Source organism: Poecile atricapillus, chromosome 1 (assembly GCF_030490865.1).
Source record: "Poecile atricapillus isolate bPoeAtr1 chromosome 1, bPoeAtr1.hap1, whole genome shotgun sequence".
Classification (NCBI taxonomy): Eukaryota; Metazoa; Chordata; class Aves; order Passeriformes; family Paridae; genus Poecile; species Poecile atricapillus.
Window position 1 is genome coordinate 82,152,028 of NC_081249.1, and position 66,288 is coordinate 82,218,315.

At 41.7% G+C, this 66,288-nt stretch overlaps 3 protein-coding genes across 6 annotated transcripts in view; 2 read left to right on the forward strand and 1 right to left on the reverse strand.

The window, feature by feature from the left end:
- The window catches only part of PCF11 (PCF11 cleavage and polyadenylation factor subunit), a 21,509-nt gene extending 19,079 nt beyond the window's left edge, over positions 1-2,430 (forward strand). For both annotated transcript variants that reach the window (XM_058829866.1, XM_058829867.1), the window contains exons 14-16: positions 59-151; positions 695-730; positions 1,325-2,430. In XM_058829866.1, coding sequence (XP_058685849.1) covers positions 59-151; positions 695-730; positions 1,325-1,534 — 339 coding nt within the window. In that variant the 3' untranslated portion in view covers positions 1,535-2,430. The remainder of the gene's footprint in view (positions 1-58; positions 152-694; positions 731-1,324) is intronic.
- A 1,279-nt stretch (positions 2,431-3,709) lies between these two features.
- ANKRD42 (ankyrin repeat domain 42) lies at positions 3,710-22,830 on the forward strand. Its single transcript, XM_058844048.1, has 15 exons — positions 3,710-3,838; positions 4,249-4,329; positions 4,442-5,488; positions 5,879-6,042; positions 7,570-7,677; positions 7,998-8,117; positions 8,711-8,846; positions 11,707-11,907; positions 12,241-12,366; positions 14,036-14,141; positions 14,741-14,916; positions 15,317-15,443; positions 18,029-18,173; positions 19,328-19,454; positions 21,751-22,830. The coding sequence occupies exons 3-14, from the start codon at positions 5,470-5,472 to the stop codon at positions 19,415-19,417; spliced, it is 1,518 nt and encodes a 505-aa protein (XP_058700031.1). The 5' UTR covers positions 3,710-3,838; positions 4,249-4,329; positions 4,442-5,469; the 3' UTR covers positions 19,418-19,454; positions 21,751-22,830.
- On the reverse strand, positions 20,306-30,977 carry CCDC90B (coiled-coil domain containing 90B). 3 transcript variants are annotated; one of them, XM_058844061.1, is made up of 9 exons: positions 30,853-30,977; positions 28,900-29,019; positions 26,212-26,315; positions 24,849-24,950; positions 24,164-24,205; positions 24,013-24,084; positions 23,878-23,931; positions 22,837-22,951; positions 20,306-21,683 (listed from the first exon to the last, which is right to left on the reverse strand). In XM_058844061.1, the coding sequence occupies exons 1-9, from the start codon at positions 30,944-30,946 to the stop codon at positions 21,628-21,630; spliced, it is 759 nt and encodes a 252-aa protein (XP_058700044.1). In that variant the 5' UTR covers positions 30,947-30,977; the 3' UTR covers positions 20,306-21,627. The 3 variants fall into 3 exon arrangements, with proteins under 3 accessions (XP_058700044.1, XP_058700061.1, XP_058700053.1); XM_058844078.1 differs by having other exon boundaries at positions 30,625-30,970; XM_058844070.1 differs by lacking the exons at positions 20,306-21,683; positions 22,837-22,951 and adding an exon at positions 22,958-23,589.
- Between the last annotated feature and the right edge of the window lie 35,311 nt (positions 30,978-66,288).

Genomic DNA, 66,288 nt, shown 5'->3' on the forward strand with positions numbered 1-66,288 from the left:
ATGTGTTCAGCAAATTGCAATAACATCATTTATCTCTGTTATTCCAATAACTTTTCAGAGCTGTGAAATTTGCCAGGAACAATTTGAACAGTATTGGGATGAGGAGGAGGAAGAGTGGCACCTGAAGAATGCCATCAGGGTAGATGAAAAGGTAATCTGATTTTATTTACATGTGACATTAATTTATAGTAAGACACCTGAAGAATTGCATAAAAAAATACTCAGGAGGAGGTGGCAAGTGCTCCTTTCCTCCTGAAGTATTCCTGTTGTAGTTTTCCTGGCTGCCAAATACATAAATATCTCTGCCTTTGGAAGTGCCTGAAATCCTGGTGTAATTGCTGTGGGCTCACGAGCCCTCCCTTACCCTGCAGTGCTTAAAGAAAAATGCATGTCCCTGTGTATGGGTGTAGGTATGGATTCAATTAATTCTGGATGCAGCTGTGCACAGATAATTCCCAGCACTCACAAGGGTTCTGTAATTCCCAGCACTTTATCACGTTAGGAAAATAACGTTTCCTAAATGAACATCACAAAATCTTGTCTCGGGTATAATTGACACCATACTTAGCCTGCTCAGACCATAGTTTCTCTAGATGAATTGCGTGATAATGTGCAATAGACACTGTTAGTTTATTATCGTGATCCTGCTATAATGTTTTTACATATTTAAATGTATAACATTTTTTTTTTTCAGATTTACCATCCTTCTTGTTATGAAGATTACCAGAATGTAAGTGGATTGTTCATATTCTTGGAAGCATTTTGCTTTCCGTTTGTTTGCTTGATCTCTTGGACTTTGCAGGGAGCAGAAGTGTTCAGAATGTGCTGCCCACTTCTCTTGCCTAACACTTGGAGGCTTTGGGCATGGCAAGTTTATAATACAGAATTAGCTGAGATGCATTTCTGTTTTTGATGTACCATGACAGCTTGCATGCTATAAAGCAAAGCCATGGTTTGATGGATTTATTGTGGAGTAACATGTAGTCTTAGGAATTTGTAACAATGGAGTAGATCGGTATTGGTGTGTGTGACATTTTTAATGTTTTGGGAGCGACAATTGTCCAGAGGGCAGATAGCAGGGAACAGTTCATGGTAAAGTGTTAAGCATTTCATCACTCGTTGGCGATCCTTTTCAAAGGAATTGGGAAAAACGTAATGCTATTAAAAAAATTAATTTGTTTCCTTAAAAGTTCGACAAAGTAGAAGTTTGGATTTTGAGTACCTGACCATCAGCATATTTGCATTTTGAAAAAACACAGAAAGAACAAGAGGCTAAAAATGGCTATTCTAGTGTGGTAATGCTACATTGACTTTGACTTTGCAGACATCATCATTTGATTGCACACCATCTCCCAGCAAGACTCCTTCAGAAAATCCACTAAATATAATGTTGGACATTGTTAAACAAGAAACAGAAGAGTCCTGTGACTCACCTAAAATCAAAGAAGAACCTGATGACACCCCTCCTGCCTGTGCAGAAGAGAGCACACCTGCATCTACAGAAATCAAAGCAGAACCTGAGGAGTCTGTTTAAATAAACTGCGGTATGATTTTTTTTTTTTTTTTACAGAAGAGCTGCTGTGTTAATTCTGGAAGGCGAATACTTTTTATATGAATAAAAATGTCCAACTGAGGCAGGGCCTCAACTACTGTTTGGTTAATAAATACATTTTTGTATTTGAAATTTCTTATTGCCTGCACAGTTTCAGGTGTCATTGTGTGAAAGTTCTGTAGATGCGTGAAAATTTAATGGTATATGTAAAAATGTAAAATTTTCACTTGTTGAAATGTAAATTATAAATAAAAGATATTTTTGCTATATATGGAGTGTAATGTTTATGCACACCATCAAATAAAGAGTGTTTCTGTACTTTTTTCAGTTTAATTAAAATGAATTTTTGCTTAATAAGATTCAGAAAAGTGAACGCAAGTCTCTTCCTTCAGTTATCCCATAGGTGGGTTATCAAGGGAAGGAGCTTCTCGGACAGGCCTAGATTCCTTGTCTTTTTAAAGTGATTAGAACAAACTTACATATCCAAATGTTTAAAAAAACAATTACAACAACAAAATAATAAAAAAATCCAAAAAAAAAACTCACAAAAAACCAGTTCTGGGTAGAAGGGGAAAATTTAAGAAACCAACTGGAGTGATTGATTGTGGTGAACACAAGTGCCAACAAAAGTTAACAAACCAGGATGCCTGGTAGTTCAGGCATTTTTAATGATTTTTTTTTTTTTTTTTACATTAGTCACACACATTTAATAAAGCTGAAGTTTCTTTACAGGGGGGAATGAATGTAAGAATGCTCATTTGAAACATGGTTAACATTTTCTTTTTTTGTTGCTTATGACTGGACTTAGATGGTAAACCAGATATCCTGAGATGTTAATATTTCTTAAATGTTATAAATAAAACTAAGCATATATTTGAGTGTGAGTCTCTTTATTTCAGTGATGGGTCTGTGAGCCTGGTTTGTGGGACTGGAAATAAAGTTCTGTGTTTCAGTATGCATTTGATGTTTTATTCACTTTTCTAGTTATAATGTGTATTTTTAACACACATTGTTATATATGTGTTATTTACATTTAATGTAATATTTACATATTACATTATTTGCATTAACTTGCTGGGAGCAAGACTGAAGTGCTAAAAATCATGTCACAGTCCTAGCATGTTACTCTTGCAGTGGGAATACTTGGGAGTTAAAATTCCTCCTTAGTAAGTGGAAATAAGCAGTGCAGGAGATGTTGGCTGCAAAAACTTCTTGCCATGTTGACACCCAGGCCTCATGCAGTTTTTGAGGTGTGAGTAATGCTTTGATTCTTCTATTAAGTCGGAGCTGTAGTTGTGAGCTTGCCCTGTTCTAGACATCAGACTTAAAAATGCTGTTTAGTTAGAGACAGTCCATTGGAACAGAAATACAATGGATCAGGGTGGTGTCAGTCCATATAGTAGTGCGTGTGGCTGCTGGCTGTGTTGTGTTAGTTGTTGCAACCTCTTCCTGGAGCAGGGATGTAGCCTGGTCCCCTAGCCTAAATAGGATGCTTTGTGTCCTAGAATACTGTAAACTTCTAAATCATACCAACTGATGTTCAGGGGAGACTGAGCAGAGATGTGATGTCTTTAAATTTGTAGGAGGCTGTTTAGTAAAGGAAATAAATTACTCTTGTCTGCTGGAGATAGAACAAAGACCTGTGAGTTGCAGAAATAGCCTTTATAACAGCTCTCTAATGACAAAGATAATTAAGCTCTAAATTGTCCATTAAGTTCACTTGGTCCATGTAATTATCATTGCACACCTGTAAATCTGAGTGGGAAGGGTTCATCCTGCCTGGAAGCAGGATTCTGGAAATACAGGGTCCTATTTTTCCCCCCCATCGAAGGAATCCGGCTTAGCCCCAAGGTACCGGCTGGTTTTGACTAAGGGAACTGAGGAGCAGGATCACGTCACTGCAGAAAAGAAAAGAGGGTTAAAGATTCCCACAACGTGACTGGAGTCCGATCATCCAGAGCACGAGCTGGATATCTCGTGGTCAGAGCACCACTGGGGGGTTCCGAGATGAGAATTGGTGACATTTCTCCTGGCGAAGGCTGCAGCCCGGGGCTACCCAAAGGCGCAGGAAGCCCCGGGCAGCCGCAGCACAGCCTGTGCGGCCGGGCCGGGCCGCGCCTCCCCCGCCCCGCCCGCCATTTTCCTCCCGCGGGAAGGGCGAGCCCGGGCCCATGGCAACGCCGGGGCGGGGAGCAGCAGCAGCAGCAGCAGGGAGCTGCTCCGGGCGATAGCGGCGAGCTGCTGGCCGCCGGTGCTGCGAGGGGCCGCTGTGCCCCGCTCCGGCCGGTGAGACCGCTTCCCCCGTCCCCTCCCCGGGGACTCCCCGGCCCTGTGGCGCGGGGTGAGACGGGCTCTCCCGAACCCTCCGGTCTGTGGCACGGAGCTCCGCCGGGATCCACACACAGCACCGCGGAGGCTCCATATCCGCCAAAAGCGCGGAGAAAGGCGGTGGCTGGCACCGGCCGGCCGGGCCCACCCCCTGCCCGGGCCTGGCAGCTCCGCCCCTGCCCCGGCGGGACGGGCTGAGGGGGGCCGGGACGGGACGGGGACTCCCGCAGCCCCGGGGCTGCTGCCAAAACCGAGCTGCGAGGGATTCGGTTTGTGTGTTACGGAAACATCGCAACACCTAAATTGTGGTTTCTCTATTCCGAGCCATATCCTTCTTCACTTAATCTCTTTAATTGGCTTATGGGCAGGTACCGGTCTCAAAGTGCTTACTGAATTCTTTCTGCAGTTTCCTCCCAGAACATCGAATGAGTGTCTGATAACAGTTTTCGGTAAGGAGAAAAAAAAAAAAAAAATCGCACTAGAATTATGGAGCCTGCCCTTTGCTTTTTTGAAGTGTATTTTTTTACGGAACTGATGTTAACAGCTGTTTCTGAACTTCAGTCCCAGGCTGCTTGTGCTAAGAAGCCAGTGCAGCCACCCACCCTTGGCGTTCATCTCCATGCAGCAGTAGGTATCCAGACGGAGAGGGGAGACGAACTTATTCCTGCTGGTGGCCCTTGTTGTTTGCTTGTGCTCTGGGTTAAGGAATAAAAATAAAAAAAAAAAGGTTGCCTTGAATTTGCTGTACTGAAACATTGTGTTAAACACGTTAGAACTTTGCCGTAGTGTAATCGGCCGGCCTGCTTGTGATGTTGTGTAACTGGGCCGAAGTCTCTAACCCTCACTTGGTATAATGAGCAATTACTTCCTTGACGAAAAATTATGTCCTGGTGAAACTGTTTTTTAAAATAACCTAATCAACCCAGACCTCAAAATACACTTAGATATTTTGGAAATATTATTTGGAAACATGAGCTAGACGACCTCCTGAGGCCCCCTCCAACCAGAATTATTCTGTGTTTCTGTGCTGCTGCTGTTTGTCCTCACAGTGTTTTGCAGGATGGAGTCCTGGCTTTTAAGTTTACTAGGCTTTGTGCATGGCAGTGATGCAGCCTGCTGAGCTGGGGAGGGGGAGATGGGATGAGACACAGGCACAGGACCCAGCAGTGTGTTACAGCACACACGGGGTGTATCACTGTCAGCCTGCAGTACTGGAATACAGCCCCCTGCTCCTCTCTGTGTAACCCCAAATCTGCCCGAGCTCTACAACCACACTACAGATTACATTAAAATAGGCACTGGTAAACTGCAGAGGCTGCTTTTAATTATATCTAGTGCTTTTTTTACAAATATGACAAATATGTTAGTGCAATAGCTGTTTTGTATTCTTTAATATTTTTTTTACCTCAAATTGTGTAACAGTGTTAACTGCTAGTACCATTTCTTCTCCACAGGCAGAGGAGCTGAGGCACTAATACCTTGAAACCTTCAGTTTTATTCTTTCTTGACTTGCTAAACAGTAGCCCAGTTCTTCAGGACTTCCATCAGTGTGAAATGTAATCAGAGTGTTAGTGCATTTTTGTACCAGAATGATGACTACTGTAGAAGGTGAATACTAACTGCTATAAGTTCCTTTCGTGCTTGGCTATCTGAAGTTAGCCCTCTCAGCCATTAGATCCACTTACCTCTCATATTTCTGTTTACAAGTTTTGTCAAAATATCAAGATGTTGCAAGGGGCTTGGACATGTAATTCTCCTTGTTTCCACTCATGTAGTTAATCAGTGGAAAGGCCTGAAGGGAGGACACAGGTTATTTGATCCCATGGCCTGGTGACAGATTTTTTTTTTTTCTTTTACCTTACTGCTTCTATGTTTAGAGTTTGATTCTGTGCCATGAATATCAACTGTGATATTTCTTTGATTCATCACACATTTTCCATCTCTTAAATGTCGCTGGTTTAAGCAATGGACTAATGCCCTTTTATTACTCCTCACTAGTTGTCAAGAAGAAGCAAAATTATACTAGTGTGCATGAAGCAGTGAAAGCTGGGGATGTAGAACAGCTTGCATTGATGATAAAAAGTGGAGCCAGTATTAATGAGGTGGATGTAGTTCACAAATTCACACCCTTGCAGTGTGCTGCTCACGCGGGAAGTCTGGAGGTAAAATATTACCTTAGTGTATAGGCATAGCTGGGCTTTTATAAGTCTGTATTTCCTTCTTTGGGAGAGGCTGAACACAACATTGCTTTGATCAGACTGAATCAATAATCTCTGCCTGTTTTTCTCATGAGCAGGAGTACAGGATTTTAGATTTTTTTTTTCTTTCTGAAGCCCCAGGCAATTTACCTAATCAACTTTGCCATATTTTACAAAATCGTTGATTTTCTTACTATGAGCAAAATGTGCCTTATGACCTTTCAGACTCATGACCTTCTTCTGTCTCTATTGCATTTTCTTCTTCTCTTGAGACATTTAGAAAATCCTATAGGATGTGTAAAATGTTCTGAAGGTGACTGAAACAGATGAGAAATTACATGAAAATGTGTTCATTCTGCTTACCAATATCCCATGCCTCATTCTCCCTAGAAGTAGTCCTAATACATTTTATTTTAATAAATGAAAATGCTGAATAATGGTAGAGAAATCAGCAGGTGATTGTATCAACATTTTAAACTTCCAGAAGGACTGAACTGCTGTGCTCAGCACAACATTCCCTTTCTTCTTGCAGCCTCCTTGTTTATTGTTCATGACAGTCTAACCTTGAAGGAGCAAGGCCATTCACATCCCAAAAGCAAAAAACGTTAAGTTCTTGTTAAACTCAAGAATTGCTAAGTGCAGTGCTGCTGCTGGAATTTAGAGACACTGTCAAGAAAATGCTAATTGTCACATCAGCCCCAAAACCAGATTGCTTACCCACTCTTTTTGTCTCTATAAGTTCTGCCATTTTTCATTTGACTCTCCTACTTTGCAATCAGTCTGTTAGACTTTATTGAATTATCTGTCATCTGCTTGTCACTAAGCTCCTTGGCAAAAATAGTGGAGGAAGCAGAGCTGTAAGATTGCCTGAAAGAAGATAATAAATCTTAATAATATGTAATAAAAAGTTCTAACTGTTCCTCTAGCTGTCTTTGGATAGTTCATAAAGCTTTCCATTGCAAGCAATGATATCTAAAAAAAAAAGTAAATAAAACAAAACTGAGCCATGGAAGGATGAGAAGAGAGATGGGATTACATATGTCTAAGAAGCCTAATAAATTAAATGAGGCTTTAAATATAGTACATGATATTTTTCCTGCTAGTAATTTTAGCTGGGATTCATGTGAGCATGTTTACATTTTTTTTCCCCAATGCTTTTGCCTTCTGCCATGTGAACACTCTAACAGATTACATTTTAAATCCAGAAGGTAAAATAAAAAAGTCATACTGTAACATCGATGCTAGGATCTGAATCAGCATGTTATTTGCACATTTTGTACCCTTGGGTGAAACCTGGAAAGTATAACTTACCCATAAGTTTCTCATGCACAAATACCTGTTTAAGGCATGCTCTGGGGTCTCATTATTTTCATAAGGAAGTATTCCAACACTAGTTTGAAGTGTACCTTTGATGGATAAATTCTAGTTGAAATGTGCCTCAGAGACACAGTGTGCCTAGTTAAATAAAAAGCCCTTTGGTTTGTTGAGCAGTGCCTTCAGTGGTTGCTGTGGCATGGAGCTGACACCACACGTGTGACTGTGAGAGGCTGGACAGCAGCTCACCTGGCAGCCATCCGAGGGCAGGATGCCTGCATGCAGGTACTGTAAATATTCACTCTCAAGCAAAAGTTAGCAGGGCAGACCTTAATACTGGACAAATTCATTATGAATATCAGCTGAGGTAGCCCCTTAGGGAACTATGAGTAGCTCATCTTGATGTCTTGACATGCCAAATTAAGTTAATAATTTTCAAACTAGAGCACTCATTTGTGCTGTCTGTGCAAACAGAGCTATTTTGTGCAATACCAGGCCCCTGAGGTCAGCCCAGAGTTATCCTGTTGGTCATCAGAAGCCATCCTTCTAGGAAGTGTTTGCGTTTTCAGCTTGTGAAATGAACTTGTGCTTTGCATTTCTTTCAGGCCTTGTTACTGAACGGAGCAGATGCAGCAGCTCGGGACGAGCGTGGGTGCACGGCCTCGCACCTGGCTGCAGCCCACGGGCACTCGTACACCCTGCAGACCCTGCTGCGCACCGGGGTGGTGAGACTCCTGCCTGCAGTCCTGCTGCACAGCCACAGCCCAGCAGCTTTTCCCAAACAAAACTCTACCTCAATTAAACTGAGATTTAGGGCTGTAGATTAATTACTGTGGGGCAATTCATTTAGTGGGTAAATTTCCATTTTCTTACATTGTGACATACATTCAGGGAAAGAATCAAAATTTGTAGAGAATCAATAACATGAGTTAATCACCTTCCACTGAGGATGTCATTAAATGAACATCAGGTACTGGGGTGATGGTAGTTTTTGCAGTTCTAAAAATCTTCTATAGTAAAGGAGACATAAACTTTAAAAAAAGAAAATTAGTCCAGATGCATATTTAAGGAGTAATGACCAATTCAGGTCATTGTGATGATAAAAATATGTCTAAAAATGTCTAAGTGTATTAAGTAAAAGCAGGAACCTGTGAAAAGTACCTGTCTTTAAACTGGAACTGCATCTAATATATGAACTTTGAAAAATGTTACTTGGTTTGATTTAAATAATTTAACACAATGAACAGCTGATTCCCATATAAAATTTGTCTTGTGTCTAAGATTCAGAAGAGCATGAATTAACCTGCTTTCATTTTAGGAGGTAAATGTTTCAGATGGGAATGACTGGAAACCTGTTCATTATGCTGCTTTTCACGGTCGCTTGGGGTGTTTGCAGCTTCTTGTTCGATGGGGAGCATGCGTAAATGATGTGGATAACAATGGAAACCTTCCAGGTATATCAGGATAAATCATATGTTTTTAAACCTTTGGTTTACAGTTGTTGTGAACTGTGATAATTGAATGAATTGTAACTATTGCACAGCAGCAGCGTTTGCTATTTGATTCCATGCAATCCACATAGATTGCCCATTTTTCTAATGATGGGAGAATTTATAAAATCCAAAGTGTTGCTCTGTTGGTGACAGTATCCCATTCACTGCTGCTGTTAGCAAGGATGAGAGCTTAAAAATGCTAGGATGGGGAGCAGGCTGAGCCTGACTGGAGCAGGTGAGCAGCATCTCCTGTGTGTGTGATGGAGCTGGTGTGCCAGTGGAGGTCACAGGAGAAAGACAGGTGGAGGGGGAGGCAGTTTCATCTGCTATGTGCTGCTTTTTGAATTGGTGCCAGTGTAATGAAGTCCAGGTGTGTTTGCATGCAAGTTTTGGTATCTGTTTCTTAACTGGTTTTGTAAAACAGTTGCTTTCATTTTCCTGAGATTTCTTCATCTTGATTTCTGGAATACTGCTTTTTCGGGATTATCTGTAATTTCTTTTCATAATTATCAATGTATTCATTTTAGCATAAAAATTGGCCAGTGATTTTTTCCTTACTTTTTGTATTTTCTCCAGTATTCCTCTCCCTACCATACCACTGCCTCAATATCCTCTGTAAGCTCAATGGTATTGTTCCTGTCTTGGATTCTCCTTGCATCCTTTCCCTTTTAACATTTTACTTCTTATGGTTTGTCACATTATTTTTTCCAAAGAGCATATGTTTTTCTCTATAACTTGTATAGAGCTGTCTTCATAAATCCCTTCTTAAAATTTTTTACCTTCTACTAAGTACTATTTACTTAGGAAACAGATAGCCATGCTCTGTTTTGGAAACCCGGGTCTTGTTATAGGATTTGAGGCTTCTGCATCCCAGCAGGAAATCTGGTGCATTAGCAATCAGGGGTCACTATGTTAGGCACCCTGGGGGTAGCATGGAAGGCAGCTTTATTTCCATTTGGGAACACTTCCCTGATAGCAGACGTCTGTGGAGAGAAAGCAGATGCCAGCACAGTTCTACTTAAATGCTCTGTGTAAAATTAGTAGAAAACTGGTTTTGTTGTATTTTGAAATCTACAGAAGCTTGATCTTCCAACTTTTGTTCTGTTTCATTTGATTATATTATCTTCCAAAGGAAAGAGAATATTTTGGAACATGGCTAGTAACAGATCAGTAGTAGTACTGTGCAAACCAGCTTGTCTGCTTGTGTAGGAGAACTGAACTTAATTTATCATAACACACTTCAGCTTCAAGATTAGCTGAACTGTGCTGTAATTTTTCCTAAGAGAATACTGGAAGAAATTTTTTGAGGTTGCAGTGCCAGGCACCTGAAACTTAAAAACTGGCTGTATCTTTTGCATAGGTGTGTTACAGCAAAGGGTCTCATTATCTTTGCTAATTTGCTTGGTAATATTTTGGAAGAAAAAAATTCTGTGGCTCATTCAGTGTAGAGAATGGGCTGTGCTTATTAACCGAACATTTCAATTTGCTTTCTCTCTGTATCCATTTTTGGGCCACATCCATGCTTCTTTTATTGCTCACTAGCCAAACCTATTCTAAAAATTTTTCACAGATACAATTTTTTGACTTGCAGCTTTGAGAAGAGTGAATATTGTTAGTCTGATTTAATAAAAGACAAGGTGAAACAGAGAGAAGTTGGGATACCAGAAGATTTTAGGTATCTGAAAATGGATTCATAAGGGTTGAGTCAGTTTTTCACTAGCTGACTTACTTTTAGCATGGTACCCTTCTTTTCCCTTCTTCCTGAGAACTAACTCACTAACTAAAATTCAGACTGTGGCAAAAATTGCCCTCATTTCAGTGAAGCTCATATTTTAGATGATCATCTGTACAGAGGTATCCTCATCATGCTATAAAACCAATATCCACAACCTTTTAGAGCAATTATACTCTGGAAAGCTGTGGATGGTTTGGTTTGCTATAGAGAACTTGTGTGTGCCAAAAATGGAGTGAGATGGGTTTTTTGGGTCCTGGGTACATTGTTTGTTGATTATGAAGAGAGTGAGATTCTTTCCTGGAGACAAACTAATCCTTTTGCCTTTAGAACATCAGCCAGCTGTTACAGAGCATTTTCATAGAGCGATAGAACATAATAAGCATTTATTCAGCAGGTTCTTCTCATTAATGGGACTAGAGGATATTACTTATGTCAAACTAGTCAGCATGTGTTTGGTACCTCTTATTTTGTAGTAATAAAACTCCAGCACTGTAATAATATTAAATAAGTAAACCCCTGCATAGCCTGAAGGTCAGGTGAGGAATGTACCTTCAAATATTTTGTCCAGTAAAGCACCTATCCCTGTCCTCATTTTATAGGTGGGGTAACTGAGAGTGTGATGCAACTTGTTTGTGGTGGCACAGTAGAGTCTAAAGCAGAAATGGCCTTGGCTCCTAATCAAGGACACTGCTTGCTGTCCTCCTGTAAGGAGTATCCCTGGAACAGCAGCTGCTGAAGGCAGAGATCTGTGTTTCTGGGGGAGGTGAGGCCCCAAGAGTGCACTCTCCAAGCTAGGCCTCGGTGCTCTGTTGGGAGTCTGTTTTACAGTCTGCTGCAGTCAGCTCTGCCAGGGAATCACCTTTGCAGATCCCATCCTTGGCAGCTTAATTTCCTTTGCCTAGAGCTGAACTCTGTCTCAGGTGGGAGCTGCACATCTGCAGTTCAGCTGAGGCTGCTCTTCCCCTTGTGCAGTGTTGGATGGCTCGTGCTGGTAGAGGAGCCAGCTCTAACCAGTGGTGAGAGCATTGCTTTCTCAGTGAGCAGCAGGGCTCACCTCTAACACCCTTTGTTTTACTTGTGCTGTAGCACATCTGGCAGCAGTGGAAGGACACTTGCATTGCTTTAAGTTCTTGGTCGGGAAAATGTCCAGTGTTATGCAGACTCTGAAAGCCAGGAATGACCATGGAGAGACTCCAAGAGACTTGGCTGAACGGTTTTATAAAGATAATATTCTGCAATATATTGATGGTGTGGAAAAAGAGGAGGAACATCCAGAGATGCAGGAAGGTGAGTATCGATCTAGATACACTTGAAAAAGGCATTATGTGTAATTCTTTAGAAGTACACAAAGGCATACTTATTGTTATTTTGGGTCTGTGAAATTAATCTCTTAACTGTATGAGATACCTGTAGCCATAACCAAGACATATTTAGTCAAATGTCTGGTGAGCACTGCTGGTTACGCTGCTGCATTTTAGCTGATTAAGGAGCATTTATCCTTGCTACCTCTGAAGTGTCCATACAAAAGTTGCTGTGAGAGAGGTGAGCTGTGAGACAAATACCAGCATGTTCAGTAGAACTGCAGGCATCTGCTTGGAAACATGTGTATTTCCTTTTCAGTTTTAGCTTTCCCAGCTCATGATGCTGCTTTCAAAGGGGACTTGTTAGTGGTTAGAAGACTAGTGAGAAGTGGAGTAATCAATATTAATGAGCGGGACGATAAGGGATCCACTCTCCTGCACAAAGGTCAGTAAATATGATCTACGTTTCAGCTTGTTACTCCTTGTTGCTGATTTATTTACTTTGTTTTTCAAGTGGCTGCTAATCAGATAAACTTAATGAAAACCAGCATCTCGTTTCTTGAGGGCTTGGAAAGGCAACCCTAAACTCCTTATTTTTTAATGTATGTGTGCATGGGTCACTCTAAAAACAATATAACCAAACTCAAGTCAGGAAAAAAAGAGCTTATAATAGAGAGAAATCAGCATCTAAACTGAAAACTAAGTATCACTGACATTTATTTACTTACTAATTGTATGTCAATATCAGCTTTGTTGAAATTAATCCTGCTTTTCAGTGATGGAGGAAGAATGGATCAAGCACATGGATTCCAGCTCTGAGTGATAAGGCTCTATTCTAACTATAAAAGCTTTTAATGATCACTTAATTTAATGTAACTAAATAGTTTTGAGTTTTTTGTGTTTTTTTAAATCAGGCAAGATGTGGCTTTTAGAAACATCTGGCTGGCTAAGTATAAGGATCATCAGTATTGCAGCCTGGGCCTTTATTTACATCAGTACTGTGGGGATATGTTGTAAAAACCACAACAAAGTCATTTGGTAGGATGCTGTGAAGAAAGGTAAACTTCTGGTTGACACTTTGACATGTAGTGGACTGCTAGTATTACAGAAAAAAGTCCTTTTGTGTTTAGGGGGTTTCACAGTATTGTCTGAAAGAGGAAACAAAAGATTTAAGAAAGAGGGAAGCATTTCTGTAATATGCTTTTAACACATTTCCTACATTTCTTTTTTACTATATAGTAGAATTTTTAAAAACACAATTGAAATTCTTATTAAAATAACTGATATGCAGTGATTTTAAAATCCCACTTTCTTTTCTTGGAATAATGCTGACCTACAGTTGTTTCATCCCCAGTGTTTACATGCTGATGTTGTAATTTCATTTTCTCATCTCAGTAAGAAAACAAATATAAAAAATATCCAAAAGGGAGTGCTGTCAATAAATGGATTTATTCTTAGTTGAGAAAATCAGTGTACAGTTTCATCTAGACTTGCCAAATACTATCTTCCATAAGAGACATTGTTCCCGACACCACATGGTGGGAGCAGTTGCCTTGGCACCTCATATGAGTAGAGTTGTTAGGATGCTGCTGAGAGGTGCTGCCTTGAGTGTCTGTCCCAAGAAATGCTGTAGCTTTAGCTGCTTTAGCTCCAGCAAAAAGCTTTTCTTTTCTGAGACAGCAGCACACACCACAGACTGGGACAGCCAGCTGTGTCTGACACCTGGGAGCCCAAAGCCAGGGAGAGGTGGCAGCGCTTGGCTGCCAAACTGTGATATACAGGCCTCTCTTACTAGGGCAGCAGTTATTTGTGTGTCTTGTGCTTCGTACCTGAGACTGGGAAAGTTTAGTTTAGCTTGTCCAGAAAGAGCTGCCAATACATTTCTAGAACTGGAAAGAGTCACTAAACCACACTGCATGCTCTTCCCCAAAACTCTGTGTACCCAAGTGATGTCAGCATCTTGACACACAGGCTCCTCTTGAAATAGTATCTCCCTTGTGGTGTCTTCGTGAACCAAAACTTTGACATGTCAAACAATGGCAAGAGGAGGACATTTTAGGTTTGAAACACTTCAGTTGTGTATAACTGACTTGTGTGCACCTTCCTTCCCTTAGCTGCTGAACAGGGACATATCCATTGCTTACAGTGGTTGGTTGAAATGGAAGCTGACTGTGACATTACAAATGATGCTGGAGAGACTCCAAAAGATGTAGCCAAGAGGTAGCAGTACATATCCTGTAGCTCTGACACTTATTTTCTTGCTATTTGTGTATCAAAGTCATTTGTTGGCATTAATCCTGATTTTCAGTGATGGAGAAAGAACAGAGCAGGCCCATGAATTCCAGCTCTGATTGATAAGCAAGGCTGTATTGTAGCTACAATATTGTAGCTATAAAAGGTTTTAATTTTCACTTAATTTAATTTTCTTTTCAGTGAGGTCAGACACAAAAGAGGAAAACTAGCTCATTTTCAAGAGGACAGTTTTGAGCCCGTATGCTCATAGTTTGCTGTACAAAGTAAATGACAAGTAGCAGAGGCCAGCTGATTTTTGATTAGTAAAAATAATGCAGATTCTGATGAGATTAAATTAAGAAATCCTGCAAAGGAGAAAGATGCCTCTAATGTAGGAGTCATTGCCATAAGATTCCATCAAGGCAGAGCTCATGCCATGAGAATACTACAAAAAGTAGATAGATAGTTGTAGTGTGTATATAGTGCTTCCTTTAGTCCTGATACCCCTCTGATAAATGGGAATGTGGACAGTTTCAGAGAGTTTCTACCACACATGTTTTTCCAGATTTTAACTGTTCTCTGTGTAGATTTGGCCATCTGGCAGCTGTGGAACTTTTGGCACCAAGAACTGCAAACAATAACTCTAGCGATGAAGAACTAGATGCAAACAACATAAAGTTTTTTGAAACACATGGTGTGGAAGGGAGTACAGATAGCAAAGAAGATTTAACCCTGGAAAAAGCAGAGAAAAGGAATGCACGCAGTAAGCACTGTATTTCCGTCATTTCTTGTTTGCAGAAGTTATCAAGACTAATATTATAGCCCTAACTATGACAGTTCCTGCCAACTGCTCTGATTTTTTAGTTGTAAGTTGAGATGGTTGTCAGGATATCTGTAATACTAAGCATTGCAACAAATTAGAAAACAGGCAGGAGGCAATCAGATCATAACTGTTACACCATTTTAATCTATATTGGTGCAACAGTGTTGGATTGCTAATTGTTTGTGACATCTGCTTGCTGTGTGGGTGTCAGGTGTAGCTCAGTGTTTGCTGAGCAGTGTGATTTCTGCTCTTGTGTTTGTGAGACAATTTTCCAGACTATTGGATTCCAGCATGACTGTCTTCTCCTTGCATTTGACCTACCTGTGACTCTTTCTTACAGTAAGGGCCTATAACAAGATTAAAGAACTTCAGCAACTTCTAGAAATTGCCTACAGCAACTACAGACAGCTGGGGGGAATAACTGAAGAGGAGAGGAAGATGAAAACAGAAGAAAGGAAAGTTGAGAAGTAAGGTCATTCTGCTCTGCTAATGGTTAACTCTGAGGGGCCCATTTTAAATCCTCCTCTAAAGCTGATTTTCCTCAAATTTGCTTTGGCCATTCTGTCTGTTCCACTTACCAACTTCAACCAGGCCAAAATAAATGAATTGCAGCAATTTGTCTGGCTATTTCTAAACTTTTACCACCATGATCAGACCCACAACACAAGTGCTTGATAGGTCCATGATTCTTGTGCAAGACCATCTGTTTGGTCTTCAGGTTTTTCTGCAGATGTGTGCAGTAGGTCTTATAGGTTCTGGCTGTTTTGTTTCCACTGAGGATGCCAAAGACTTGTATGCCCTTCAGGAAATCTGAAAATAAGCAATAGTCTTGGCATGGTTTGGATGGAAGTGCATATACAGCAGAGATTATTCAGTGACCTGCTAACATTTCTGTTCATTGGCAATATATTGCAATATATTGGCAATATAAAACAAGCATTACCTTGTTTTAGAAAATAGAGAAAAACCTATCAGCAAACCTGCCCTTGCATGTGAAGCATTGCTCATGATATCTAATTCTCAGTGTCCCCCTTAAATCAAATGGTTCTGTTAGATTGGTCAGGTGATTTGATGGACAGATTGTCTACATTTCAAAGAAAAGTCTATCAAAGATTTAGAGAATTAACAATACTTTAGCCTCCAAAGACAAGCCTGTCTCCACCTCTGCCTGTCAAACATTTGGCTACCCTCTGTTCTCAGTCTCTGTAGATAACCACCTCCATAATGTGTTTGGGCCAATTCAAACCACTGTCTTTATTTGGTCACTGAGAGAGACTGTCCTGAGCCATCAAGATGTATGCCATCAAGCAGGCAGTAGACTTAGCAGTCTGTGTGGATTTAGAGCAGGTAACAAGTGTCACAGTTTGCAGTGGTGTTTGTTTTACAGCCATATCTGAGCCAGGAGTTCTTTTGGTTTCAGGTCACCCTTTGACTTGGCTTACGCTTAAAGTCCAGCTTCCTTAACTTGATACATAATCCATAGGTAACATTTCTACCTGCACCTGAGTTAGTTGTTGTGAGCTCATTTTTCAACATCTTGGAGCGGTGTAGGCACTTCCAGGGCATAATTAGACATGTACTTCAGGATGAGATTCGTCACTTCTAGAAGTGTCTCTCTTGGTTTCAAAGGAGGAAGGTGACCAGCTCAGGTGTTGATGCCTACATTGAAAGCTCAGAGCAATCTGGTTTAAATGATGGAAAAGTCACTGTTGATTAATGACAGACATGAAAGGTCATTTTGGATAGAGCAGCTGCTCAAAAGCTAGCAGTGTCTATTAGAAGGCTCTGGTGGGGCTCTTTAAGGGATGTTGCATTCTGTGGCATGTGTGGCTAAACTAGAAAAATTGTGAGGCTCTCTCTCCCACCTGTGAAGGCTAGAAAGCATCCCTAGCCCCAGACTATCCTTTTGAAAGGAAATGGGGGGCTTCTCAGCATACCTGTCTACCCTTTTCAGGATACCTGTCTGTGGATAAACCCCAAGATGCTTGTATCATAGGCCAGAAAACCTCATTATTGACAAAACATTTAAGACAACACCATTTCCTGGATGAAAAGCAGGAGCCATCACTTGGAATGGCCACTGTAGCAGATTTTGAAGATTTCTGCTTTAGTCCAGGTTTTTTGGCTGTAAGAGGCCTGGCCACTTCACAGTGCTTTAACCAGGGTTCATTGCAGGAAATTGTCACCATGGGTGTGCCACACAGTTTGGGAGTTGTGGCTCTTTAATTGGAAGCATGGAAGACGTCAGCTGTCCCCTGAGCACTGCACACAGACCATCCTTGCAGTGTCAGTAAGGTTGATTGGGTTTGAGTCAGGAATTCTTCACTCTGGGAAACAGGAAAACGCGGTAGATCTTGCTGAGAGCTTTCCTGCTGTGCTGTTTGAATGCACAGGGCAGGTATCTTCCCTTTCCTTTTACTCATCTTCCATCTTTGTAGCTGTGATAATTCATCCTGGTATGGGAGAGAGCCAGCTCAACTCCAAACTCTGTTTATGTGTCAGTTAAACAGTTCCAGGAATCTCAAATAATTTAGGAGCCATTGAGGGTGTGACCAGTGAGATCTTGTGCAACTGTGTATAAGTCAGTCATGCAAGCTGTCATCTGAGTGTTCCTCATCCGTGCCTAAGCCAATCAATAGGAAGGATGTAGAAGCACCAGATGTGAATGAGAAATCTGCCCCGACCTTTCCAGAATGCTGCCGGCTTTGCGCTTTTTCTCTCTTTCATAACAACTTCGTTGGGGCTCGGGCACTTCTCCCTCCCCCGCAGCTGGAGCGTGGCCTGGTCACAGGAGCGGCCCGGGCTCGGTGTGTGGGCAGACGGCTCCATCTCGTGGTCCCATCGCGCCGAGCACCGCTGGCAGCCGAGAAGGGAGAGCTGCTGCTCAGCGCTGTCACCAAGGCTCCGGAGCCTGAGCACAGCTGGCGTGAGCGTGCTGCGCTGCTTTCTGCGTGACTGACCTGCTCCTTGGCAGAGGCACAGCACCACGTGGAGCAGCCGGGGCAGGTTTGGATGTACTTCATGCTCTGCTTGTCTCTTTTGCTTTTGGCAGGGCTGTGAGGGATCTGGAGGCCCAGCTGGAATATGAGCGAGTCAGGCGGGAGAAGCTGGAGAGCCAGCTGGACGATTATCGTGCTGAGATAAACCAGCTCCGAGAGGGCCGGGGGAACACCCGCACCGCCTCTGCTGCCTCCGCGGTGAGCGCCACACCAGCTCCCCTGGCCGTGGCACAGAGCCACTGCCCGTTGCTTGCGTGTATTCCCTCTATTAGAGGGCACAGTGCTAAGAAATACTAGAGAAAATGTGCTACAGCTTTCAGCTCGGGGCACTGAAGGGAGCAGGAGCCCTTGTCTGTCCTTGACAGTGTCTCTGCTGTGAAAGGATATCAGTTTCTTTCTGCACCCTGGCAGAGAAGCACCGCTATTCTTCATTTCAACGTTCACCTAAGGAGCGGACTGATCCCGAGTACTTGCATACTGCTTAGCCAGTGACTGGCAGCTCCCCTTGGCTGGCACCTGCTGTCTGAGACTCGAATGGTGCTTCAGGAGAGGTGGCACCACCTATAGAACTACCCAGCCTGCAGGGGTGTAGAGATAGCTACCATGAGTCCCCAGAGGGGGACAAATTCAATAACAGGGACTTGATCCATGTCACAGTGTCTGGAGTCAGTCAGGCATACTGAATGAGAACTCAAGATCTCATAGAAAATTCATGGAGATAATTCAGTTTGTTTGGGAAAGGAATGGTACATGCAGCACTAGAAGTTCGCAGACAGGCTCTATTTTGAATTAAAAATTAAGCTCTTTTTATATGATAGGGACATAAGAAGGACGAGGACACCAACACTGCAAGCAGCCACTAGCTGATGATGTTTCTAATTTTTTACTTTTCACCTATACAGACAATAGATTATGGTGCTTCTATTCTTTCAGAGCGTTTTTTATTTCCCAGACTATTTTCCATCTTTTCAGTCAATTGCCTCTGCAGTCCCTTGTTTTTGTGCTTGTTGGTGGAATCTCAGGCTCTGAATGCTAGGTGCCACAGCTGTATTTCAGAGAGGCCAACTGCACTTCTTCAAGGATGTTTCTGCTTCTCAGCCTTGTGATTGCCAGGCTGGCAAACATTTTCTTTGTCAGTATTTTTCATTAGGCAGTTGTTTTTTTTGGTAATTTTCCCCTTCTAACCAAGCTGCTTTTGTGGCTCAGTGACTGCTATAGCCAAGGAAGCCCATGCCCTGGGACTGTGCTCTCAGCTTCAGTCTGAACACAGTATTCCGTGGTTACTCCCAGATGTAGATTTTTACATCCTTTCAGTGGCTGCTGTTTAATGGCTGCAGTATTCTTTGTTTCAGAAAGCTGAGACAATGGCCAAGTCTTGCAAAGACAAGAAGAAAATAAAGAAGCAGCCAGCCTGCAGCCCAGGAGGAGCGAGACTACGCTGAGGAACGAACCTCAAAGGAGGGGCAGCAGACTGTGGAGGTATAAAAGCAATATTCCAGATAATGCAAAGTGTTTGCCCAGCCCAGCTCTACATATGAGCTGTGGGTCTCTGCCTTTCACTGAACTATGTTTTTAGTTCTCTAGTTCTCTGGCCTAACAAGAGGAAAGTCACAGGCCTTCACAGTACTAGAGGAAAGTATCTCCATCCGCTGGTCTATTTTGTACTGCTACCTTAGGGTGGAGAAAGTGCACATTACCTACTAGCATATTCAGTGTGGAAGCTGAATAGTGGGTAGGAGAATTACTTCTCAGCTGCAGAGCTGCCAGACCCCTTGCTTTTCATCTTTAGTCATTCCTAAAGGCAGCAGGAAGCAACTCCACTGTGAGGTGCCAGGTCATCTGCAGCAGTCTAAGTCAGGGCTGAAGGATTTACTAAGTTATGGGGCAGCATGTGGTTAGAAATGGCAACCCTGACCTCTCCTTCACACCGAACAATTAATGACTACACGTATGTCCGTCACCCCAGGACAACGTGTAGAAGTTTTTCTGTCAGCTGTGTGCTATTGTTAACTTATTTTCCCTCTGGAACCCTCATTTTGAGACTTAAAAGGTAATTCTTTTAGTGTGTCAGTCCTGATCTGTCCTCTCCTTAGTACCGAAGAAAACTTATTATCTGAGAATTTCAAAGACACTGAAAAATAAAAATCCATGTTTTTGTGTGCACCATGAAGGAGAGGGACGCTGACTTAACACCATAAGCCTTGCATCAAGAGCCTAGTTCAGGGTGTGTGAAATGATGGCGGTGAGAAGCTGCACTGGACAAGCTCTTTCCTGTGTCATCATTGGTGCTAAACTTTAATGCAGAAAGTCTCAGATATCCAGACAGCAAATACAAGAAATTAATTTTATTTTCTTGAATGAAGATGATAAATAATTTAATGCAGAGGATATAAGAACAGGCAGAATACCCGCAAGTTCAACTGTAAACAGAATAAAACAGCAATAAAAATAATTGCCACTAGTCAGTACTACATAGTCCTTAGCCCATAAAAGGCCTATTCGTACTTCAAAGTTAATCCATAAAACTTAAAAAAAATATTATTTTACTGTAAGAATCAAACCAAAAACAATATGCATTTGTACTCAACAAGATGGAACTGCTTCAGTTTTGGAAGGCATCCACCTGTGTTGCAACTCTGCAACAAGAGTTGTCAAGTCCCTGCAGAAGGCAGTGGTCAGGAGGGTCAGTGTGTCCCACAGGACTACAGAAGAGTCTGGAGGAGTGGGGAGGAGGATCACCACCACCACCACCACCACCCTGGCACCACTGAGATTCTGAGTATTTCTATATTAAAAGCCAGATACTATGGCTAGAAAATATGTACAGGTTCTTGGAAATACTCGGCACTACTTGAGGGGGAAGTTAAGAGCACTTATCTGCCCCAAGGCTGTACACAGGTGCTGGGAGTGGAAGCATTTCCCCTTGGAAAGGGGAAGGCAAAGACAGAGAAGTTCTCCCATTCTTTTGACTTCTGGGCTTAAAGAAATTCAGGAGATACTAAAGAAAATAATTCTATAGAGACATTTTGTACATGAGATTTTGATGTTTTCAAGGAAGAAAAAAAAAAAAAAAAAGGGTTCTTTAGTTAAGGTCCAGGAGTGTGTTTTTACACATCTAGTTAAAAAAAACAAAGGGCCAAGCTTCAATTAATCAAAAAAAAGTGAGGAACAGACTGAAGGCAAAATCCTGAAGCTATGTTCAAGATTAATTTACTTGGATCAGATTAGGTATGTTGAAGTCTGGTATCAGCATCCCCACACTGGGAACTTTAATTTGGGACTTGTATTCCCATTACAAGGGTATATAAAATATTTAGTATTTCCATTTTGAAAGGAGCTGAGAGTGAGAATTTTCCAGAAAGAAAACAAATTTAATTCTAAAAGATATTAGGAAACTTTCTGGTATAGCATAAGAAATACTTTGAAATAAATACAGTATTGAATAGGAAGAAATGAAATATTACTATTTGGCTACTTCCCCCCAATTATTTTGATCTTTAGTGTTACATATTCAGAAAACATTTTTATTATATGGGAAGAATATCAAAACAAAAAGGTGCCAAGGTTATCTACAGCACAGATGTGTTTGTCAAAGTGGTGTTGCTTGGGTGGCCTTTTCTGTCTGTATTTAGTGCAGTCATTCCATGTAGATCTATTTCCAGAATCTGTAAAATCCCAGTGCTATTGCTAAGCAAGTGAACACCGAAGCTGTTAAAAAACCAACACAGAAAGGAGATAATTAGCTGAATGCTGTTTTACCACATTATCCATACAGGAAATTAGCTGCAAACAGATGGAAGAATGTAACAACTCTAGAGCAGAGCCTCCTAAACCTCCCGGATTGCTGCAGGTGCGACAGAACAAATCCAGAAGCCAATGGCTGGTCTCAGATGCCGTAGCCTGCACAGCAGCACAGCCGCAGTGCTGAGATGGGAGGTCCTGTGCAGCAGCCTGAGGTGCTGCGTTTTCAGGGACACATCCCAACAACTGTGCTGGAAGCCTCGGAGCAACACAGGCTACAGGGGCTTTTACTACTGTCACCCAGCTACTGGAAACTGCACTACAGGAGAGCTAGCTGCACCAGGACTCATGTTAGACAGCACAGGTTTCCCATGGAACCAAAATGACAGCGAATTTGAAAACAAGCTGTCAAACACAGCAGCACTCCTGAAGCCTGACAAGCTGTCCTTTGGATTTGTTACGTTGCTGTTTCAATTAGTGTTAGAATAAAACTAATCACATTTTCTTTTGAACTTATTCTCACTTCCAAATATAATGCAGTACTCTCTTTTTATCCAGCTCCTACGCAATAAAACCTTCACTGGTTACGTATATATTGAGAAGACTAATCTCAAATCAGACTGAAATTTGCTCTGCTTGACAGGGGAAAGTACAAGTGCTGCCATACTGAAATTGTGTGTGGAGACTCAATGGGAGGCTGAACTGGTCATTCTCAGACCAATCCTGAATGACAGCAAACTTTCAGGCTAATGTAAAGGACCTCAACAAAACCTCTGTAGCAACTCCATCACATCAATCAATGGCTGCTGCAGCAAGCAGAGGTACTGTCAAACTGGATAAGGTATTTAGGCTTTTAAAACCATTTAGGTTTTTAAAACCATGTCCATATTTGTCCTAATCCCAGTTCTGGGCACAATCCTAGTCCTAGTGTGGCATGCTCCCACCTCCTCTGTGTTCTCTATCACATTTCTTCCAGCTAGAGGGGGGAGGGAAATCTCCTCCACCCAATGCAGGCTGTCTGATGCTACAGACATGCTGTCTCTTTTAGCAGATAATCCTGGAAAGAATTTTATACATCCACAATCCAGTACCAGTACTCACCTCCTTGCCTATCACATACCTGCTAAATAGCGAATGGTATCAAGTTTATTCGATTCCATGAGTGTTTTTAAGGAAGCTATTTCGGTATCAATTTTATTACTGATTTCTGAGATAATGCCGTTGGTATGTGCATCCTGAAATATTAAAAGACAGCATATATTTGACAATGGTCTCTAACCCCTTCAACTTTCCAAAGCTCAACTAAAATACTGTGGTATCAGAAACAAGAAACAATTTCCAACCTATCTCTGCTAAGAGACATTAGAAGACAGAGACTATTGCTTTATAAAATCCAGAAAGATTGCTGAAGGGATAGAGACAGAGAAAGAGAAAACTCCAGTGATCATAGAATCACAGACTGGCTTGGGTTGGAAGGGACCTTAAGACCAGCCCCCCTGCCATGGGCAGGGACACCTTTCACTAGACCTAACTAGGTTTGTCAGAGCCCCTTCCAGTCTGGCCTTGAACACTGCCATGGATGAGGAGTCCACAGCCTCCCTGGACAACCTGTGCCAGTGTCTCACCACCCTCAAGACACAGACTTTGTCTCTGATGTGCCAGTGGCTCCTAAAATAATCTACAGGACACAGAACAGTATTCCTGCATTTTTGAAAAACAAAGGTTTAAGCATTCACAAGGCATATTGCAAAAATGGAAGAAATGCTCAAGATGGGACATTGTCCCTCTTCAGTCTCTTAGACTTTGCTGTCCTCCAGCAGCTTTGAGGACATCCAGCTCTTGAACTGCTTGGCTGTAGGCACCAGCACCATCCCTGTGGCACAGCTGATCAGTTAATACTGGGAAAAGGGCAGCATGATAGTTCACATCCCACCTGTGCCAGCCTGTGACAAGGTACTTGGGAAGTGAGGAACAAGGCTGGAGCACCTCCCTCTGCTGATTGGAATTTAGCGTGAATCCCACAGGCAAGAAACACAACAGCCCTATGTGACAGAGCCTGGCCTTTTGCTTTACCATACCCAAAATGTATTAGCTTTCACCAAAGTTTGGGGTTTACATAACATGCAATGCGTAACTATATTCTGCTTTGTTCAATACTTACTTTTTTATGAAACTCTGTAGTTGCTTCCATCAGTTTCCTCTCCTGATCTGTAAACTGTGGATAGAGGATAAATCACAAGTCTAGCAACAGAAACACAACACAGAGCTAATAAGGGCATCTTCACAGACCACTTACCATATCTGTCACCCTGCTCCTCTCCAGGTTTATGTCTAGCTTGCTGTCAGCTCGGATTTTTCCGGTTTCAGTCTTTAAAACAAATTAAGATCATGAAAATAGCTACTCATCTTCTCTAATGGGAGTGTGTGGGTGTTTGGTGTTTACTTACCATTAGCTGCTGTTTAACTTGATCTAATTCAATTTTCATTTTCTAAGTGCAAAGGAGAAAAAAAATTTTTACAAATTCAGGGAACTTAAACAAATGAATCAGTGATGTAAGTGTTATCTCTGCATCCATGCAATTATTCTTCCCCATTTTTCCTCCCAATGGGGCAATTTGTTCTTGATTAAATATCCTAACCAATGTGTTTGGATGTACAGGCATATATAATCTGCTGGGAATTTTGTTCAAAATAAAGGAATTCTTTTGTAACAATGATGATCTTGGTATTAAGAGTCTAAAGACAGAGAAAGAGAAATACCAAAATACCATAAAATATAAGCAAAACCTGTCTCAATCACCAAATTAATTAAATTGTTGCAAAGGAATGGCTGACTCCTCCCCCTGCACTATATTGTTAATGCCCAGAAACTAGCAGTTACCCTTAAATAAAATTACAGAAGATGAAAAAAATGTACATGTCTTAGAATCCTTTACAGAAGATCTGAGCAGGTTGTAGCATGTGAAATATAATTTAATGTGATCTCTGAAGTTGTAACATACAGACTCTTCAATTCCAATAAAAGCATCCGGAATTACTTCTACATTTATATTCTATTACACAAAACTGGACATCAGGTAAAACACAACAAATACTGCAATTAAACTGTTTAATGAAAGTATGTTTTAGTACCTCGTTCTCTGCTCTCAAGTTTGCAAATTCACTTTTCTCCAGGATGACCATATCTTTCCGAATGGAGTCCAAATGTGCCATTATCTGCTGTAAAGTTATTTCCTTTGAAAAATAAAGCATGCCATTGATTAAGGTGCACTCTTTCTGGCAAGTAAAGAAAAAATGTTTAAGTCTGAAATGATGAAATTAGCTACTGCAAACCACAAAAGTGGGGAGTCTCTCTAAGAAGAATGTGACAGAAACAGACAATTTCATACCAGCAATTCATTTGAAAGATTCAAGAGGTTTGTGCTTTTCTGTTGTTCTAATACACCAACTCTGAACTTAGGCAAAAAGGCTACTTAGTCCAAGTAGTGATGAAATGAAATAGACCTGAAACTACAGGTCAATCCTGCAGTCTCCTCCACTTTCAATGAACATTCAGGAGCCTCAGAAGCATTAATTGTTGATCTGAATGCAGCTCTTACTAAGCATTTTCATTTCTTGCCCTCCTAAGTCTGATGGACAGAAGTAAAATACTGCTAAAAAGCACTGAGAAAAGCCTTCCTGGGGTTTGAACTAACAACTTCAGAATTCAACCACTACGTATAAACACAGCAAAAAACCCAAAGCAGAAAATAAAGGAAGAAACTCAGTATTTTAAAATGCTGAAAGCAATACTCCTTCACCCAGCATATGGAAGTTACCCTACTATTTAGCATGGAAAATGACACACTGCTGTGGGATTTTCTGATGCACAGTGATGGTTTTGATCATTGCTCTAGAAGGGTGTGCAAGCTGAAAATATGTGCCATTCTTCTTCCATTACTTAATGTAATTAAGCTTTCATTTTTTATTTGAACTGCTGCCTTTCTTCAAAAAGATTCTTATTTTACTGGCATTTACTTGTAATAAAAGATGTCTAACTTCTTTTTTTTTTCTTTTAAATCTCAGAAGAAGACAAGAACTTCTGTCTCTGTGGTGTTCTTTCATCAAAATGTAAATATTTCTTTTCAGAAATCCTACTATATGCAAAGAAAGTCAGCATCCCAAATAGAGTTTGCATGGAATTGTATTAGGCAGAAACAATGTTTTTTATAGTGTAGTCAGTATTGATAATAAATATTTCAAGACGGCATGAGGCATGTGAGCTCCTCAGTGTAAATGCAACCAAAGTTTTTGCAGGAATTGTAAAAAGTTAGTTGTAAAAGTTAGATTCCAGTGGAAGCTGGTCAGGGCCTGTAACTATCTGTTAAAATCCCAAGTGAAACTTAGCAATACCTGGCACAGTGAGGTGTTTGTAGTACTAGAGAGAGCTGCTCACTTGTGTTTTAAAGATGCAAACACGAGCCTTTACAGCTGCACAGCACAGATGAGTTTTTACCTGCTGGGCCTGAGTAACCATGTCCTTATAGACGGTGTCTAAGCTGACATTGGACAGGGTTATCAACGCCGACACGATGGTCTGTGCCTGCTCCTTCCCAAAGCCTAGGGGACAATTGAAGGATGACAAGTTAAGGTGATATTAAAAATCTGGATGAGGAGCAGGAGATGCTCAACTGCTGCACCTAACCACAGTGGCACATGGGAATTCATACAATGACTGGAAACTGACAGCCAGGAGCCACTCACTGCAACTTCAGCTAGAAAAAACAAACTTAATGCTGCAAAAAATCTGAAGCACAGTACCTTTTAATACACTGAAAGTCCAGACACACAGCTGATAGAGAGACCAAATTTCTTCACACAAGATTCAGCCATTCATGCATTATAAAAATAATTTAGCAAAACTTTACTTCATAATGAACTTTCACAAACTCTGTAAAACCAAACTTATCTTGAGCTACAAAGCATGCAATCTATAGAATAATAACAAATAATTTTGCATATATTGGAACTGCCCTGCACAGATAGGAACATATACAAAACTGATTTTTAAACTGCTGCATTCGTTGCCTGCAGAATGAACTCAAACTGGGATTTTTGCCTTCTGATGATAAACAAGTACACTTTGTCTGTAGCTTGGTGTAAATTTGAAGTGTTAAAGATGATGTGTGGTGAATAATGGGGAAAAGAATTGCTCTCATTTTAGCCAGATCTAGTCAAGTGCTGAAAGCTTTTGCCCTAGAGATTTATTTCCAGCAATCTGACTGATACGTTGTGTTTCAAGTATCCCATTTTATAAAGTGGGTTAAATTAACATTGTAAAATGCTTTCAAGGCACATTATTTAGAGAACTAAGACACTTCTCCCTTCTAGAATACTAGTACTGTCCAGGTGCACCACTGGTTTACATGTCTAAAAAAGCTACATGTGCTTTATGACAGCTTCCTTCCACTACAAAGTGTGATAGTATTGCTTCAGTTTCTCTGAATTTTCAGGGTGACTTAAGCTCTTGCCAATTCCTTATGTTGCTCTTCCTCCACAGCAAGAAATGACTGTGTTTTGCAAAGGTTTAGAAAATGAGGAAAAATTTATATAAGCAAGAGATGGGAGCCTGAAAACTGCTTAAAGTTTGGGAAAAAATAGAATGGCTCCCATACTTTTGTGGTTTTACCTATAAAGACCTGAAGTATTTGTACCTGAAGTGGTACTGAAGTATTTGTAGAAGTTTCAGAACAAATTAAACTGAATAACAACCAGCACCAGACAGACTTCACCTCACAAGCTCTAAAGGAACTCAAATAAGAAATAGCTGAATCAGTCCCTGGGATGAGTAACATTTCACATGGTTACCCATGGACTGGAAAATAACAGTGCAGTTTTTAAAAACAGTTCTAGAGAGATGTAGGGAAGTGCGAACTGTCAAGTCTGACAAGCATGAAAAGAATAAACATATTTAGGAGACTACTGTAAGTCTTTTAACTACTAACACATATTATTATTATTAGACCCAAATAGTGGAAACAATCCTAACCTCTGACTGTACAAAGTTTCTTTTGTCACTTGGGATTTTAGAAGATAGTTGCTAGTCTGATGAAGACATCAGCTCAAAGCTCAGAAGGGACCAATCAAGCAAACCAAACCCTTTGAATGACTAGGAAAAAGAATAGAGAACACAACAGACACAACATTACTTTACTCTGCAAATCCACAGGACATTCAGTTGTCAATGCCAGCACTGTTCCCTGGAAACATGAAATGGAATGTGATAGAAGCAGAAAATATTAACAGAAGGGCATAATGAATAATCAAAAATATGGAAAATCTACTGCTTCAGGAAAAATGCAACAAGCTAGGATACTTCTGTTTTGAAAATGATGGGGCAATATGACAGAAGTTTGCATAATCATGAGTGACATGACAGATTAAATGTTCATTCCTTCTTCCCACAGATGAGCTAAATGGGCATCAAATTCACCTCACAGATGCCAGATTCTGCATAAACAAAGCATGTGGATATCTGACTTTCCATAAGAAAGGATATTTTGGATAGTAATCAGTTTATAGTGGCTCAGGGACTGCATAAACTTGTGAAAAGAGTTCCACTGAGCGTTACTAAAACTCTCAACTGATTTAAAATACCTCCAAGGTGACAGAAACTGGAAACTTGGAAAACACAAGGGGATGTGCGACATACACCTGCTGTGTTATAACACTCTGCAGGCTCTGACTCACAGCTGCTGCCAGGAGACAGAACCCAGGGCTGGATGGACCCTTTATCTGACTTCAGCCAGTCTCACCCACAACAGATGTGTGGGCATTGAGAATGTATCACAGCACCATGCTGCTGAAAATATTTCTTACTAAGAAAAAACCCTTCAGTTCCTCTTAGTAGGCTAGTAGAAGGAATTTCTTGAAGAGCTTCATTTTTGCTATGAAAGTCTTAGACTGTTACTGTTACTTCAAATTTGTTACCTGTGTTATGTTCCTCAGCTGGAAGATACCACATAAACCTGCCTACAGCTACAAATAAGGTAAACCTAATGTCTCCTTCACCAGCCTCCTCAAGAGGCTGCCAAAACATTTTACACCACCAAGTACTGGTACTCTGGGGAAACTGACAGCACTCAAAGTTACACTACTTAATATTAAAAGTTTTCCTTCAAATTATTTATCTCATATCACTTACCATGGGCTTCCAGATCCTGCACTAAAGCATGGGTATCAAAAGTCACCTTCCTCTGCTCCAGGGGAGTGATATCAACTCTTCTGACATCGTATGACTTCCTCACAAACGTGGCAGCAAAACCTGGAAATAATGAAACATGTCTTAATCTTACCTTGATTGGCTTATCATGCAATTCATTAATTTTAATTTCTTCCATCACATAAAAGCTGCATGGATATTACAACAAAAAGCTGGGTTACAGCACACACCAGAAACCATCAATCCCTCTTTCACAGGAAATTTACACTAAACAGGACTTACAGGTCTGTCTGAAGTGCATTCATGTAACTGTGCCACAGACAAGCATCCTCACGCACCAGAAATAAACCTCCACGGCCAATTGCTTTATAAATACTCAGGAAACATAATTTAAATAATTTTCGTACTTGTAAAACACAGAATGACTTTATGCAACTAAGCCTTCATTGCTATTTTATTTAAATTGCTGAGCCTTAATTCCAACAGCTTTTTATTTTATCACAGAATGGTCTGGTTTGGAAGGGACCTTAAAGATCAACTGGCTCCAACACCCTGCCATGGGCAGGGACACCTTCCACCAGACCAGGTTGCTCACAGCCCCTTCCAGCCTGGCCTTGGACACTTCTAGGGATGGGGAATCTACAGCTTCTCTGGGCAACCTGTACCAGTGCCTCACCATCCTCACAGTAAAGAATTTCTTCCTTATGTCTAATCCAAATCTCTCCTTTTCAGTGGCTTGTGTGAACATAAAGGTACATTTAAAAAAAAATAAATATATGTAGGTCTAATTTTCATGATGAATGAATTTATTGGTTCACCAGGAAAGTAACTGGGCAGTAAAGGGATACGATGTTTGTTTCTAATACCTCAGTGATTAGGTATACCTAATCTCTAAAGAGGGATTAGCTAACATCAGGTATTAGTTAAAGATCCACTCTATTTATGACATGCCTTCCCACAAGCAGGTTTCACTGCTTCTCCTAATTTTATTTCAAGCATATGTTTCTCTTCACCTTATGTTTGTGCAGTTCTGCATATTACAGATTCTGTTCTGATTAATTATTTGTTATCTAAGCAGCCCTGTTACTTCTTAACCTGTTTATTTGAAACTATATGCACTGGTGGCTCTCTCTCTGCCTTAACCAGATTGTTCTGTGTCTTATCCAGATCTTTACTCAAAAGCTTTATATCATTTAAAAAAAAAGGGAATATTGTACCACTAGTAGATAAATCAAGTTATGTGCTATCTTACTATAAAGATCCGGCTAGAACTTAACCAGCTACAGCACTGCATTATTAATGACTAGTAGAGTTAAGATGCACAAAATGCTACACACAAATAATGAAAACCAACTCAAAACATCATTTTCACGGAGCTGTCCCAGCATTTAAACGCACAGCTCTTGTCTTCTAAACGCATTGGTGGAGTTTTTCACTGGGTTGAACAGCTAGCTACATTTCACAGACGCTGTCCCAAGAAAGCTGATATTACAGGTGTGGTTGCTCGCCACGCTGCTCTTGGCCCCACTGCTCCACTCCTGCAGTCTCGACTGGATGCTCCTCTCCCAGCACGGAGCTAAACCCTTACCTGAGATAGATACCTTTTGGTGACGCCCTTCTGCACCCCCTGGTAACTCCTCCCGTCCCGAACACCACCTGCCAGCCCCATACGCCGCTCACCCGGCTGCTCCCGCCCGTGGAACTCACCCCTTGTTCCAGCCCCGAGGGAAGGCGCTCAGCGCTCCCTCACACAGCGCCTCAGGGAGGGGCCCCGCGGCCGCTCCCTCACACCGAGTCCGGCCAGCGCCCTGCGCAGCCCCAGCGCCGCTCACAGACCCGGCCTGGGTTCACCCGCCCCGGCAGCCGCCTGCCCGTCCGCGCGCGGGGACTGCCAGCCGGCCGGAGGACCGAGCACGGCACTGCGGCGCCTCTCACCTCTGCGGGGAGCCGGGGGCAGCCGGGCCGGGATCGGGAGCAGGAGCGGGCCGGCCCAGGCGCGGATGGCAGCGCTGCTCCCGGCGCCCCTCATACTGCCCCAGCCCTCCGCTTCCGCCCCCTCACTGCCGCTTCCGGCCGGCCCGCGGGGCATACTGGGTACTGTAGTCTGCTACCGCACAGCAGGGCTCGGCCAGAGGCGGCGGCGCAGCGCCCCCGTGCGGATAGGAGGAGCCCAGTGCTCTGGCCGCCATGTCCGCTCTGTGACACGCGGGGAAACCTCCTTGAAGATCAAGTAGTTCCAAACCCCTGACATGGGCAGAGACACCTTCCGCTAGACCAGCTTGTTCAAAGCCCCCTTCTGTACTTATCTCATGGCAAAGTTCTTCTGTGGCCTTCACACTGTTTGAGACGTGCAGCTGTGGTATGTAAGTCTTTACGTTTGGGCAGGGACCCTTTCACTTCACCAGGTTGCTCAAAATCCCATCTAGGCTGGCCTTGACACTCCAGGGATGGGGCATTCACAGCTTCTCTGGGCTACCTGTGCCAATGCCTCACCACCCTTAAAAATATCTTATATCTAATCCAAATCTCTCATTTTCAGTGGGTTGTGTGAACATAAAGGTGCATTTTTTTTTATAATTTTATTTTAGAAATACACACAAGTCTAATTTTCATGGTGAATGAATTTATTAGTTCACCAGGAAAGTAACTGGGCAGTAAAGGGATACGATGTTTGCATCTAACACCTCAGGGATACCTTCTCTGGGCAGCCTATGCCAGTGACTGGCCCCCATCATGGTAAAGAATTTCTTCCTGATATCTAATCTAAACCTGCCCTCTCCCAGTTTAAAACCCTTGCCTCATGTCCTGTCACTATTGGCTCGTTTAAGAAGTCTCTCTCTTTTCATAAGCCCCCCTGAGGTGCTGGAAGACCGCAGTGGGGTTTCCCTTTAAGCTTCTTCCTGCCTGAACGTGCCCGACTCCCTCAGCCTTTGTAGAACTGCTCCAGCCCTTTGATCATCTTTGTGGCCTCCCCTGGACTTGCTCCAACAGGAACACATCCTTCTTGTGTTGAGTTCCCCAGAGCCGGACACAGCACTGCAGGTGGGGTCTCACAAGGGCACAGCAGAATGGCAGAATCCCTTCCCTCACCCTGCTGCCCACGACGCTTTTGCTGTAGCTCAGGACATATTTGGGTCTCTGGGCACGAACACAACACTGCCAGGTTGCGTTCAGTTTTTCAGAAATGAGAGACCCCAAGTCCTTCTCCTCAGAGCTGCTCTCAGTAAATTCATCTTCTAGTCTGTGCTCATATACGGGATTGCCACACCAGACGTAGCCCCTTGCACTTGTTGAACTTCATGAGGTTCTCATGGGCCCACGAATCAACAGCTTCTGTGTTGCCGAGATACAGACATTGGAAACAAACCCCAACAATAGCAACAAAGAGCTGTCACTAAGGGAGAAGAGCCGCAGATCGGCGCCCTCTCTGCAGGGATGTTTTTGTTCCATGCTAACAGTGTCACACGCAGGCTCAGGATGGCATATGCGCTCCTTGAGCAGCACACAGTTCTTTCCATCCAAAAACACTTCCCTGGCGGTGCAAAGAGGCTGAGTGCCCCAGGGTGCTGATTTTCTACTTCAGACAAACAGCGAGATGGCAATCTGGGTGTTTGGAAGCTGTGATTTCTGTCAGCTGGAACCAGCAGCTGAGCTCGGTACGTTTCAGCAATATAGAGCTTCTCGGGCATCAGGACTGCTGTCCCAGTTTGCCATAGGAGGGCAGCAGCCTACAGCCGGATGGATTGGCGACGGGACTGTCCTGATTAATTTCCTGTTGCCGCCGGTTTGTCTACCTTTGTTAAGTTTGAATTAGTTTGCCCCAGTTGCCCCCCTGTTACCCAGAGTAGTCCCTTCCCAGTTATCCATCATTGTAAACCCATCCCTTATTTCCAGAGAATTCCCCATCCATCACCTTCACCCTGCCCTCAACCCCTGTCTGTCTATGTAAACCCAACCCTTTGTTCTAGCTCTTTCCCTGCCCGTTATCCCTTCCTCGAAGCCCCATTGATTGTCTAGCTGCCGTCCCTCCCCCGTGTCCTTATCATTGGTCCTGAACATTGTAATCCCCTCCAATTACCACTCCTCTGATGTCTCCCCATTGGTCAAGGCTTTCACCGCCCCTTGCCTTTAAAACCAGACGCACAGAGGTGCTCAGGGTCTCGGCTCAGACCTCTTCCCTGCAGTCCCAGCCCTGTCCCTTGTCACCACTCCCTTGCCCTTGTAGTAAACTTGTTCCTGGGAATTTGGAAGAGACTGAGTCCTCTCTCTCCTTTCGCCACGACCTACGACCACTGGGATTCACAGAGCCTGACTGCGTGGAGCTCTGGAGGTTCCGTGCTGAGACAAATCGTACTCGCACGGTTCCTCACTCCTGGCGTTGCCATCGGCCAGAGAGTCCTGAGCTAGCCAGAGCATAAAAGGTCATGAGGACCAGGCAGCATCAATTTCCCCTTCTGCTCTTATTCTCATTTATACACGTTCAGTGGAGGACAGCCTCTATGCTGTCCTCCACTATGATATGTGTAGCCATATGCTCTCAGCTGGCTATTCTCCTTTTGCACTCACTAGCTTTTGCACTCACACAACTCACACATCTCTGTATTATCAGTCCATTTGAGTGGGTGAAGGTCTGAAGCAGGGATTACTTTCATGCTGCCATACTCTGCAAGGATGCTCTAGGGTAGAAGGATCTTCTCTGAAACAGATGAAAATAGGGAAGGTGAGTGAATGTGGACTGCCAAGAGAAAAGTGTTGAAACCAGTGAGATGGTTGGAAGGAGGGAAAATAACAAGGCGCATCCTCTGCCTGGTGTTGGGCATCTATCATCCCTTCCTCAGCATCCAGCAGCACACTTCCCTCCCAGCTTTGTTCTGCTTCACCTCATGGTGTAAGAGGGGGGCATTGCTGGGAAGCAGAACTGGCTCTGATCCCTCTCTTACCACACTGGTGAGACAAAGCCAAAGTGCAAGATACAGCTTGGGAGGCAAAGGTGAGCAAGATTCAACAGCCTGGAGTGGGACAGAAGCCAGTTTGCATCAAAAAGTAATTGCTATTAATCATAATTTTGTCCTCTAATTTTTTTCAGCACTGGTTGGGATTGTATATATTTAAGAACATGAGACCCCCACAGTGTCTCTTACTCAGGTCAATATGTTGTGCTCTGACTCTCCTCTGCATTACAAAGCTGGGCTATGCCACTCGTGGCTACTCAGTGGGCTCTTTGTGCTTCAACATCATGCTAGGAAACATCTCTCAGGATTTCTCTCTCATTTGCCTAAGCTACCTTGCAGGCAGGAGGTTGTTACCTGGCAGCTTCTACCCAGTTTTGAACTAACTGGAGCTTAGGAGCTTAACTGTGCTTCACGAACACATGGAGACAAGGAGCAGGGAGCAGGTGAATAATTCCAGTGCAGATCAACAACAACAGTACAATAGATTCTGCATTCTTCATACAAAAGAATTCACTGAGGCATGCATCCTGGAAAGCTTTCTTCCTCCTAAGGTACCTATCACAGTTTGCTTTTCATCTAGATAAGCACATTTGCAGCAAATTAGATTACCTTCCAAATAAACATGCAGGGTGGGGCATGGGAGCCTGAGGTAGGATAGGTCAGTGCTCTGCATCACTAATTTACTTACATCAGGCTCAGATAAATCTTACCAAATTAGATTTATATGGAGTATGGGCTGTGGACAGACAGACTTTGAAGCTCTGGTTGATACGATGTTGATTTTCATCCTTGTCAGTGTCTTGAATAACACTGAGACCCCAGGGGGAAGGAATAATAGGAGAGTTATCACAGATGTATTTGATTAAGTCTTGTCTAAGTCAGTGAGGTGGCTGCAGTCGATGGAACCAAGCTGACTTGTGTCAGCAGAGGCTACTGCTTGTTCTTTGTAATAATCCTGTAGTACTGTGAAGCCCAAACCCTGCATCAGCATCTCACCATTGTGAAATCTCAGTATGTAGATTCTGCGTGCAGACAAAGTCAATACAATTCTAGTGTGGAAATTAGTTAAAGAAAAAAGACTTTGGTGCTTATTGCCTGATGCTCCTCTTGCCCATCTTTCTGAATTACCCTCTCCTGGCCCTTCACAGAACTGCCATCTACCACCTGTGTGACACTTTGGTGGTCAAGTGCACCCCTCAAGCATTAGCCCACCCACATATTGCATCTTTCCCTCTAGATGTTGTGATGTTTCATGAGCTCACTAAGCTACAGATAACTGACCCTGACATTCCCAATCTAGGTCACTCCAGAAATCCAGGTGGATTCTGCTCACTTGTAATCTGATGATGTTAGGGTACACTGTGCAGCAGTGTCCAGCAAAGCCTTCTGCATCTGTGGATCACGTGCCAGGCCATCAAACCAGCATTCCTGGATGGGTGCTTTGTAGCAGTGGTTTTCCTTGCAGTCCATGCATGTGGGCTTCTAGATTTGAGGTGGGCACATTGTTCCTCTTCTTCATCATCCTGATTGTGCAGGAGGAACCACAGGCTGGCATGGCATGCCCTGGATCTTCCTTTCCCTCTGACAGGACAGAGACAGCTCTGTAGGGCATCTCTGGCAGCCAAGACCTAGACCTTTGGTCAGGGGGAGGAGGTGAAGTTCTCTTTGAGTCCCGGGAGCCATTGGAACAGTCACTCTGCAGTTAGTGGTTTGGGGTCTGTCCAGTGCATCAGCCCCACGGTGTTGGCATACAACATTGGTGAGTTATGTTCACCTTCTGCACATGGACTGGGTGCAGCCCCACCACCTCTACTTCCCTCGAACATTGGATGCCTTTTACAGTGGTGGTTCACTGACCCAGGCATTGTACCAAGTCATCCTTGAGGGAGTAACTGTCCTTCATCATCAACAGGAATTATGTCCAAAGGGTTCCCTTTGTCAGTCCTGGTGTCACTGCTTAGGCACTCCAGCTGCCTGGCTTGCTGGCTAACTCCTGACAGCAGACCCCAGTATCCTGACATTGGAGCAACTAGGCAGCAATCTGCTCACCTGGATTGTGGCTGTAATTTTTCCACAGATCTTGCAGCTCCTTTAAAACTTGAGGTTTATGGCCTGAGTGATTTCCATCTCCTTAGTGACTTTGTCACTCCCCCATCCTGCCTCCTCTGATGGTGCTGGGCTGAGGCTCAGTAGGCACAGGCCAAGCCCAAAAACATTGCCAGAAGTTGGGTCTCATTGTGTTAGGCAAGGCACCTTCCTTCAACTGGTGAGCCAGCTCAACAGGTTTATGTGCCTGTTCAAGTGTAAGATCTCAGGCTATCGAAGGTGAGAACTGCTCTAGGCACCTTCCCAAATCCTCCCACAAACCCTGACAGCACTGACTGGCCACCTTGGTGCATATTTCTTTGTCACCCCACCGACAAGTTGTTTGCTCTTGTGCCAGGACCAAGCCAGGTTCCACAAGCCCAACAGCAATCCAACAATGCTAGAGAACACGATCAAACAGCAGGCATGATGACGTACAGGGAACTTGGGAACCCATGCAGAAGTGCTGGACATATCCATCCCAGAGGAGCAGAGGATCTGTCCCAGAGGAGCAGAGGGAGGTATAATTCCTAATGCTTCTCGCAAGGGAGCTCACACAGCACAAGAGGAGCATCAATGCTAGGGCCACACGCCAGCCCTGGCACACAGCCATTGCCTTTTTCGAAAGGTGTCCAGGCACAGTGAAGTAAAGCAGTAAGCACCTCAGCAAACAGCAGAAACAGGCTCAGAATGTAATATACAGTAAAGAACACAAGCTGCACGACCAGCACACGACCTGCCACTTAACAACTCTTAACTGCTGACAGAATGCTCAAATCGAACCCCTTCTCTCAGGCCCCATGCTGCGCTTGGAACAGACTGTTGTGGGTTGACCCTGGCTAACAGACACCTACCCAGCTGCTTGCTGACTCCCCTCCCTCATGGGATGGGGACAAAATAAAAAGAAGGTAAGGAGATTTGTGGTTTGATCTAGTGATAGTTTAATGGGGAGAGCAAAAGCTGTGTGCACAGGCAAAGTAGAGATAAAAAATGACTTTATTGCTACTTCTCATTGGCAGGCAAATGTTTTGCTGCTTCTTTGGTAAGGAGGACCTCATCTTTAGTTGAGAAGACAAATGCTGTAACCACAAAGATAGCTTCACAGAATCACAGAGCCACAGATTGGCTTGGGTTGGGAGGGACCTTAAAGACCATCTAGTTCCAGCCCTCTGCCATGGGCAGACACCTTCCACTAGACAAGGTTGCTCAGAGCCCCATTGAACCTGGCCTTGAGCTCTGCCAGGGATGAGGCAACCTGTTCCAGTGCCTTACCACTCTCACTGTGAAGAATTTCTTCTTAACCTGCTCCGTTCTTCCTTCCCCTGAGCTTTTTCTGCTAAGCATGATGTTATATGGTATGGAATATCCCTTTTGTCAGCTAGAATCAACTGTCCCTTTCAACCCTTTGCCAACCCCCAGCCAACTTTCTGGGTGAGGTGGGCAGAGGAGGAAAGAGAGAAAGCCACAAATGCTTTGTAAGCTCTGTGCAGAAACAACCAAAACGCTGTTGTGTTACCAACACTATTTCAGCTTCAAAGCATAGCTCCACACAGGCTGTTAGGAAAAAAGGTAACTCCATCCCAGACAGGCCCTGTACACTTGTCTAGCAAAGATCCTGAAGGACACAGTTGTAATGGAGAAGCTGGCACAACTTCATAAACAAGTTCATAAAAGTCACTGTGATTTTATTTACAAGTCATTATGGAAATGGCTGACAGCTCCCAGGGAAACAGTTTTTCGCATCTCCTGATGTTGCTCAGAAATTCTGATGGAGTCCAAAATGCTTTGCCTTAGATTGCACAGTGGACTTAAGTGCACTTAGTGTTTTGAGACCACACAGACATTGATGCATTGCCATGTAGGCATGAACAGCACCCACCCAACCCCAGTGCTCTGTATCATGGGAACAGCTTGACCATTGTTTCCACAGATCTTCTTGCTTGAATAGGTTATACAAGAACTAAGAGTTTTTCGCAAAGTGATCAAGTGTTTCTGAGCCAGGAAACAGAGCAAATATATTTCTTTGCAGGTTAATGTAAATCCAGCTGGGATCTTAAAAAATTTAACAGATGAGCTTCAGAAAGGTACACTGTTTGCTTCAAGACAAGTGGAGACATGGCAACATCTCCACTTAGAGCTCCTTCACACGCAGAGGGTACCGTCATCCTGGCTTGGCGAGGTTGTGTCAAGGGAGACATGTCACTGTAGCAGCTGCTCATTTCTAGATGCTCATTTCATCCATCTGCCCTGCAACCCATCGTGCTGTTAACTACATTTGCCTGTAAGGACATTTGTCTTCTCAGCAATTCTGTAATGGTTAGACATGCTACAGCCAACTGCTAAATGCCACAGACCATCAGAAATGACTGCAGAGTCATATGGGCCGTTGCATAATGGAGTTAGATGAGGTCATTTTTCTCCCCTGTTCCAGGTACTGCAGTTTACACTGAGGAGCTCTGCCATCTCACCCAGGAAGTGTCTAAACTGCCAGAGTAGGAGAGCCCATGCCTTACCTTCAATCCCCAGGAGGCACTTTTACTCAGTAGACAGCTGAATGATAAGAGTTTCTGAGTGTACCATACACATACACACATGCCCTCATACACATATAGGTAAATTCAGTTCCCATTAGCATGGCTATAATTTAGGAGTGGTTTTACTGAAAAAATATCAGACTCATTTGTCAGCAACCTCCAAAATGCTCAATGCTAGTTGATATTCAGTTGAAGTCAAATCTCTCCTGATGTCATTCAAGTTCTGATTGTTTTCCCCAAAAAGAAATTTGTCCCCTCTGTTGGTACCATACATGAATGAAAGTTCTTTTGTTCCTGGCCACAAGCTCACAAACCAGGTGAACAAAGGCACTGCTGACCTCCAGCTTGGTTTGCTACGGGGATTGTAAATGGGGATGAATAAACAAATGCTACAGATTTAGATTTTATTCTACTAAGGAAGCAGAAATTCCTCACTCCAATGTTATGCTGATTCCTCAGCAATCAATCCAGTTTAAGGTTATAATGTTCCTTTTCAATAGTTTTACTGACTTTAGGTAACAGATATGCAGAATATGGAATTAATTTTCCTGATGAGGTTGTTACACTGTTTCTCACACTAAGGGCAATAGGTTTGCCCAACAAAGGATAAGATTTATAGCAAGTTATAAGTCTTTTTAGTAATCAGGTTTTGGCTACTTCAGCTTCCCTGTCCAGGCCAAATGGAAGTTTGGGTATTAGAAATTCAAATGTACAGTCATCTGCCCTTCCTGGTTTGCAATCTATATGCTTTCTAAAATGGAAAATATTACATGTTTTGGAGTTGTGGAAGAACTTGAAGCTATGAAGCACCTAGTAACTACTGTCTCCATTTACAGGATAAATGAAGAAGTCATTCTGAGAGAGTTGCACAACAAATTCTGTCAGCACCACCTATGTATGGCCAAGGACTTGAGGAACACATCCAGCCATGAAGAAATGGCCTCTCAGCCACCAGTTACAGGTCAGAGCTGCGTCAGAGTTTCAGACTCTCTTGAGATACCTCTTTTCCCCAAAATGAAATTATTCTCAGTATCCACAGGTAATGTGCAAAACCGAAATCACTCCTATCCCAATAGACAAATCTAATTAAGACTTATGTAAGATGTTCAAGGTGTTCATCATTGGAAATAATGGATTTGAGGCTGGATGGGGCTTTGAGCAACCTGGTCTAGTGAAAGGTGTTCCTGCCAATGGCAGAGGATTTGGTCTAGGTGATCTTTAAAGGTCTCTTTGAACTGAAATAATTTTGTGTTTTAATGATAAACCTCTCAGGTTTGATGTGCCAAGAGGATTGCTTCTGAATAAATGTTTTGTAGGTCATTGGTTCTAGTGTACGAGAGGGAATGTGATGCTCAAGATAAAAAGTGAAAAAGACTGTATAAGGGGATGAGAAAGACTGAGAAGACAAGAGAAAACTGATTTGGGGCAGGCTTGAGGTGAAGTTCAGCCTCCTTTGCATAAAACCAGAATTTTTGGCATAGCTCTGTGAAATAGATGAGGTCTTTTGTCAGGAGTGGAATGGAAACGCTGCCTGCTTGTACCATTCACAGAGAGAACAATTGAAGAAACAAGGGCACAACTCTGGCCAGAGGTCTGTAGTTGTTCTGTGGCAAAGACGAGAGTAGCACAGAGGCATTCTCTGTCATGTGCCAGAGTCTAGTCACTTCATGGCATAATACCTTTTTCCTTACTACAGTTTAATCATTTGGGCTGAAGTATTCTGAGCTGGAAAATCTGTTCATGGCTGAATTTGAAAACGTAAGGCAGAATGGTTTAGATCTTTCTGAGAAGGCAGCTCTGGTACTCCCACATATTAAAACAACATAGGAATTTTGGAAGGGCATTTACTTGGGTCAAATCCTTTGCTTTCTCCTTCAGATTTTATAACAAGGAATTTAGAAGAATCTACAAGTTCATTGCAGTTCTGCAAATGGAGTGGTTAACCCACACTTCTGTGAACCATAGGGATACAGACCTAAGCACTGAATGATCACAGGTCTTTAGGAAAATGCCATGTGATCTTGTTGTTCGGAGCTGACTCATAACACATGAACAGCATGAGCAGGGTAACCTTAAATCTGGCATTATGGTACTTGCATATTCTTGGATTTGCAGGTTTAATAGCCTGTGTGTAATATATATTTATCTGTCTATATACACAATATATGTGTTTAAGCTTTGCTGTGAAAAAGCAGCCAACTTCTGTTTCAGTAGCAACTGGGAATTACAAAGAACAGTGAAATAAAGCTGTGAAAAGGATTGTTTTGATCTGAGATGTTATTTCTGTTCTGATTTCTCTTTCCTTTTCTTCCTTTGCCTTAATCAAAACTATTAACCCAAGATCATACTTCAGAGCTAAAGCAAGCCCATGGGGAATTTCTGAAATGTTCAAAAGGAGTGCAAAGAAGCAATTTTGCTTTATTTTGTTAAGATTGTAGATGTTCTGTGCCAGGTCTGGTCCCTCCTGTAGGCTCAGAAAAATTACTTAAACAGTCCTAATTGATGAACACCAATTAACAGGCATAGGTAAACTAGCATTAGTGTGCCAACCTCTCCATGCATGAGATGAATCACCCCCTGGAACAGACCCAGTCTAGAAACTGTGCTGCTCTGAGAGTTGTAATAAAATTATTTGAGTTTACACATTCTAAAGCAACTCTTTGTCTCAGTGCTGATATGTGGACATGGCTAGCAGTAACAATCCTGGTTGTAATAGGATTAAATTAAAGAGTAATAAGATTAAGTTAAGGATTGGAAAATGAAGCTTCCACAATAAATTTCCTGATGATGAGACTCAACCTGACAAGTAAAGCTTATCACCTGACACCTAATCACTTAGGAAATATACAGTGCAGAAATTTGATAAGAGAAGGGATTAAATTTAATGCCTCTTCTCCATCTCAGAGTTTTAATGATTTCTATCTTCTTTGCAGGCTCATGTAATCTAGCATGAAGAAAACAATTAAAAAGAACAAAAACTTTTGCAAGTTTACTTTTATAAATCACTCCCCTGGAGAAAAGGTGGGCCTTTCCTATTGTTGACTCTGAACAAAATGATAATGATTGAGAGAGGTTGGAGCAAAGCACAATCCAAATGTTCATGTGAATCACATTTGCAGAGGAAAAGGTCTTAGATTCCTCAGTATTTCAGGCTATTCTAAAAACCTGCTTTCAACTTAGGGAAATATTTTTTACTTATTTTAAATGCCTTTGGAATACCCTTAGTTATTTGTGGGTTGCTTCCTTGAAAACCAGAAAAGGATGATGTGTATGGATTCAGCTGAAAAAAAAAAATCTTTGAAAGACTTTAAAACTGGCTGTTCTCATATTCCTGAGAGACAGTGTTTTGTTACTATTTGCATTACATAAGTTCCTATGGCTGACAAAATACTTACTCAGGAACAGGTTAATCTGTGTCTAGGATTGTGAGACCTAAACCAGAATTGTACCCAACTGGCAGTACATGGGATATTTCCCTCCTGTCTGCCAACTTTATCCATAGAGGAGCTAAAGACTAGGCTTGCAGACTTCCTTTTGTCCTCAGAAATGCCTGGAGAGCAAGATAAAATACAGAACATATCCTCACTTACCACACTGTCTGCTTTGCATATGGATAGGTTGGCAGCCTGCATCCCACGTAAAGCCTGGGGCACTTAGGGGCACCTAAATGTTGAGGAAGGAAGACCACGGGCCTTCATGCATAAGTAGACCAGGCTAAACATTTTATTTTTTTTTCTGAATGTCCTCAAAACTGGTATCTGAGAGTGAATTTCATATTGAAAGCAGTTTGGATTCAAGAGCATGGGCGGAGGTGATCAGTAAAGTGCAGATGGGATGGCTAGGTGGCTTGAACTCCTAAAACCTGTACCAGTATCTTAACCAGAGATCCTATTTCCCTTTTGAATAAGTGGGATTTTATTCACCAGGGCCAAGAATCACTTTATTCACTGGCAGGTGTATGAGTTGAAGCTACTACAGTTTTTATTAGCGTAAAGCCATGATTTTTTGTTTCCTTGAAATTGGGTTGGTGATGCAAAGGAGCATAGAGTTAAAACAGCTATAGCTTCCTTCTTCTCCGCTTCCTCTTTTTATGAGGAAATGGAGGGTCTCTCCATTTGTAGGTTGAAGTCATCATCTGCCTTCTTCAGGAAGCCTTTTCACACTGGAACAGGCATGTGGACTGTTGTTTCTAGGAATGTGTTTGTGAGGCTGGACATGATGGCCACTGCCTGGCCCCTGGGCAGATCAGCCACACAGGTCAGTTCTGACTGGGATCAGCAGCAGCAAGGGGGCAGCTCTGGGAGACAGCGAGCAATTCAAAAGGATGCGATGAACTTCCTGCGGCTGTTGTAGAGTCAAACATTTCTTCATCTGCTCCTCTGTTAGGCATAGATAAGAGGTCAGAATAGTAGACGTAACATGGGCAAAACTGGTTAAAAACTTCAATTTTCCCATGAATCTGTCTGAAAAGAATTTGGAAGTTTTTCCCAGCCAAGGAGTTTCTGGTACCTTCTGGTCTCTAAGAGTACATTAGGAGAGCCCTGTCTGCTTGAGAAACAGACCTAATGTTATTTGAATTTATATCAACCAAAGAGCAATTATGAGTGTTCTGGTTTGGCAGATATAAAGTCCAGGTAGCTAACTGGCTTGAATTGGAGAACTGTTAGTGTTGTATCATAAAACAATTTCCTAAGTCACTGATAGTGAATAAATTTGAACAGCTTCTTTATGCTGCCAAGCAAATCCACAAAGGTAACATGGCAAGGCAGTGGAGTGAGAGAAAAATCAATTTTCATTTAACTCTGGTGGGAGTTAACTGGAGTGTGAAAATTTGGTGGTCAATTCTTGCTATAGAAGGAAACTGTTCTCATTGTCCGGAAGGGTAGAATTGTGGAAACAACTGTTTTTTTGTATTCATGGCCTAAATGAAAAATCACTAAAATTAATTTATTTGGGTTTAATCTAGAGTAAAAAGACAAACAATAACCTAACAGTAAATGTTGGGATGAGACACTAGTAGCTGGGTTCTTTTCCCCCTTGGACTGAGATTGACGAGAGAGAGGCAGTTTTCTCTTGTTCAGACTTGGTTGTTTATTCTTCTCTTATCTATATTACATATTTACAGGGTACAAGGAGCTATACACACTAAGATAGAAAGGTACAAAATGGCTAACAAAGAACTTCTTCAAGGACTTTTGTATGTCTATTTATCCAATTAACAAATGCCAAGTAAATTATTTTTCTTTGTGACCCAATGACCCAACACCTGTGTTCTGCACTGCAGCATTCTCAGTATAATTACTTATTATTACCCAAAAATCCCTAGAAGAAGAAGATGATGAAGGAACAAGGAAGAAGTGACAACACCCTAAATCCTCCATCTTGTTTTTTATTTTTTAAAAGAGCTTAAACGTTAACCTTCTCACCTAGTGATTTAAGAAAACTCTCTGACTTACACACTCACATTCCCAGTTTTTCTATTTAACTTTAACAGTTGTCTCCATGGTGTTATATGAAATTCAGTGCTTTTTTGGATGTCAGAGCCAGGTATCAGAGATAAGGGCACTCTGTGCCTCTGACTCCAACAAGTAAAACCAAACAGCTTTCATATCAATTGGATCAGTTAAATATTTTTTTTTAACACTTGAGAAAATACATTTAGGAATGGGCTAAGGAACTTTGTTTCTGTAAAAAAAATAAATAAATCCAAGTGTTCCATTAAAATAAAAAGGTGGAAACAGGATTTGACACTTTTAGTTGCTGAGAGCATCTGAATTCGTAATTTGTGACAAACTGTCTGATCAGAACGTGTCATGCCACTCTGCTCAAGAAAGTCTGTTGTGGAGCTACAAGCTGCACAGGGACAGGTTTCAGTGTCAGAGCAGGGACTGTTAAACAATCCTTCCACCTCACATGACAAAAAAAAAAAAAATTTCCATGAAGTGGAAATGAGGAAATTCTGTAGGAGGAGACAGGCCTATAAAAGATGAAAGAGCTCTGGCAACCTGGTGCTTTCCTCATGGTGTGGGTAGTCATGAAGAGCAAGTCTGTCGCAGGGTTGTCAGGTTTTGCCTGTGTGTTTAAAGCGAGCTGATGTGAATGGAAGGGGCTCTCCCAGGCGTGGAGAGATATGGCTTCTGCTTTGCTGCATATTCAGCACATGTGGTGTTGCACGAACCCCTACCACAAGCCAGGTGACTGCAGTGGAGGGGTCTGCCAGTTCTCTGCCTGTGTGGTTGACAAGGGCTCTTCCTTCCAGTGGGCAGGACGTTGTTGAATTTCAGGAGGTTCCTGTTGTTGCCTTCCTCCAGCCTAAGTCCCTCAGAACAGCAGTCTTCCTTAATTTTAATTTTTTCCCCGGTGTGGTGGAAAGAGAATGCAGATGAAGAAATAAGGAAAGAAATTTTCTGCTTCTCTGTTTCTGCTTTGCTTTTCTGTTTCTGCTTCTCCCCTTTGTTCCTTGAACTGCAAAGGGGTTTCTTTTGGGGACAAAATCAAGGAGTATTTACTAAAAATGTGTTATTCAGGTGAAAACTGATCAGTAAGCTCCACTTGAGTAAGTAAGCAACAATAAATCTATGGATGGGAAAAAAAGGATGCAAAATTTAAAAAAGCTTTCATTGAATGTAAACCAGTGTGATAAGATCAATGTTCCTGTGCTCTTTGATACAGAATTATATTGAGCTGGTCAACCAAATAAAGGCAGGGAGTTCTGACTTTAAAATCCACGAGTCTAGCTAATTTTAACAGCCTAACATAAGCATGTAATTGCTCTTCTGTGAAGATATCCTGGTGCCTACTAATCATCTCATTCTTGGGGCATCTGAACTCAGGCAGCTGCTGCTCCAAACTGGCTGTGAAATGAGCAGTGTCTAGAACGAATGGAACCCAGTCACACTTGATGAGATAAATAATGGCATAACAGTTTTCTGTTCCTAAAATGGGAAAGACCAGCATTTTGCAGTAGGGAATATGTTGCATCTTTTTGCCAATGCCATCACTCTGTGACAAATGAGTGCAAACTTGGTAAGAATCAGTAATATCCATTCACAAAGAATTCCAATCCAGGTGTTACTGCATATGAGAGGAGAAAATACCATGCTCCTTGAAGAGAAGATCAACTTCTTTCCATCGGAACAAAACATGACCAATCAAGAGCTCTTCCCAATTCCCATGAGCTCAGACCTACTTTTATCAAGATAAATAACCACATGAAAATTCTTAGAATTCAAAATGGAGAGGCAGGCTCAGGTATTTTGAATATTTGGTGGCTTAGAACAGAATTATTTCTGAATAGAGCTGGACATAGTAAACCATACCTTTTAATGCACAATTAATCTGCTTAAAGGCTTGAGCACAGGAGCAGTGTATCTGGCTCAGAAAGGATAGCCAGGCTATCCTCACATCCCAGCACAACAGCCTGGCTTCTGCTGCACAGCTGTGCTCCCTGCATCCCTGCACTCCCTCCAAAAGTTTAGCTTCTTTGGAGCTACTGGGTGCTGTGATTTATAGGCATTTTCAGCCTTCAGTAAATTACCTGGGCGCTCATCTGTCCACAATTGTAGGATTACAAAAAAAAAAAAAAAAAATATATGCCATTTTCAAGGTGTGCTCTCAGAATGAAGGTGAAGATTAAGTCAGGAGGCTCCCTCTTCTGCCTCCTTTGAGCCTATGGAGGCAAAGTGACAACACACTCATACTTTCTACTTATTGAATATAGGTGTAGCTTGTGGCCATCAGCACAGCTGGATAATGCAGAGGGAAGCACAGCTTAGGCCTGGGTACTGATTGCATTGAGGGCTTTCAAGGAGCACCTCTTTAGATCAGCTGATTTGCTCATTAGCTCACCCAGTGGTTTTCAGCAGGAGCAGCTCAGCAGCCTTTGTAACCATTGTCAAGAATGTTTCTTCCTCCTTGCAGGGAAGAATGTAAAATAATGTTATCATTCAATATAGAAACTAGATTTCTTCCTGTCCACATTATGAAGCTCTAAGTGTGATGTGATTTAAGTCAGCCTTAGGAATGCAGATTAAATGCAAATAAAGAAGAGAAGGATATATTCCTATGCATATATAATATAATATATTCCTATACATTCCCCTACTTGCAGATGTTGCTAATACAGTTTATGTGGGGAATTTCAATGCAAGAGAAGCTATGGTTCATCTACCATCCATAACTTTTAATTGTGCTTCTAACTATTCTCTTGCAACTGTATATTGCTCATAAACTGGAAGCATCTGTGCTAAAGACCACTAGATTGATGAGTTGATATACATACCCAAGAGATTCAAATTATAATTGCTGCATAATTGAAATACCTATACAAATACAGAGATAGGCATAATGGCAGATAGTGCATTTATTTATAAATAACCATTGTATTTCTATTCAAATTATTCCTTGACTCCTGGTAAAGTTTATAAATGTGAAACAATTTTTCCTCACTAGATGGTTGATATTATATACTCAGTTTGAAACTGGGGTGGAGGAAAATGGAATGGGAGGGAAAAAAATAAATAAATTAAAATAAAGTCCAACAATAGCAACAATCAGAATCATTATGGTTGGAAAAGTCCTCTAAGATAGTTGAGTCCAACCATTAACTTTCCGTTCACCACAAAATCATGTCCTCAAGTGCCACATCCACATGCCTTTTGAACATTTGCAGGGATGGTGATGACACCACTTTCCCTAAGCAGCCTGTTCCAATGCCTGACCACTCTTTCAATAAAGAATTTTTTCCTAATATCCAATCCAAACCTTCCTCCCTGGTGTATCTGTTTGGGTTTTTTTTTGTTTTTGTTTTTGTTTTTTTTGTTTGTTTTTTTGTGTTTTGTTTTGGTTTTTTTTTTTTTTGTTTGTTTGTTTTTTTGAGAGAGCAGCACATTCCTCCAGCCAGGCTTGAAGCTTACCCACCTCTCACAAGAGAGGTAAAGTACTTGAAGCAGACATTTTGTAGACATGCTATAGTGACAGAAAGAACTCTGCATTCCCCCCTTCCACAGAAGCCAACCCCACTGCCTTCTAGTCCTTCTCTAGGCAACCATGCCCTCCCAGGCCTCTGGCAACTCCCCCTCCTCCATGCTTCTGCCCTCCTTCCCACACCAGTGCATGAATTGCCACTTGGCAGGGCTCCAAGCTCATCCTTCAAGGTGCAGGATTTGGAGTTTGTGATTTTTTTTTTTAAAGAGTAAGATTATTATGTTCTTTATAAGCTTTTAAGAATAATGTTTTTGTCACTGAACCATACATTTCCCATACAAGTTTACAGATTACAGGCAATAGTTACATACTTCATTGTATGGTGTAGTCTGTTCTCTGACGTTGTATCTGTATTGCAATATATATATATATATATTTCAATAGCTATTAGTACACTTACATTCATCCTATTTTACAATCCATAGCACTAGTCACAAGAGCAAGCAGTTGTAAGATTTACTGGCTATTAGCACATCTTAATCTAAAATACCCTTGTGATTTATTACAGAGACATCTTAAACCTTAATGTATTAATGTCTATGGTAATGCTGTTTTAATGTTAATGATCCTAGTATTCAATTAAGAAAAAGATATGTTTTCTCATTCTGCCCTTATGTTCAAGGTCTTCACATTTATTTCTGTTCTGCTAAAGTTTTGTGCATGTGATGTGATAATCAGTAGTGGGAAAAGAACAAGTCTTGTTATAGAAGAGATAGGGATGATTGCTTTTAGCAGAGGTAAAGGGTTAATGAGGATGCAGGAGGTCTGTGTTCAGGTCAGCAAAGTGACTCCAAAAACACCTTATGAGAAAGTGATTTTCACAGCCTAATCAAGGCAGACATTTTGGAATCTCTCACCCAATACAATAACACCAGGCTGCTATATAAAATGTGATATACTGATAGGTCTCTCTTTCCACCTGTGTTTTAAACACTTACACCTGTACTTTGTGAGTAGGCTTTTGGCCTGTTAGGCACTCTATGAGCATGTACTGATCTGATCAGACCTCTCAGGGTTCTGTGTGCACCTTTGCCTAATTTTTGTGTCTGGCTTGAGTAGAAACAGGTGCCAGTGTAATGAGAGGGGGAATATACAGAATTCTGTGCAGCTGGGAAACTTCACAATCCAAACAGACCAGGTGAGCTGCATCTCTCCAATACGGACATAACAAGAACTGTCCTGTTGGGAATTGTAAGATGATTTTTGAGAAAGTCAGCACTAAGGCTGGTTGTAAACTGTTTCTCACTTTTACCTTCCAGTGGGGATAGTCACTGTGCAGAATTACTCACTACAGGAACATTGCCATTTGCATTTATGAGATTAAACTGGAATGTCTCTTTGCTTGGAAGACATATAAATGCTTCTAGGAACATGACTGTGAAGGGTGAACCAGGGAGCAAGAGTAGGTTTACTGTCCAATAGTTGATGGAAAAAGGTATGGCTTTTTCTGCTCTGAACATTTTGAGGGTTGTCAAGAGCAATCCTGTGAAGTGAAAACGTCCCTACCATTGCACTGTGTTCCAGATACCTGTTAAAGACTGTGTTACACAAATGGGTTTTCCTTGGCGTGGCTCTGGTGACAGGGAGCTCCCAAATCCAGGTCCTGGGGTTGCCTGGTAGCACAGTATGTAGTCAGAGGATATGAGGGTTGTTTTGACACATGTTTGCATGGACTGGAGTCAGATGTCCAGGATCCCATTATGCATTACAGTCTCTAGAGTCAGTTATAGATTAAGGGAGTCTGTTATGATGGATGGGAATGGACACTCCAAAACTATTTTTTAAACTAAAATATCTTCTCACTGCTGTGTGGAGCCTATAAATCATTACAGCTTTCCTCAGCTATTAATATCCTGAAGAGGTCCACTTACTTTTTAGGGGAAATGCTTCTAAAGGGATTTTTCATACCAGTGGCCAGGCCTTAGCTGGGTACCTTCAAAATATGACGAATGTGTTGTCTCCTATGTGCTCCCTTTCTAAGATAAAATCCAAAGTGATTTCTCTTCTATGAAATTATCAAGAAACTGCATGAGAATAGCTCTTGGAACATGGCCAGCTGGCCACAGTCGAAAGCAAGCCCAGAGCTGTGCCAACATGTGTAGGTGGTGTCATTGTATTGCCCACAGTCTATGTGGTCTCCTCTGCTGAACACCTGAAGACGGGCACACTGGGACCACACCAGAGCTCACACAGCCTTGAGTAACCCTGCCAGGGTAGCCAAGTTGTCTGCACATCACAGAGGTGCTTCCACCACTGTTTGCCTGAGGTGAAAGTGAAAATAACTCCCACTTTTCAAGTAAGGGCACCTTTTCCATTTTGCAGCATGTACATTGAAAGCTCTTGTTGCTCCTATTAAAAGTTCTTGCTGATTCAAGCAGTCCTTTGCACCTACAAAGGTTAAAAGAGTAGTACTGGCTGCCAGATCTAATAGTAAAGGCAAGATGATATGTTTTACAGAATTACAGGATAAATCAGTGCAGATATCTAATTTTCACTGAGAATGAGAGCTGTAGGGATTTGCAGCTTGACTCTGTGAAAATTCTCTCCTTAAATGTTAGCTGAATGTATTTTTCAGGCATTCACAATGTTTTAACTAAAATGCAAAGTCATTATTTGCACAACAATTTATACAATAATTAAAGTCTCAATTATTCATTTTAGTGCAGTTATAGATAGAGAAACCCTAACCCACACCCTTGCTGACTTGACTGACCTGCTTATCTACATTGATGTATTTTAAATTGGTAAAGCAGTTCCTGAAGTTTAATTCTGTTAGTATCTATAGAAAATTCATATGCTAGAGGAGAATGCATTGAAATCTATTTTAGCTTTTGTATCACAAAATTGTTTTTACTAGTGGATGCTTTGCAAGTCAATAAAACCCAACCAACTTGACTTCCCAATCCTCTGCTGAATATGCTGTCAGTTAGGAATAAGACCAAATCGATTTTACTTGCAAAGTGTGCAGATTTGATGTGGAGTCATTGATCAAGAACAGAGACTCCAAGACTTAGGCTTTTTAAAGAGAGGAATTATATTTCAAATTTAATAATGCCTTTTAAACATGCAGTCATCACTGCACTGCAAACAGACAAACAACTGTAACTACCTGGATATTTCTACCCTGAATTCTTGGTAAATAAAAGTGGGAAGAAGTGATTTTGAGAAATGCCCAGCACATATTCTGTGTTACACTCTGTGCAGCATGCAACACAGCTGTTTACTTTCTGCTTCTTAATTTCTAAAGCATTTTTGCTCAAAAAGGGCCATGTCTTTGCTGCAATCACATTATCTTGAAATCTGGCTTCCAGGTTACTGCTGGGTGCAAGCTTCTGTTTTATCCGTGAGCTGGTAGCTTAAGAGGCTGAGTTTAGTGAAAAACAACAACACTTATCTGAACTGTGGACTCCACGGGACACTTAACATCAAGGCTTTTGTTGCTGGCAGCACAAAAGGAGCTGCTTTAATGAGCTTTAAAGTCACATTAGAATCCCATAAAAACCAAAGTTCTCACAGAGTGTACTTAGCAAGGTCTGTTCCCTGGATGGACCCATGGTTAAGAAATTCCAAAATGGGTTTCTGGTAAAATATATTTTATCATAAAGTTCTTCTACTAATTATTTCCATTTTCCAACTACTTATCCCTGGCACTATAATAATGCAGAGCAAGAAATGAATAGGGTATGATTTATCAGTGGACTTTACTGGTTTTAGGTGCTGGTCGTTAACTATTTTCTCAGAGTTCATTCAGTATTTAAAATCCATAGATGAGTAATTCCAGAGTGATATTTGGTTTCTAATTAGTTGGCAAAGAGCTCATTGTGCCTCCTGGATGTGACTGATGGATGAGTTTAAACAGATGTGTATGGCATATAGCTGGTTTATTCTTTCATTGAATGCCTTTAATAGGATAATTGTCTTCCAGTATAAGAAACTGCATTTAATTTAAAGGTTATGACAGAGTCCTCTGAGTCTTAACTACGGTGGGAAATATCCCTGTCAGTGGGGATGTGTCATCTGTGATCAAAATTGACTATCAAAATGCTGCAGATAAATAGCTCTCTGATTTCACATTTTCTGTTTCTTTCTCTTCAGATGGGCTAAGGCTTCTTGGTCAGCCTTAGAAACAGCTTTTTCTGAGGCAGAGCTCTGGTCTGGTTAAAGGGAAGAGGCCAATGAAAGACAAAGTCTCCCAGAGAGGTTGTCAGGGCTCTGCCCTTCCTGCCTCTTGCACAGGAGGAAGAAGTGGAGGTTGCTGGCAGTGGGAGCTGACCTTGCAAACACACCCCTTGTGGGCACCACAGTGTGCTAGGGAAACTGCAGGAAAGCTTTATTTTAGTAATAAACTTTGAGATTCCTGAGCGCCCTGTGTTACTGCAGTGAGTGGTGTGCAGGTGAACAGTGCACTGGCAGAAATGCCTCCCGGGGGAATACACAGCTTGTGGCTGCTATTTTTGGAACAGTCAAAAACCATTGAGAAAGAAGCTCTTCCCAGCTGCTCTCTGAGCTGTTATTTTGCATCCTTTTTTGCACTGAGAAACCAGCTGAGAGAAGGCTTGCAGACACCTCCAGGGTGGAAGAAATGAACATTTTTGGCTTTTTAAATAATAAAGTAGGAAAGATAAGACAACATTTCAATTCTTTTTAAGAGGCCAGGACATGCTTCCTGTCTAAGCAACTTTGCTGATGCCAGGTTGATGACATTGCAGTGGAGTAGTGGCACTTGTTTTCCCTTGAACTCTTCATAGCCTCTCTGCCTCCATTTCTGCCCATTTCCCTCACACATGCACTCCTTGTCCATACATGGTGCAGATAAGTCAATAACACCTGACTTGTAGGCTTGCCAATTTATTAAAACTAAGAGCCGTCTCAGTGCCAAAGCCCAGGACAACATGGAAACCTCAAATTTTATTTTCAGGATCTTGGATCGTGTGTGGTTTACCTGAGCTTCCTCCTGTAGAGCAGACTCAGAATGACAGCACCAGAAACTTGTGTCACATAGCACATGAACTGAATCAGCTGTCTATTGTCCAGGGTTTGTGGTTATTCCTGCTTTCAGGTATGGAAAAATATTTTGCTGGGAGAACAAAGCAATGGTAAATGAGAAAGAAGGTCTAAGTGCAAAGATTGGGGTTGCAGAGCCATGCAATGCACTGCATCTGCTTCCCCAGCTCTCTTGCAGATATCATGTAGCTGTTGTTTCTCCTGCTTCTAATTCCTATTAATCATTGTACAAGCCACAGTGCACCTGGTGTCATGAATGCTGATAGTCAGCCTGTGCTTCTGATACCATTTGACAATGGTATCACAGTCTGCTGATTTCAGCACAACCCAGTGAATGCCAGACCTTGCAATTTGCCATGTTGAAACTTATGAAGATCCCATGGGCCCACATCTTGAGCTTGTCCAGGTCCCTCTGAATGATATCCCTCAGGCATATCAGCCTCAACACCCAGCTTGATGTTGACTACAGACTTGCTAAGGGTGCACTCGATCCCACTGTTAATGTCAATGATGAAGATATTGGACTGGTCCAGTACAGACCCTTGAGGGACACCACTCATCACTGATGTCTATTGGGACTCTAAGCTGTTGACCATTACCCTCACCCACCAAACTGTCCTCCCCTCAAATTCACATCCCTCTAATGTAGAGAGGAAGAATGTTGTCAAAGGCCTTACAGAAGCCCAGGGTCATGGTGTCTGTAGCTCTTCCACTGTCCACAGATTTTGTCTCTCCATCAGTCTACAAATGTTGACTCATGACAAACAGGGTTCTCGAGCACCCAGCTCACTGCTACTGAGTATAGTAAAAATTGTGTCTATCCACCTGTCATAATCTAAATACGTCAAAAACTCATTAACTAATTGAGTTGCCACTATGTTTGTCAGGGATGAATTCAACTCATTGTCCTGAGATAAGTTTTCCTCCTGTTATTTATGTGGCTGTAAAAATTCAGCTCAACATGACATCAGATCTCATTCCTCAACAACTGCAGTAAGATTTATGACAGTATTTCCAGCAGCATGTTTCATCTGTTGTTAGAGAAGAGACAAAGATGAGCACATCAAAGGCACACCCTCATCTAGCAAAAGGCAACAAGCTTTACATAAAGCAGCACATGATTTTTGTCTTCCATTTGCTGCTGATGTGTTCTGTAATGTGGCAGCAGCTGTGACAGGAGCAGTGAAGGTTCCTGACCTGTAACCTCCAGCCAGTGCTGGCAAATGCTGCAGAAACGCTGTGGGATGATGGTTATGCAGTCTCTTTAGGCAAAATATTATGCTCTAGAAAACCTTACTTACAGGGTTTAATTTGGCTGCATTGACGAAGGACTCCACACAGTTGGCCTACTGCCACATCTCCTTCCTCTCACTTGTGTGAAGGAGCTTCATTTACTTTGACAATGGTATGTGCTTTGCCAGCATGTCCATCATGTTTTTCCTTGTGCTGCCCCACAATAGCTTGCTAATGCTCTCCTTCATCTTACCCCCTGCAAGTTGAGTGACTTCATTCATGTCTCTTTTCCGCTGTGCCTGAAATGTAAACCCTTGGTTCCAGATAGGAGATGAGATCACTGCAGTAGAGTACCATTTTATCCCAAAATAATCCTGCAGATAAGGAGAAAGTATTTAAATTTGGTGTTACAGGAGTCAGAAAATAAGGATGGAGAAAGTTCAGTGCAAACTCAACTGTATCACTGGAGTTCACAACTCAGTGAAGTCAAAACAAATAATGAGGCAGCCAACCTTATGGCTTGGAGACCATCAAGTTGGGAATATGGCAAATGAGGGACAGGAAGGAGGTGTCTGAAGACAAGAACTAGAGATCAGAGGAGATGTTCAGAGGCAGGCTTCACATCTTGCTGAAATGCGATGAGTGTCATTGCTCGAAGGTGAACAGTGCTGATCATGATGACTTGGTGGGGTTAACACATGATCATAATTTCTTTCTTCCTGTCTTTAAGAAAGCACAAGATATGCTCAGCACAAGGCTGAGGCATTTATAGGTGTGAGGGAAGAAGGCCATCTTTTCAATTGAAACTACTGCTTCCACTAGCTAGGTCTTCTGTCCAGCTCCTGGTATGGCTTCATAACCAAGGAAAATTTTGATGTACTCTCTTGAACAACACCTCACACAGGGCAGAATCGTGGAATTTCCCGTTGACTGCTGGAGATCAAAGGGATCCAATATATTTATTTTGCACCTCTTTTAGTTCTTTTAATTACTAACAATGTTCTTTATATCAAAGTCATTAGTTATTTCCGTGCAGGTGTTGAAAACCGTCCATATTTAAATGCTTTGCCATCAAGCAACTTTCAGTTGACTGTTTTGGAAATGATGAAAAAGAGACACATCAATTTGCAGTATTAGGTGTGTTACAACAATTATTCTTTCTTCCATGTTCACTGTGACAGCTCTTCAGACAAGCATCAATCAATTGATGTTTTCCAACTTCAAAGGCAGTGTTTGGCCTATGACATCACAGACTTGTTCATCAAGCAAGATATCCTCAAGAGACAAGGTAGCATTTAGATGCTGTGACTTCCCTGGTAAATATACTTGTTCAATGAACAATGCAAGTAAATAGCGTCATGCTTGGAGCTTCTTAAAAGCCAAAACTATAAATTACTAGTAACCTTTGGCAAAGCTTAATTTATGTATTCTCATTCATGCAACAGTCATATCTGACTGCATCTGTTTACAAGTGATCTCAGACTAATTTCTTCTTCAATTCCACTCATGCATGCAGTAATAACCTCTATTTTTGCTAGTGAGTGTAGAAGGTGAATCAGCTCCATATTATTCTCAATCTTCCCTCCCACCCTTAGGTTAATTATGCTCTAGAGGGAGATGAAGGTAGGAACTGGGACTGAACAGAAGCATTTTATTCCCAGCTTTGGGTAGGTATATACAGATACATTCATTGAAATGCAAATTTACACCACTTTATCCTCATGAAGTGCAAAAACACCCAACAAACCAAACCAAAAACTCTAGGTGAGGTAAAGAACTAATCTCCCATAATACTCACTCCCATGTTGTATTTTTTGAGGAAAAACAATAGTTAGAACATTTTAGTAAGAAAAAAAATATTGGAAGTTCAAGACCTCTGCCAAGGCAAGCAGTTGGAAATCTTGGTGTCTAGCTCCACAGTACCCCAGGATAAGGGAGATTCAAATGACAGCAAAAGAAAAACATATAAGAACCTTCCATGTAGGTCAAGCAGGACTTTTCCTGTATAACTGTTCCAATTACCACAATTTTATTCAATTTTAAACTTTTGATTAATAGAATAAGATGCATTCTTTAAATCTTATCTGACTAAAACATAGGTACCTGTTTAAGATAAGGGAGTACCATTCCCAGCAAGAGGTGAACATTGTTAGCAAGAGTGGGACTGCTCTGGGTTTGTTGAACTTATCATTCTTTGGGTCTGCTGGATGCTCTTCAACAGCACTGCAAGGGCCAGGCTGTAGGTTGGTGGTCCTGTGCCAAGTTTTCCCTTGTCCTTTCTTATCTACAGCTCTTATGTGGAGAGAAGGGAAAAGAGATGAAACTCTGGGATTACTCTGAACATGCCATATTGTGCCATATATTGGAACAGGGAAAGCCTACAGAAAATTTCTAATAGTTGTAAGATTTTGTTTGCTGGTGATACAATTACCTTTAACAGCTCTTGGTCTAGCTGTACAAGTCCTTCAGGGAGAGATAATTTATAACTACCACATTTTGGAAATCCATGAAAAAAGACTTAAAATAGAATTCCATCTACAATGCTCCTTTCTTAGTCTCAAAATTTTAGAAAGTTTTGACTTTTAGGTCAAATTTATAGCAAGTTCCTTGTTGGAGAGGTGAAATCTCATTCTCCTAGTTGAGTAGAAACAAAAGATATTAAACCTTATGTTGTCACTGATGCAGGACTTTTCCCTACATCCATTATTTCCATGTCAGTGGAAGAGGTGGTTGGGCTGGATGTTTGGGGCTACTCAAGAGTTTTATATGGTGACCATCAAAATCCTGAGAGAGTGTTTTCGTATGCAGGGGAAGTACCTGAATATATATGCCCATCACTGACTCTTATCCACTTAGTTACATTCCTGAATTTTTTAGGATTTGTAGTTCCATGGCCTTGAACTATTCTTGGACAATTCCTGAGCGGAATTGAGGAGGAGGAAGCAAACCTCTCTTGCATCTCCTATTAGCATTTTGCCTACCATTAGTATTTTAGAGGTGAGAAGTGAGGTATGTATGCCTGGAGAAATCAAATGGTGGGTTGCTGGAACAGACTGTTCAAAACTTTTATTTGTACAGAGAAATGTTTTGATGGATGCTCCCTGGTGAAGGACAATTTATACTGATCCTCATGCTAATGAGTTACTCAGTGCTTAGATTCAAACAAGTTTAGTACCTTTATTTTCCCACAGACCCCTTTCAAAAACACTTTTAAAAGGTGAGCCTCGTTTGACCAAATGGAAACACCTACACAATATGATCTCATCATTTCATCTATTTTACTAATCAATGGGAGAGTAATGGGCATTTCAGATCATGCCAAAATATGCCAGATGTGTCACAATTTACAAGTGAATGTTTCTCCCTGCAGAGTAGGAAGAGAGTCAATGGTGAGTATTTCAGATACAGATATTGATACTGTGGATGTTTAAGGCTAGGTTAGGATCCTTGGATGTGTTCTGGCAACTTTCAGCAAGACCTTTGGAACTGAGATTTATTGCTAGGTTTCTTTTTATTTTCTTGCTATGTGGTCTGAAATTGTGGTCATCAACTTTTCATAAAGGGGGGCAAAAAAGTTTAAAACACTTTGAGAACAAAAGTTTGCCTAATACTACTATACTAATGGCTATAATGGCTTATAATTAACCTCTCTACCATGCATTCCCCATAATACCTACTGTATTCATTGTAGTGCTTGCAACTGAAGTTAAATGCTGTCGATAGACATATTTTCTCCATCTTCTCTGTGATTCAGAGGTATTCACAAAACAATATGAGACATGGCAGATGACATTCTTGTCATAGTTTGCTTGGTGCAAATTATTGTATACTATTGGTATACACTAAATAAAGGGTAACAAGAATGGAATTAGAAGAATTATGTCAATATAAACCTGTGTGTTCAAGATCAGAATTCAGCTCTTTTCTTCTGAACAGATAGGCCTCTAATTAAGCAAGTTATTTTGCAGTAATACTGGTGGGAATAGTATTGAGGATTGGTTAAATTTCTCAGTAACTTGCTTAACAACACCTTCATTCTTGGATCAGTTGAAAGTAATGTTAATTGATATACTTTTCTGCACTTACTGTAATAGCCCTTTTATAGTGAAAAATTCTTCTTACTCAGAAATTCCAGTAGATAATAATGTCCTTGAGTGAGCTATATATTTGAAAGAGCAACCTAACAACAAAACAGAACCGACATGGGACTTCGAATGAAATCAAATTTTTCCTTCCAAGCTAACGTTCTGTTTATTATCTAGAGCAGTGAGGGCTTAGAGATCTTTTACAGACATCCAAACTGAAAAACAGCAGAGTGATTCAGACATCAGAGGATGCATAATACAACAGCAAATACTGATACACTAATTGCTGTGATGCTCTTGGGTTAACTGAAAAAAATCTGTCACTATTTATTCCCCTACGACTAATATCTAGCTTACAGGCAAGCTCTATTAGTAGCTGCTTTAGAAATTAATTGACCATACAACATTATTGAGAAAAAGCTGCACTCAAAAGAGTTGCATGAAATTCCTCATTGTATTTCTCTGCAAAACTAACATGGGTAAGTCACTAAAGGACTCTTAAGGCCTTTTCACACTTCAGTTGCATCCAGAATATAAAGACATAGGAATATGATAACATTAGATGGAGTGACATGTTCATACTTATTCTTACACTGCAAACAGCTACAACATTTTATGATCAAAAGAATCCTAATCAGACCACAAACCAAAATGTTGGATGATCTGAAGATCCATAGAAAACCAGTGCCTCTGTTTGTAATCCTTAGCAGCCAAGTCTGACTTGGCCATGCCTTCCTTTGTAGAGGAAGGACTTCTGACTTGCTTGGTTAGATACTGCTTCTTCCATCACCTCCATTCTTAAGTATCTGTTTCACTCATGTCTTGAAGGACCTCTTGAGTCCTGTGGTCTGAGGGCTGAGCCTTCAGTGAGCCTTCCTTCTGTGCCTGCTGAGCCCTCTGTGATTCAGTTCAGCATCAGACTGCAAGGGCTTCAGGGGAAAGAGTTATGAAAACCAGTAAACTCCAAAAAAAGATGTGAATGCAAGTGCTAACCTAGCATTGCCCCTGGCTCTAGTGCCTAAGTATTGTGCTTTTTCATAGAGGAATGTGGATTGTCCCAGAACTCAGAGAGCAATGAAAATAGGAAAGTGTGCAGAATCATAATAAACAAAGCTCAGAGGACCACAACAGGGAAGTTATTAAAGCCATCTGTGAAGGCTAGTATACTGCCTCTTGGTCATGCTGTTCTCTCAAATATGCAGCAAATAAAAGATGCCCCAGTAATTCTGGGTTTATACCAGCACACATACCAACTTCTGGGAGATTTTCAAAACTACTTCATTATATCCGTCTCTCCACAGGTAAAAGTCAAGTGTTTGAATTTGTGTATATTTTATCTTTCAGAAAGTTTTCTGTGCTTATTTTTCAGGTTTAAGAAAGACTTCCATCCAGCAAACTCCTCAAAGATTTGATTCAGCTCCCTCTGAGCTGCAAATAATATTAGCAACATGTGGGTTACAATGGATTATTGATAGTTCAAGAAATATCAATTTTTATATCAAAAAGAAATTAACCGTTTGGGCATATTCAGCTCTGTTAGTGTTCCTCTAATCTAAGCCATAATTGCAATCCCCTAAGAAACTCAATACCATAACAAGCAAACCCAAATGCTTTCAGATTTATTTTGCATATTACATTGATCCAGTTCCAAAGCAGTTATTCTCATTAACAGAAATAAAATTGTTAATCTGAATGCTTTTCATGTCCTTGTGAAATACCCTTTCTGATATATCCCAGTCTTTGTCTGCGGGAAAGAAGAAAAGATTTCTATCCTAATTGAAGTGGCCTGCTCAGAGCAGAGTCGATAGCACAAGTCCAATTAATGGCAAGAGAGGGAATACTGAATTAAGGCTCTTTGAGAGACCGATAGATTCAGCACAAATTCAGGTCATGTCACCCTCTCATTCCTAAAAGTCTGTTTTAGAATTTTTAAGTAATCATTGTCATAGAATTCTGTTTGGTATCCAGCAAATGGAGGGAAATTGCCTGTGTATTAAAGCAGTACTCATCCTGTTTTGGAGTCTCCAGGTCCCTTTTTGCTGTCCTTTTTGTTGCTCAGCTTCAGCTTTTCTAGCTTTACTATGGGCATAATATTTAGCCGTCTTTCAGGCCTGCTGTGCTTTCCAGAAAGGTGTCCCACAGGATGTACTGGTGCCTGGGACTATCCCACCCCAGTGACAGGACTTCCTTTTTGTTAAACTTTTTGAGGTTTCTTTGTCCCATTTCACCAGCCTGTCAAGATCCCTCTATGAATGGCAGTACAACTGCTGATGTTAGCAGAAGCTCCTCCCACTTTATCTGCAAATTGCTGAGGGTGCAGCCTGACCCATCACCCAGGTCATTGATGAGCATGTTAAGCAGCATTATCCCCAGTGTCCATCCCGGAGGTACACCACTAGTGCCTGCTCTCCAGCTGGACTTTATGGTGTTTGTCAGAGCCATCTGAGCCCAGTTCAGCTAATTTTCAGCCTGCCTCACTGCCCATTTATCCAGCCTGTACTTCACTGTTTTACCTGTGAAGATGTCATGAGGGCCATTGTTGAAAATCTAACTAAAGTCAATATTAAACAGTGTCAACTTCTTCACCCCATACACCAAGATAGCAATTTCATCAAATAAGGCCGTCAGATTTGGAAAGCATGATTTCCTCTTCCTAAATCCAGGCTGACTACTCCTATAATCACATTTTCATTCATATGTATGTTTGGAAGCTGTTTCTAGGAGTATGATGCATTTGTTACTATTCTGTCACAGAATTTGTTTATGCATATAAACATGTATATATACATAAAGGGGAATCAGAACACACAAATCTGCAAAGCCATAGGTCTTAAAAATACTAAATAGTCATGGGAAGAGTTTGAAAGTAGGAATTTGTCAGAGAAAAATTGCTGATGCACACATCAGCAAGGTATTCTATATAGTTACTCTCCTGCTTAAATTTCCATGGCTCTATTTGTTCTATCTTCTGTTGCATTAGATAAACTCAAGGAGGAGCCTGAAAGTCGTTGTCCTAACAACTGCTTTCAGTTCTCTGGAAGGGCCCATGGCTAAAAAATACCCTGCTCACGTATCTTGACACTAAAGATTTGTACTTAAAGGAAAGAACAATAGCTCTAAGGTCTGTCTTCCTGTCCTCAGCACAAGAAAGGATTCCTTGAGCAGTGTATTCTTTCCCCTTGTCTGATCAATGAACTCCTCTATCTGATATCTGTGGTCTTTGCCCATTGATCTCTTATCCAGTAAATCAGTTTGATTTTGACATTCTTTGTCTTTTGAACAAATCCTTCAGGGTGGAATCAGATTCTTTCTTTCTAATTCTGGAAATGAGTCAAGTAGAAAGGTTCCTCTAAGTTGTGTGACAATTTTGGGACTGTCTGCAAAGAACTTCTTTTATCTTTTTGGACGTGGAGGACTTTTTTTCCATGTCTGTGGCAGACTGCAGAGCTCTACTTGATGCACAGGGTTGTCTGTTGCCCTCATACTTTCTATGTTGGGCTGAAGCTACAAGGAATTGAAATTTGATCATCTCTCTGCAAAGACTGAAATTTGACAAACACTTTGGACTTAATAATGTAGTAACTCAGCAGCATATTGCTTGGTGGATTAATAATTTCTGTTCAGTGGGGTCCAGCTGCTTGAAGGGATGGTAGTGTTACATTTAGGCGTGGCATAAAAAGTATGGTGTGCGATAGTATTCTTGCAAAGCATAGGAAGAGTTTTCAGCCTCTCAGGGTTTTTTGCTACTACAGATTTCTGAGCTGCCATGCAAGCTGGAAGAGCTCCTTCCCTCAGTCATACCCCTGGATCATACTGGTAGATATTTGTGGGGCCACAAAACTTCAGCAGCGGAAGTTCAGCTCACTAGCTGGTTTTCCCATAACAGCCCATACCTGGTGTATTGCCACAAATGAAAGGGTGTCTTGGGGACATGAATGAGCAGTCGGGCAGACTGTGCTTAGAACTGCAATGACTCTGAGTTAAAAAATGACCTGGGGTTGTCTTGAGAAGGCATTGAGGTGAAAACCAAATATCCTGTTCTGCATAGCATGTGGGGTTTTAAATCTCACCAGGATACAGCTTGAATTGATGCAACCCCCCCAAATAGGAAAAGAAGTCTCAAATAAACAAAATCAAAACAACCTACTTACTGCAAGGCTGCACTTTAGAAAAATCAATTTGCTCCAGAAATTCACTGAGTCAGAAGAAACAGTGGAAAAAACAGTGACCTTGTGAGTAAGGCAACAAAGTTAAACATGTCAAATCCTGATTTTCTTATACAATAGCAGACAAGTTGTGGCCTCAACTTCCATCGTGCAAGATGACAATCCTATTTCTCAGCTTTTTAGATCTGAGTTAATGTGCTGGGACACCTCTGCAGATCATGGAATGATTAACACTTAAAAGGAACTTATCTGGCAAGTGGTATAGGACTAAACAAATCCCCAAATAGGTGGAGTCACTCCCCATTGAAATTTCTGTTTAGATAAGTGGCTTTCTGGTTTTGAGTGTCATGAGCTGGTCTCCTCCTGTTTTGGTGTTATCCCAGCTGCAGCAGCCAGGGAGCAGCAGCACTCCCTCCCTGTTGGAAGTAGCAATGGCTGTGTTTGTAGAAATCTTCCACAAGTGGACTCCACCAGTTTCTTACCCAGACGACATGATCAGTAAATCTCGTGCCATTTTTGATACCATTTGTAAACAGTATTGCTTCTCCAGATGTGAGGCTGCTCTGTCCCATGTGCTGCTGTGTGGCTGGAGCCCAACCATGGTAGCGATGTAGTGAGCTGGGTTATGTGAAGCCACATGCACCAGCTTTTTTTTTTTTGTTGTTGTTGGTCTCCTGCGATCTCTTCATTGACTACTCTGACCTTGCCTGTGGCAAGATGGCTTGGGCAAGATTTTTGGAACGCTCCCTAGTGGAGTTCTTTCCTTCTGACTCTTTGTTTCCAGTATTTCTCAGCTATGTGTGTCTGTGTGCAACTGGAGAAACAATGGTGTCTCTACAAATTAATTCCCTCTTATATTTATTTTTCTAGAATTGTATGTTTAAAGTTACCTGAGCTGCTGCTGCCCTTGCAGGCTAGTGTGAAGTCAATCACTCTCTGCAACCTTTCATCATGCTGTTTTATCAGTGAATTGCTCCAAATGCACTTATGTTGCAAATTGCACAGCACGAATTCACTCTTCCTTAAGGGTAATTTAAAAAATAGTTTTCAAGAAGGCTTTTTTACTAGTTCAAATTGCTTCTATTCTCTTTAAAATAAAGGAATACTGCCTATAGTGGCTGAGCACAAAATCCTGAATTTAAACATGCTTGTATTTCAGGCTGTTTCAAGTCTGGATCCAAACTAGCTGGCTAGAGCTTCTTTTCTTTCACTCCCTTGAAGTTTCATATATTTTCCTGAGGCTTGTTTATTGTTTATTTATTATTATTTCCTTCATTAAAGGAAAATGTGCTCTCATGCAAGGGAGGGAACCTTTTAGTGAGTAATTAATATTTGGAGCAATCCAATTATAAGTATTCTTTGAAAATATAATGTATTCTGAGCTACCTTTTTGCACAGCCAGTGACTAACTTTGAAGAAATAGAGAAATTTATGTAACTCATAAATTTGTTGCATTTTGCAACTGATGCTGAACAGTAAATTTATTTAAGCACAAAACAGGTTAGTAGTTTTCTTACCCTTTGATTGCCCTATCTCAGAAAGACCAGGTTTTGGGTTTATGGCCAAGGTGGTTGACCTCCAAACATTCATGCACCCTTCATTCCTGGAAGCCCTGTGGCAAAGGATCCAAGGCTGGTAGGATGGGACTTTTCTACCTGCAGCAGCTGGCACAGAGCTGCATGGGCTGGTGAAGCACCATGCTTCAGAGAGAAACTGGTTTTTGGGTACCTTTCAGGCAGCCAAAATGAAATTCAGCAATTAAAAGAATAAAGGAGCTTCTGTGTTTTGTCATTTGATCACAGCTACACTTGCTTCCTACCGGCCTGTCAAAGCCTAGTGACAGTAGAAGGATCCTGCCAGTTTTGCTCCAGTTCCTCTAATAAGCAACTCTAGATAAATTCTTTCTTATGTTTTCTCCCAAACAGACCTGGATCTGAACATCTCCAAAGGCAGAAAGAGCGGAGTGTTACTGCAAATTGGAATTGAGTTCTGCTTGATTTTGGGTTGCAAGTAGTGTCAAAAAGTAGAGTGAACCTTCAAGGGACTTTGTGATGTCCAAAACCCAGAGTCAGGTCTGGATCTGCACAGTGTGCTTGAACAGTCACAAAACACTGGGTGCCTGACTTGTGAAGATTTTGCTCATCTGATAAGCTGCAGAAAATCTGTATTCTCAGGCCATTGTGAATGTGAAATAAATTCCAGTAACACAAACTGGCTTTTATGTAATAAAACACTTTTAGAGGGATTGAAACTACTACTTTTAACTTCATATCTTTTTAAGGGGCTGAGAGCCATCCATCAGCCTACGGCTGAGTGATGAGCAGCGGCTCCTTGGGCATCAGTATCTTGATAGCTTTTGCTTTAATGAGCGTTGCTGCTTGCACTTTGATATACCAATAGCTGCATTTGCAATGGCAAACCAAATGGCACCACAGCTGGCTACCCAGAATTGTCTTCCACAGCCAGGTTTGATGGTCTGTTTAGATAGTTAGTACTAGCCCTGCACACTGTAAATGCTTTCTTCTGGAAGAAAAGTTCTTAAGTTTATTACTGAAATCTATTATAAGAAAACATGAAAATAATTGCTCAAGACCCTGATTTCCACCTGATGTTTTCATCCTGAGAGACACTTGTATCCTAACTGGTAGGATTTTTTTATCTTCTATTTTAATTATATTATTTATTTTAACTTTTAATTCTATTTAAATAATTTCCAACATCTAGCCTATTTGCAGTTTAATAGAATTGTGAGTATTGTGGCTGATGGCATACAAAAAATCCTGATGAGCTGTTTCTACTGGGATTTTTAGCTTTAGCTAATTTTGCTTTGTGCCACTAACAGCCCATTCCTCAGATGTGCTCCACAAATGTCATCAGATATTCCCTTGTACCAGTTTATGACAATCTGGAGATAAATTTACCTGCTGAAGTCTGAGTCATTATTTCAACTACATCATGTTGTATATACACAGTCTTCTCCCTAACCCAACCATCCCAGTCTTCTCAGCTCTTCCTACGTGCTATTAAATATTTGCATTGCTTATCCCAAATTCCTCTGCTTTCCACTGCATTCTCTGCAATAGCAGAACTGGACAAGAACAGAGTGTTTCAGGTGAGGAATGTAAAGGAACTTACATATTTTTCTCCTCTTTTTTTTTTTCTAAGCTGAATATTTGTTTGTTTTAATTTTTTTTTTTTTTTTTACTACTGCAAGGCACTAGGGAAAGCAACTGCAGTAATGATGTACTTTCAAGTGAAACTGGAAACTTGGCAATGTAATAACCCAGCAGCTCTCATTGGCTTGTGAAGCCCCTGATGTTTGTTAGCACTGCACTTTGCCTGTTCTCAGCACTCCCTCTCTGTCCATTCAGCAGGATGTGAAAGACTTGGGGATTTTAAATTGTGGGAAACTCATTGTGTCCTTGCAATGTCCACTTGCAGCCCATAAAGCCAGCTGTGCTCTGGGCTGCATCTTAAGCAGCATGGGCAGTAGGGCAAGGGGAGGGATTCCGCTGCTCTGCTCTCATGAGACCCCACTTGGAACACTGCATCCACCTCTGGAGCCTTCAAAACAAGACAGACATAGACTTTCAATGAGTTGGAGTAAGTCCAGAGGAGGGCCGTTATTATGATCTGAGGGCTGGAACACCTTTGCTATGAAGACAGGCTGAGAGACCTGATGCTGTTCAGCCTGGAGAAGAGAAGGCTTCAGAGAGACCTTAGGGCACCTTCCAGTACCCAAATGTGCTACAAGAGAGCTGGAGAGGGACTTTTCACAAGGACACGTAGTGATAGGACAAGGAATAATGGCCTTAAGCTGAGAGACTTTAAAGACATTGGATTGGATAGTAGGAAGAAATTCTTGATTAGGAGGGTGATGAACCAGTGGCACAGGTTGCCCAGAGAACACACCCCTGGAATTGTTCAAGGCTAGGTTGGATGGGGCTCTGAGCAACCTGGTCTTGTGCAAGGTGTTCCTGTCCATGGCAGGGGGATTGAAACTAAATTAACTTAAAGGTAACTTTTAATCCAAACTCTGTAATTCAATGATTCTTTTCCCCTTGGCCTGCTGGTTCCTGTCTCCAAGCCTGTCCCCCACATCTGGTGTGAGTCCTTGTTCTCTCCCCTCCCTTCTGTATGAACAGTTTTCTGTCAGCCACCACCCTCCAGTGAGAGGAAGAGCTTCATTTCATCCCATTGCAGGGTCATATCTACAAACCACATGGCCTTTTCTTATAGAAGACTGAAGGTAACCCACAACTGCCTGACAGCACCTTCCAGGTTCTCACCTCATGGCTATTGCCATGGCATTCAACTCCAGTTACAC

Coding starts and splice junctions, on each gene's coding strand:
- ANKRD42 (XM_058844048.1), top strand. Junction 14,142..14,740: donor CCAAAAGATGTAGCCAAGAG/GTAGCAGTACAT, acceptor TTCTCTGTGTAG/ATTTGGCCATCTGGCAGCTG. Junction 15,444..18,028: donor GAAGAAAGGAAAGTTGAGAA/GTAAGGTCATTC, acceptor TGCTTTTGGCAG/GGCTGTGAGGGATCTGGAGG.
- CCDC90B (XM_058844061.1), bottom strand. CDS start 30,946: ATGAGGGGCGCCGGGAGCAGCGCTGCCATCCGCGCCTGGGCCGGCCCG. Junction 29,020..30,852: donor GCCCCCGGCTCCCCGCAGAG/GTGAGAGGCGCC, acceptor CATTATTTCCAG/GTTTTGCTGCCACGTTTGTG. Junction 24,206..24,848: donor ACTTGAGAGCAGAGAACGAG/GTACTAAAACAT, acceptor CTTTGCACTTAG/AAAATGAAAATTGAATTAGA.